Genomic DNA, 70,638 nt, shown 5'->3' with positions numbered 1-70,638 from the left:
AAATAGTTCATTAATCTAAGGATCGAGATACTCCCAAGCTCCATACCTTGCACGACAAAAATTGTCTAATTTACACATTTAATTGGAGTCGCCACTAGCCATAATTAAGGGTCAGCTAGAAACCTTAATCAAGACGTGGGAGTATCGTCTCGATATACGTGAAAATCAGAGATTCTAAAGATCGAGGACTTGATTACACTAGCGATCTAATTAGTGCTTTTTCGGTACCTAAACTTGAATGTTCACAGACTAACGTACCGAGCAACCTATCGAAGAAACTTAAGATTCCACCAAACCATTCTAAAAATGGAAAATAACAACCAATGTATTAAAGGTGCGCAACCAAATAATCATAAAGAAAATAAACAACCAACGACCTAGCATCGTCTCTAAAAAGCAAAAGGCAATCAAAAGTCCTAAAATAAAGTCCTAATGGCTTGTTCAATTTTTTGGGAAATTTTTTAAATGTTTTCTCAATTTTTACAAGTTTTAAACTAAGTCTAGAATGAGATTAATACTAATATCTAGTGAAATTAAGCAAAAAATTGATTTCTGAACATTTCCTAATTTTCTGGATTTTTTGGAATTTTTCTGATTTTTTGAAATATTTTTTACAATTTTTTATTTTTTTATTTTTTTCTGAATTTGTTAATGTTTTTAATGTTTTTTTATTAAATTTTCAGAATTTTTAATATTTTTTGGATTTTTAAACATTTTCGGAAATTTTTTTGAGTTTTTTAATGTTTTTATTAATAAAATAATAATTTCGGACCGGATCCCCTGACCCGATCCGACCCGGATACCTGACCCGGCTCTCTGACCCGCCCGAGACCCCCTTTTCTATTTCTTTTCTGATTATTTTTTCTTTCCTTCTTTTTTTTTTTTTTCCTATTTTTTCTTTTTACTTTATTCTTCTTCCCCTCTTCTTCGTGCCTTTCTGCCCGGAATGCTTTCTTCCGCGGGACTTCCTTCGTCACACGCCTTCACCTGTTCTCCACCGTGACTCTCACTTCGGCACTCCGACCGCCGGCACGGGCCGCCAACGCCAACACCAACGACCGCCACTAGGGTCACACCCTCACCGCTGGCCACCACAGCTGTCACTGGATCACCCCCCGTCGGCCACCACTCGGGCCACCAAACCCCTAACATCGGCGGCCGATTCTTTACACTAACCAAGACCATTCCAACAACAACCAAACCAATAAAACAAGGACTCCTGCGTAGGAGTGGGAAGACCAGAGAGCTAACAGGGGCGGCTTTCTTCCGTAGGCTTCATCGGCAAGGGAGTGGCTCCTCCGGCGAGGGAACGTGTACACACAGCCGACTTGGACGAAGCGCATATCGCAACAAAACCACGTAAAAAAAGAAAAAACGCAGATTTCAGTCACCATTCAACACATGTGAGAACTAATCAAGCATAAAAAACCAAGTTTCAAGCATCGATTCGCGAAAATTAATTCGGTTCCTCATTTGGACATTTCATCGAACATGTAACGTGCAAGTTGAGATATGTGTTCTAAAGTGACATCCAACGCACTTTTCGGCCCTATCGTGATATGTGAAGATCTAGACTGACATATTTCACTCTAGCTCCGTCTCAGTTGACAACGAAATGCTAAAGAACAACACAACCAGATTCGACACTAAAAAGCTTAAACAGTTTGGTTCGGACATTTGATCAAACAGGTGTGGTGCAGCCCAAAAATGGAGTCACAGATCCGATTTTGACAAAGTTTATGGTCGATTTTCGACATATCACGTTTAGACCATCCTCACTGGGTGTCAAACAAATGTTCGCCTCGGTCGACGGGGCGGGCGACCGCGGAATAGGCTCGGTGTGCCCGGCACCCGAGAGGCAGGGGAAAGGGACCAAAACAGGGGAAGACGAAGACCCACCTGGTTCACGGCTGGCCGGGGCGAGGTACGACGGCTGGAGGCTCGGCGACGACTCGGACGGCCCTCCGGCAAGCGGGCGAGGCTCTCGGTCTCTCTTCTCGCCCTCAAGATCTCCCTTTTTCCACCTCGTTCTCTTCTCAAACTCTCTCTCTGTTCTTCTTCTTTCCTGCCCCCCTTCTCTCGGTGCCTCTCTCCCCCTTTATCCCAGAACGTTGCTCCTTTTTCTTCGGGACCACGGGCTACACTTCTGACATTCTCGGCGTCGCGCGACGCCCTCTGCCGCTGCGTGACCTCCCCCTCTGCTGCGCGTCCCGTTCTGCTCCTTTTCCTTTTTGTCTTCTCTCCTCTTTGTCTTCTCTGACCGAGCGTGAGAAAGAGAGAGTGAGGGGTATACGTGGCTGGGCTGGGCTGGAGGAAAGAAAAGGCCTAGTTGGGCCGGGGCTATCGGGCTAGAACAAAGAAAAAAAAAGGCCCAAAAACGGGTCCGGTCGAACTGGCCCAATTTTCCTTTTTCATTTTTACTTATATATATTTCCTAATAATTATATCTTATTATCTCTCTTTCGCACTAATTTGGTCCATTTGTATTTCAAAATACCAATTTACCAGGCCGGCAAAAATCAGGTGTCAACAGGGTTTAACATCTGCATTAACATTAAGTTTCTCAGTCGACAAACCATATCACAAAGCTTTCTGCCCACTTGAAAGAAGAAATTATCAATGAAGCCTCCACCAAAAAAAAGGAGTATCTTAGCCAAAATGGGATGGAAATAGCGCCGCCCTTGTTCTATGGCTAATACCAAGTTTCATGCCAACTAATCTGCAAAAACTTGAATTAGTCACACATTTGATAGTGTACAAGAGATGCAATCAGAGGCAGTGTGGTCTAAGAACTGGGCTTCTTCAGCCCAATCCAAGTCCATCAAGGCGGCTCACTTATGATCTTCAAGAACCTAATCCTACAAATGGCAGGCGAGTCCACCTCAATTTCTTAGCAACCATCTTTATATATTCTCAAACCATGATTAGAAAGTCAGTTAGGTTTTGTCCCAAAGATTTCAGCAGTAGAGCCAACATGTTTGCTTACATAGGACATGTTGCAATGGACCACGTAATTCAATGTGACGCAACACGGGACGAAAGATCACTAACAAGAACATATACTCAACGCAACATGTGCGATGTATCACAACAAAATATGTAAGGTCACGTGAGCTAAGGGATTACTTGACACACCAATGCAAATTGCCATTTGCAACCGAAACTATAGAAAATTTGAGTAAAAGGTGAAGCTAAGCCGCTTAATTCTGTTTGGTTTCCATTTCTGGCGTGGAACATGCTGAAGGATTACCGATTGGCATGAAAGGATTTAATCCGTTGCTGGTCTTTTTTCAGATTGAGGAGTTGGATTTTCTTTGGAGTTGTGTTCGGCTGAGTTTCGGATCTCTAGCACATTTCACATATGCATATGCGATATTAGATCATCTGTAATTACATCTCAATCGTATATTAAACTTTTTTAACAATGATGTACGATAATCTCGAAGTCATATTTTGAATTGAAGTACTGGAGAACATCTCAATCGGTGGATTCAAACGTCGACATATGACCAACTTCGACAAGGAAATCGATCATTGGTCAAGTAGCATTCAATGGCGGCTTCATACTCCAACATGAGATACAGAAGACAGTTCTTTCCTACCATTCATTTCTTAAACAGTTGCTTTGATTTCTTCTTTCCTACCATTCATTTCTTAAACATTTGCTTTGATTTCTCTGCTTGCTTTCAGCTTGCAGCTTCTGTCATGTTATACACCTAACAACCACCATTCCCAAACCATCACCTTGTTTCTAATGGGACGAGTGTTCGGCGTTTTAGATAGGTTTTGACCATTATGACATATATCTGTATTCGTACATGGGCCATTGTTTTGATTCTTTCCTATTCCCATTAGTTTCTAATGGGATGAGTGTTCGAGATAGGTTTTGACCATTATGACATGGGCCAAATCTCTCTCTCTCTCTCTCTCTCTCTCTCTCTCTCTCTCTCTCTCTCTCTCTCTGCTTTATTTGAAGCCATCTTTGTGCAATTTAGCAGAATTACTCTCTCTCTCTCTCTCTCTCTCTCTCTCTCTCTCTCTCTCTCTCTCTCTCTCTCTCTCTCTCTCTCTCTCTCTCTCTATTTTATTTGAAGCCATCTTTGTGCAATTTAGCAGAATTAATCATGGTGAAACAAATAAAATCGCGTGAAAAAAAAAAATCTTGGATGCTCCCGTATTACAACCGCCTCCGAACCACTAAAATTCGGGATTTCACCCGCCTTCCACTATGCTATTGGACCAAGGCAAAGACATGTAAGAGGACATCGATTGCCTTAAACCCTCAAAAGCTCCATGTGATCCGTGCCCGACGTTGTAGGAAAACTAGGCGACGTCTCCTTCGTTGTTGTCCTTTGGGGCAAGCGCATGTGCATGTTTTTGCCCTCCAAGGCTTTCAAAACTGGCCTCATGCTTGGCCTTAGCGCTAGGGTCTTGATGCGCACATAGCAATCCCAGGCGGAACCAAAACCCCGTAGCCGAACACGTCAGTCGGAGCTGAGGCCAATAAACCGCCGCGTGTGCGCTCGTTGAAGTGAGCGAATTCACGTCGTTGCCTGTCGATATCACCATATTATCGATTCTTTAACACATCAAACTCCACTACCAACAAGAGTGTCGGGATTCCCGTAGAGCGTCCGATTGTGTAGCCTGAGATTCTGCCACTCGGTCGTGCCGTTGATGCCACCGCATGGCACGGCACGAGGATGAACACTAGTCCGTGGCCCGGTTGGAAGTTCCGGTAAGGAGTCACGGCAAAAATGAAGGAAGTAGAGAATGGCAACCCATGAGAAGAATTCAGAGCTTATGCGGCTTATCTTTTTGCTAGTACTGTTGAAAATATATCTCGAGTTTAAGTTCGAAACGAAAATATAAATTTTGAGAAAAAAAATAAAGAAAGGAAATATCTACTGCACATGGGATTGGGCGGCATAATCTCGCGAAAGAAACCGGACCCGTGACTTGTCGACCTAATTGTGACTTAGACTCTTCGGCCAAGTGGTTTCCTTTTCTACGTTGGAGTCTATGGCTTGAAATAGGAAAGTCCATCAGAAAGGCCAACGTGGATATTGAGATAGACATTGACTCGGTCAACAATGAATCAGAGAAAGAAGAAATAAAATATCTGGAATTATTCTCTGCTTTATTGGATTTGGCTGAGGAGATTAGGAAATTGAGGAATGTCCAACTTGGACTTTGGGTTGACCTTGTCTTCACGGATTTGTATTCCTAATTGTATTCGACCAATGGATGTCCCTTCGGAAATATATACTTGAACTCGGCCAGTAGATTATGGAGCAGTGAAGCGCCGTTTAAACGAGTGCTTGGCAGTCGTGGGTCTTTCTTCGGCAAATTACATCCAAGAATTCGAGTGTTCAAGTCATGAAAATCTTGTGTTAAGATTTGTGTGTAATTCTTTCGTGAGATTGAGAGATTATTTCGTGAGGAATTGTGGGGCTAAACACTTCGTGAGTTATTAGATGTAATTGGGGCTTGAGAAATACTGAGAGTATTTGAGTGACTCGAGTGTGGTTGTAATCTCCGTTATATCGCTTGATCTATAGTGGAATTCGTTGTTGCTCTCTCTGTAGACGTAGGTCACTACGATCAAACCACGTAAATCTGGTGTCCGATTTATTTTCTTGTTTTGTCAATTTTATTGTTCGATCGCTTGGTTTCCGCAACAATTGGTATCAGAGCCTGGCTTGGCTGAGTTAAAGCGAATCGATGGCGACAAAAGAAGGAAAAGTGAAAATCGACAGATTTGATGAGAAGGACTTTGGTTTCTGTAAGATGTAGATTGAGGATCATCTATATTAGATGAAACTGCAATTGCCCCTCTTTGGGGAGAAGCCGGAGACGATGAAGCAAGCTGATTGGGAATTGCTGGATAGACAAGTTTTGGGTGTTATTCGGCTGACGTTGGCTCGTAACGTCGCGTTTAACATTGTGAATGAGAAGACCACTACGGGTTTGATGAAAGCCCTGTCGGACATATACGAAAAGCCCTCTACGATCAACAAAGTCTATTTGATGCGACATATGTTTAACTTGAAGATGAACGAAGGTGTGTCAGTTGCTGATCATGTTAATGAATTCAATGTAATCGTTAGTCAATTGAGTTTAATTGAGATTGACTTTGAAGATGAGGTACGTGCTTTGATTCTATTATCCTCGTTACCTAATAGTTAGAATACTACTATAACTACTGTTAGTAATTCCTCTGGGTCAACAAGTTTGACGTTTGATGGTGTTCGAGATTTAATTATAAGTGAGGACATTCGTAGAAGAGAATCTAGCGAACATGTATCTGCTGCTTTAGTAGGTGAAAGAAGAGGAAGAATTGATACTTGTGTTAGCAGAAGTAGTAAAAATATGAATAGACGAAGTTAGTCTAGGACTAGTGATGTCGTCTGTTGGAACTGTGGCAGGAGGGGGCATCTTAGAAGGGATTGTCTTAAGCTGAAGAACGACAATGGTAAGGGAATTAGAGTTGATTCTGTGGATGATGTTGTAGCTATAGCAGACAGTAATTCGGATAGTGCTGATTTTGTCTTGTCTATCACTGATTATTCGTCGTTTGGCAGATAGATTATGGATTCTGATTGTTCTTTTTACGCTACACCAAACAAGAACCGGTTACTACTTATCAGTGCACGGCTAGTAGTAAAGTGCAATTGGTGAACAACATTGAGTGCGATGTTGTAGGTGTTGGTGATGTTAGAATCAAAATGTATGATGATATCGTGAGGACATTGATTGGAGCGAGACATGTTCTAAAGTTGAAGAAAAATCTGATTTCCTTGAGTGCCCTGGATTCAGTTAGGTGTCGGTATTCTTTAGAATGTGGAATTTTGAAGGTTGTTCGAGGTGCCTTGGTGATAATAAAAGGAATCAAGCATAGTGGCCTATATAAACTTCAAGGTGAGATAGTGACGGAATTCGTTGTGGAGACGTTGGATGCATCGATTCGAGAGTATGAATTGTGGCATATGCGTTTGGGGCACATTAGCGAGAAAAGCCTAAAGGTTCTAAGTGAAAGAAATTTGCTATGTGGTTATGTGGCTAACGAACTTAATGTATGTAGGTGCTGTGATTTAGATCAACGGCGGAAAGTGCAGTTCAGGACGGTTGTCAAAGAAACCACGGAAATTGCAGAATTGATTAACTTGAATGCTCGCAGGTTGTCATGATTTCGTTCGAGAAAGAGTGTCAGATTTATGCTAACAGTTATTGATGACTACTTGAGAAAGACTTGGGTGTTTGTGCTTAGGCACAAGTTTGATGTTGTTGTCAGGATTAGGCAGTTAAGAGCTTTGATCGAAAAGGAGACTGGTAAAACGATCAAGCAGGTGCGGACTGACAATAATACGAAGTTTTGCTTGAAGCTGTTAAATGAATTCTGCATGAAGGAAGGTATAGTGAAACACCGCACTAGTGCCAATGAACCACAATAGGTTGCAGAGTTGATGAACAGAACGTTACTAGAGACAGCCCATAAAATGCTCTCTAGTGCTGGTATGGCTAGGAGATTTCTGGCGGATGCGCTTAGTACGACGAGCTACCTGAAGAATAGATGCCCATCGACTGCGATTGGATGTCGGACTCCCAAAGAAGTGTGGTCAGGGAACATTGTTGATTATTCTGTTCTTAGAATATTTGGTTGTCCATGCTATGTTCAAGTTAGTGATGGTAAGCTCGATGAAAGGGCAATGAAGTGCATGTTCCTAGATTGTGCACAAGGTGAGCGGGGCTATAAGTTGTGGTGCCCGGAATTAAATTCACTTGTTATCAGCATATAAGTTACATTTGACAATTCTCCAGTACTTCTGGCTAGAAGTGTTTGTGGCAGTGTTCATACGAATCTAAACGGTGTTGACAAGGTGCGTATTCGATCTCCTAATAAATATGGATGCAACGATGGTTTTGCTTTATCTGCGGTTGAGGAGGTTGTGTTGGAAAATCCTTGTGGAGCAATTAAAGGTGCATGTGGGGTTAGTGTTCTGATGAGATCCACGGTTATGGCGAAGTTCAAGCGAGGCTTGGACTTAGAAGACGTCTGTGGCGGTTGAGCCCATCGAGGGCTATGGAAAAGTAGTAGCGAAATTCGGATTTCTATCAAAGCGATTGTGATTTGGCTCAAACGTCGAGCCAAGGTGGAGATTGTTGAAAATACGTCTCGAGTTTGAGCCCGAAACGAAAATATAAATTTCGAGAAAAAAAAATAAAGAAAGGAAATATCTACTGCACATGGGACTGGGCGGCATAATCTCGTGAAAGAAACCGGACCCGTGACTTGTCGACCGAATTGTGACTTAGACTCTTCGGCCAAGTGGTTTCCTTTTCTACGTTTGGAGTCTATGGCTTGAAATAGGAAAGTCCATCAGAATGGCCAACGTCGACATTGAGATAGACATTGACTCGGTCAACAATGAATCAGAGAAAGAAGAAATAAAATATCTGGAATTATTCTCTGCTTTATTGGATTTGGCTGAGGAGATTAGGAAATTGAGGAAAGTCCAACTTGGACTTTGGGTTGACCTTGTCTTCACGGATTTGTATTCCTAATTGTATTCGGCCAATGGATGTCCCTTCGAAAATATATACTTGAACTCGGCCAGTAGATTATGGAGCAGTGAAGCGCCGTTTAAACGAGTGCTTGGCAGTCGCGGGTCTTTCTTCGGCAAATTACATCTAAGAATTCGAGTGATCAAGTCATGAAAATCTTGTATTAAGATTTGTGTGTAATTGGGGCTTGAGAAATACCGAGAGTGTTTGAGTAATTCGAGTGTGGTTGTAATCTCCGTTGTATCGCTTGATCTATAGTGGAATTCGTTGCTGCTCTCCCAATGGACGTAAGTCACTACGATCAAATCACGTAAATTTGGTGTCCGATTTATTTTCTTGTTCTGTCAATTTTATTATTCGATCGCTTGGTTTCTGCAATAAGTACAAAGGTCCGCCGGTCGAGAAAGGCGTGTCGTCGGTCAGCAGATCATTAGAAGAGTCGAAGCCAATGAAGATATTGCAGCTCTCTTTCTCAAGGGCACAACAAAAATGATTTTCGCGCATATTAGATTAAGCCGTCTTGCGCCGTGATGGAAATGATTTCGTTATCAACTTTATCGTCCCGTGCATATTACAAGATCGCATTAACTTCCGCACGAATTGAATATAAGATCGTCTCTAATAAGTTTTGATTGTAAGATCGCCCCTCTTGATTTTATGACATTAATTATCTGTCTTTTGACTCTTCAACGAAGTAATTCTAGAATGAATTTTGACCATTCACTTGGCTATTTGGCATGAAGGGAAGATGTAAAAATGAGAAACGGGACAAGAAAATAGATTGGAACATCCATATGTTGATTTTGAATTTGTCAACTTTCTTTAGGACATAGAACAATTTTAGTCCTAGAGTTTTTTTATAGTAATTTTATCAAAGGAGAGTCCTTGTAATTGAGCTTAAAATCAAAGGACGCCACGATATTTTATTTCGGAATTCTTTTTCTTTCCTTCTTGAAAGGCACTTCCTTCTTCTTCCGTAATAGGAATCCTCTTTACCAAAGCTATCAGAAAAAAGCTACCCCTTTTGGTTAAATTATTTTCTGCTAATCAAGAAGGTTTGTTTGGACCAACTTGAAAATGTAAAAAGTTTCATCTGTATGTGGTTTGGTTCCCTTATTTTTTTCTCTGTTTGTGTGGTCGATTATTTTAACACGTTGGATTTGTACAGTCAAGTCCTTCTACCCAATTATAGTCATTAATCCTGTCAAATTGCTGAACATGATAACGTTGATATGGTGCTAGGTGGACATGTCACCTGCTGATGTTCGATGGCTGCCGAGCCAACCCTCGCCCGGTAGGAGTGGGATTCGACGATCACCGGCGTGCTTGAGCGAGTAGGGTCGCCCGACCTTGCATATATATATTTTAATCATCTCTCTTTCTTTCTCCTCGCAGTGCGGTTTGCTGTCGTCGCCTCCCGGCCCTTCCCCCTCTCTCGAGTGTTTATTTTGTTTTTTTCTTATTATTTGCGGAAGTTGGGCTTATTTGGCACCAGTCATTTGCCATATCAGCAATTTGAGAGAAGGATTCAATGGCATGAATGGAAAAAAAGTTTGAGTACTTAATTGCAAAAAAAAAAAAAAAACAGGTTAAAAAACTAAAAATCGCACGTTGAAAATTAGAGGGCTAAATCGGCAAATAACTAAAAAAATTACTTTTGTACTTTCCATAAAAAAAAATTTAAAAGCTTTGAGAACATCAAAATGACCCAACATGTAAATGGAAACATTCAAGTGTTTAATATTTTCAGAAGTTGTAAGACAGGGGTAAGCAAAATGTCAAAAGTAAAGGAAAATCACATAAATAATCTTCTTCTTTTTCTTATTTTACGTATCGCATAACGTACTTTATTATATACACTTTGCCTCCATTGATTTCCAAACAAAAACTTACTCTTTTTTTTTGTCAAAAGAAAATTGTATTCATTGCTCAAAAGGATACACGAGAAGAACATTGATTTTCATGGCAAAGAAAATCGAAGTAGAGCAAAGTCCAGAATACAACAAAACAAAACCAAATCCAGAAAACAAGGAAGATTTATGGAGCACCGGCAGGCTTAAGCACATACTCATACCATAAAAACGGATCTGTCAAACAAAATAATCGGCGGCTGATCACCGGATGCCATATCATTATCAGTGATGAGCACACGCCGGAAAGTTCTTCTCCAATAACTACGGTATTGCTTGTTAGCGGTACACGCCTAGGTTCGGCTTTCTCTACACTATCGCCGTACTGAGATAACCAAACTGGGTTGAAAAAACACAAATCTAACTTTTGGAAGAGCAAATCTTCATGGCTCAGCCAGGCGCCAAGACTCTTACAATCATCAATGACCTGTACATAGATAGAGCACATGAGTATCGAAACTCCGAAAATATTATTAAACTCTCAAATGTAAATCGGGAGAGTTCAAACTCTCAGATTTAGAATTAAATCGGGATAAGAGAGCTCCCAGATTTAAATTGGGAGATAAGAAAAAATAAGAAAAGCACGGAAAGACTTAATTAGTAAAGTAGTGTGAAGTACAATTTAGAAATTAGAGAATGCTAATTACAGTTTCCTCTTCATACATATATATTATATATATAAGGAAATACAATTCACCAAGTCAACAACTGTTTTAATCATGACTTGACCTACGCCCATTGAATTTGTCCACATCGTACGGGCATATGTTTGCATAGAGGCTGCCATTTTGTCAAGCAACACGGATTTGAAAATTTCGGCTATAACTTCAGGTTATGATGTCATGCTCACGTCATCACATTTTTTTTAACAAGGTGTATAATAATTTAATATGACGATGTTACGAATTTATTAATCCTGTATATGAGTATCGGATAAAACCTTACTCACAAGGTATCTAATACGATTTCTAGAATTATCTAGACCGGATCTCCTCATTATAAGATTTACTTATTTGAAGTAGACTTTCTCGAAAAACCACGTTCGATATGCTTGCAAATTACAAAGATTTTTTGTTTTGTTTTGTTTTGGGCCAATGGATTCGATAAGTTATTAGGAAACGTCAAAATAACCATAAAAGCTTTCGAATAGTAGAATATGATTCGATGGTTCACTTGCTAACATTGAGGTTGAAATGCGATCGTCACACGACATTTTACCTAATTAGAGTCTTGCAAAATGTATTGTGCTTGTTGTTTTCATTGCTGATACATGCTTCGATCATTGAATCTCTTGCTAATATTCAGATTAGCAAGCTGCCAAAGCCTACAAGAGTGGATTGCTTCTGAGTTAGGGTTAAAAGTTTAGAAAAAAAAAGTATTATTAATGTTGAATCATATGTTTAGATATATTGTTGACATATTTCCTCAAAGTTTAGACTTTTAGGAAAAATAATTTATATAATATGGCATGACAGTCATGTCAAGATTTTGAACTCGACACTCCCTCTTAATCTTCTCATGATTGTTATCCCTATTATTCTGTCAATTTTCACATTCCTCCAATTATCCCGTTATAATGTTGAGTCAGATGCTTTAAACACATTATTAACTCGTTAATGGATAATTTTTTTAAACTTTTAGAAAAAATAATCGGTATGTCTAAACATTGGCAGTGTACAAAAGGAGCAAGAAAAGAGTGCTTGAGAGGGCAAATTGTTTGAAAGGACTACATTGACAAATTATCAAAAAATTTAGGATTAAATTGGCACAATGAAAATGTTTAAGATTAAATTGACTGCCCTACAATAGATTTTGGACTTTTTGCACATTTTTCCCGTCGACAACCTAATGCATCTTGGATCTCGACACTTGAATCGGCTACCAATGATCATTGATCAACGACTCAAGAATCTGGTTAGCACGACAAGTTTGATAGAAGACGAGAAGCTCACAATTTGCTTCTGGTGTTTCAAGAAGGTGTCACCTTACCGAACCATCAAGAAATGCTCAATCTATATGCACTCGATTCGTGGCGTGCCAAGTCATAGCATAATCACATGAATCGAATTCTCCTTTAACATGATTAATAAACTAGATTAAGATTACACAAATTGACATGAACCCTATCTGATTTAACATTTAACCCACCGATCACAATCCAACTAGTTTAAAATACCCATATGGAAATCGACATGATTTGGAGATAGGTCTTGGAAAAACTACCAGCATTGGCCGGCCAGTTGATTCGTGAGTTGTGGGGGCACTTTTACAAGGTGAAAGATCACTGCCCAAACAGTTGTGCAAGTGAAAAAAAATATTGAGTATCTTTGCAAGCAATTGACTTTCATCTAAATGAAATCTCCACCATTAGAAGATTAAACTATCATCTCAAAGTTCCATTTATTAGATTCCTATAAAGTCACTGCATGTTTCGATTGGAATTAGAATTCTCTTTTAAGTGCTCGACTTAACTCATGTATGGAAAACCGTGACATATCGTTGTGAAGATAGATGAATGCGCGCATTGAAGAAGAAACGCATCCGTTCGTCCCGATTTTCCGTCTCGCGTTCGACATTCTTAAGACAACTTTCCAAAAGACGCAGCCTTGTAGGACTAAATCCCAAAGACAGAATTTCAATTAGCTTGTGAAAGGGTCATCCTTTGATTTTGAACTTTACCGGATTCATTAAATTGGCCTATTTACCTTTGTACTAGGACAATGAATATGTCTATTCACGGCAGGAATTTAATTCTCATTAAGATCCCATTGGCCTTGCTGCCAAATACTGTGACAACCAATTGAATGGCCTTTTCGCAAACAATCGTGCAATGTATTTTGGTGAAATTTCTATCGAATATGATATAAATAATCTCTGAATTTCGGCTTAATGTGCAACGTGATTTTTGAACTTTAGCCTAATATACAATGTCGTCCATGAACTTTTAATTTATTCAATGTCATCCTTAAATTTTTGATATATATTCAATTTAGTCCCTTAATTATATGAAAATGTTCAATATTATCATTATATTAATTCAAGTTTATGTACAACATTTAACATTTTCATATAGTTCAGGAATTAATTTCAACATTTGCTAACATTATAAGGACCACATTAAACAAATTAAAAGTTTAGGAACGACAATACACAGCAGACCAAAATTTATTGACTATATTGAACAAATTAACAATTTAGGCACCACATCACATTCCACAATGGGTCAAAGTTCATGGACTATTTATGTCATTATCCCAATTTCATTTTAGTTAAACTATGATTTTTTTCCTTTTAAAGTTTTATTATACCAAGTATTAAGCGAATCATTTAAAATTTGGGGGTAAAACTCCGACAGACAATGTTAATTAGAGGATTTTTTTTTTCTTATTTCGCACAACTTTCCGAGAGGATTCTCCCGGCGAACACGAAAAATTAGCCGAAAACACGACGAATCGGAGCGACCCGATTCAATTTGATTTTAAAAGGGCCCCCCAAAATTTCATGGAAAAAATTGAGAAATGTCTGCTGATGAGTGGCAATTACAGCAATAATCCAATTAATCTCACGTTAACCATCGCCGTCCTTGAATGGTGCGCACCACCCCACATGGGACCTATCATTGAAGAAAATCGTTTGTTTTCTTTTTTAAAAGAAATATCCGTTTTTTTTACCCCCTTTTTTTAATTTTTTTTATTAATCCTCCTCCCGCGCTCAAGACAGCAAAGACATGAAATTACAGGCGAACGTGCGAAAATCCCCAGATTTGTTCCTGAAAGCCCCTTCGATTCCCTCGAAGAAAGACGTCATTTTGATTTTGATGCAAAATAGCAAAAAATAATAAACACCCACGAGACCAATCGAAACGGGCCTAATCTTCCTCTTCCTGCTGGTTCCTACAGATTTGTATTTTTTTAGTTTCCCAAGTTTTTCGGTCTGTTGTTCTTGTCCATTTCACATGCACTCACTGTTTCTTTGATCGGTCTCTCTCTCTCTCTCTCTGCACTGTTCCACTCCTTCTTTGGTTCTTCCTTTTGTAATGCAAGATTCATCCCGATTTGCGCGTACCCTTTTGCCCACTCGCGTTGGTTCTCTCGAATTTAGCGTGTAAACTCAGTGGGTTTGATTTAACTGGGTTCATAATTGGTAATTTGTGATTGTGATTGCAACGCCACCGACGACGAGGCGCCCCCCACCATTGAGTTTTCGGCTTGATTTGGCGAAGTGGGTATCGGTTCTTTTTGCTCGGATTGCATTGAATCGAGGGAATTCTGGGTTTTGATTCGTTGGATGAGAAGGGGAGGAGAGAGATGATAACGCCACATGTGGGTTTGGAGGAACGATGACTGGAGGGTCATTGGGGATCCGCTCCGGTAGTTATGGCTCTCTGCAACAACAACAACAACAGCTGCTCCTCCAGAACGGTGGGTTGCCAATCCAAACGACGCCGCCTCCTCCGCTGCCCCGGAAGCCGAGCAAGATGCCAAAGGAGAAGGAGAGGCTGTTCCACTGGATCGTCAAATTCGCCGGCAGGAAGAAAGTGGGCATGCTCTTCCTTTGCTTGATATCCGCGGCGGTTTTTGGGTGGGTTATGTATGTGGGCAATGGCAAAGGTTAGATTTTTTCTGGGTTCATGTTGTCCTCTATTTTCAGATGCTCACATCGTACTCGATCGCTTGTGAAGATAGTTATGATGTCTGATTGTCACATTCAGTTGAACAGTTTGATCTGGGTTTCAAGATGTTAATGTGAACACAACTGTAATGTGGGGAAGAAGCTAGCCAAATTAATGACTGGGAATTGTGGTATAGTATCCATATACAACACCCAGTTTGGATTAGTTTGGTGTGTGATGCTTTTCTGGCCTCGTCTTTCAGTAATTTCACTTGCACTGAAGTCCTTCTTGGTTCTGCATTTGAGAAATTGTGATTCTGCCTTTTCTTATATTCTAAGATTGATGATCTATACATAAAGATACGTGTTGTGGACTCCATTACTGGGGATCCATGATTTAGTTGAGTCTGAGCCGCTTTGCACTTTCTTATTTTACTGGAAATGTTACTGGCAGAAATTGTAGATTCGAGAAGTGCATGTTGTAAATCTCCAGTTTTTCCACTGGTTCATGGTCGATCATTAAATACGAGATTAGTTTTGCTTTCAGGTGAAGATGTGCACGATGCGGTCAGCTTTGTTAGGTTCACCAATAGCAGCTTGACTATAAGCAATCCTGTGTCTTCTCCAACAAATGGAGAACAAATTAGTAATAATGCTTCATTAGTTGACACGGATGGAAGAGATAGAAATAAAATTTTGCCTCTGCCACCACCTCCCCCGACATTTTTTCTGGGCTACTCACTCCCTCCAGGCCATCCATGTAATACTTTCACCTTACCTCCCCCTCCAGCAGACAAGAAAAGAACTGGACCTCGGCGTAAGTGTTGATCTTTCTATTTTGTTTTTCAATGATGAATGAATATTGGTCGAATTTGCTGAGTACAGATCTGATTATATGAGACCAACTTGCATACCTTGGAACAAGGCAGATGTGTAGGTGCTAGGATGCGAATGCAAATTTTTGGCACAATCTTTGTTGTAATGTTACTCTCTTTTGTTTGTGCGGGAGTTCAGCATGTCCTGTCTGTTATCTTCCTGTTGAAGAAGCCATTGCCTTGATGCCAAAGGACCCCTCGCTATCTCCAGTGCTTAAGGATTTGACTTATGTATATGAGGAAAACTTAAGTAGAGATGGAGAATTTGGAGGATCGGATTTTGGTGGTTATTCCACTTTGAGGCAGAGGAATGATTCATATGATCTAAGGGAGTCTATGAGCGTGCATTGCGGGTATGTACATTTGCATTTTACTGTCAGACTTGGGCATGTATTAATGAAATCCTCCCTTTTCCAAGTGTCCTTTCTTTCACTCTCGATATAATCTTACAATGGATTAAAAATATTAATTTTAATTCTCTAGCATTGCTTGTCCATTGTGCATTTCGGTTTACCATTCGGTTGTCTGCCAGGTTTGTTAGAGGAAGTAAACCTGGTAGACAGACTGGATATGATATGGATGAATCTGACCTTCTTGAGATGGAGCAGTGTCGTGGTGTGGTTGTTGCATCAGCAATATTTGGTATTTTTCCCTCTCTAGCTTTGCACTGAGCCTTGTCTTTTTCCCTCATAAGCTAGGGAACTTCCTATTTACGAACAAATTTTCATCAGGAAACTTTGATGAGATACACCAGCCAAAAAACATTAGTGAATATGCCAAGAAGAAGGTATGCTTCTATATGTTTGTTGATGAAGAAACGGAGGCATTTTTGAAGAATGCCAGTGCTATTGATGAGAGCAAGAGGAGTGGGTTGTGGAGAATTGTTGTTGCGCGCAATCTTCCTTATGCGGATCCGAGACGCACCGGCAAGGTAATATTTGATTAAGTAACAACAGTTTGAGGGGTCGAAATGGACTTTTGATTCCTGGCAGCTAGCCCTTTGATGATAAGTTGCTTTCCTTATGGATGGGAGGGATTGATTGGTGAGTATATTGGGTAGAGATTATGTTGGTCCGAGAAGTGAGTTGTTGCACGATAGGCAGTTTAGATATTGTAGTGATTGCATGATTATTAGTACAGCAATAGTGCAAACTGACGGCCTAATTTTGCTGGGTGAGATCATGCTGATATCAAAATGCTTAGAGAGGGTTTTTCAGGAGAAAATATTTTGTCTATCGTTACACGCTCGAGGCGGCCTGACTGGCCAAATATCAACGCTTGCTTGCAATTTACACCTAACCAACTTTTGTGTTTGGATTTCAAAACTCTCCTTCTTTAGTGGTCAGTCTCTCCAACGTGGTACGACGATTCAAATGTATCTTTTACTAGTAGAGAGCAAGATATGTTCTGACGCCTTACCTGTAGGCTTATTAATCTTTACCTTTTCGTTTTATATATACCAATAAGTGGAAGATATTTACTTTTGCTGCTGTGGTGATTCTTACTATCCCGTAGTTGTTAATATGTTGTAGAAATGGAGCACAGGCTTTGGTTTTTACCTTTGGGACTTTCATTCATTATGTATGGATCTTTGTACCGGGAAAGCTGTATGCTGGTTCTCACCTTCTGCTATTCTGATTGCAGATCCCAAAGCTTCTCTTGCACAGGATGTTCCCAAATGCTCGCTATTCTCTTTGGGTCGATGGAAAACTTGAACTTGTGGTGGATCCTTATCAAATACTTGAAAGGCGAGAATAATTTTCTTGTAATTTCATTTCATATGAGGAATTCGTCCCTAGAAGTTTAAGAAGTCTAAGAGTAGCAGGCAGTTACATCGCTTTATATATATTTCTTCTGTGGGTAGAGTTTTAGATAATGTCCAGAACAAGAGATAGAGTAGTCTCTGCACTAACAAATGTCGTCTTGTGTGTTTTACACTAACAAGTTGCGAATGTGAGGACTTTCAACACTAAATGGAATTCAGCTTGTTGGATAATGTGGACATTGTGTGTCATTAAAAAAATAAGTCTGGTACAAAACCACTGATTTTTCAGTAACTGACTTCCTTCTTATTGCTGAAGATAGAATACACTCAGTAATTGTCAATTCAAAAGTATTGGATTCTACTGACAAATCTGCCCCCATCACCTTTACAACATTCTTTTCTTCTGCAAATTTTATTACAAGTGTTTCCATGGCGATTCATTCTTTATACTTACAATATCTATAAAGCCAATACCCTTGCTCTCTTAATCTGATTTGCTCACCTCTCCCATCCTTTTTTCATCGTAATGATGAGAAAATTGATCTTAATTGCTGTGTTGGAGTTGCCCTCAGTTACTCTGTTGGAATTTGATGACATTGAGAAAGTTGATGGGTTTCTTGGGATGTGTTTGGGAATCACAAGTCAGATTGGAGTCGAGGCTAACGATCATGTGGAAGAAAGGAACCCACAAATGGCAACAAAGGAATTCTATGCACAGTGGTTTTGATGATCTGTGTGATAAATAATCTGAGTAAATGCATAATATAAGTGATAAATGGATATAAGGGTAACAAAATGGCGATTTGAATATTTCATTGAACACTTGAACTATGTTCAGTGCTTTATAGAAAACTGTCACCAAAGAAACTTTTATTTGCATTTCAGTGCTTTAGAAAGTTCAGCACTAAAAATTGAGTATTAAAATTTTCACTACTTGATTTTCATATTTTTAAGTTGAATGCCTGGTAGAGTCTTCGATTATCATGTTTACTTCACTACTGGAGCTTCCTTGTTCTGTATAAACTCTCGATAAATCGTTTGCTTGTGGACTTGCTACTCTGGTAGAGTTCCATTCAATGAATTTTATATTCCTGTCGAGCTCATTTGCGGAGGGTGCTTCCAGTTGGTTATGGAATCTAGTCATATTTAGTTTCTGCGAATAATTTTGTTTATAACTTTAGATCTTTCATTCCTGGCTTAGGATGTAATTTGTAAATAAAAAGATAACTATCAGTCTTTCCTTTTTGCCTAACTTAATTTTGTCATTAGCTGCATTCAGAATATTGTCATATTGTTGCCAATACAGCTGCAGGATTCTGTCCAGATTTTTTTTGTAATATGTTGGTAGGACCATCTTCGGTCAATGTGTCAGTGATGTTAATTTGCTAGATCAAGTTTTTGGAACTGTTTCAAAGTTGGTTAACTGTTTTCTGAAGTTAAAGTTGTCCTGAAAAGTTCATATGACAAGTCTTGTTGTGACCGTCTACAGTGTTATCGAATCACTGTGTTGATGTGGTGGTTGTTTCCATGTACTTGATCTTGTTCTTTGAGAATTTTTGCAAGAACAATGTTATGAGATTGCTAGTAGTAGCTAAACTGAGTGAGTTCTAGTTTGATTGATTTTCAAAAGCCATTAAGAAGTATAAACAGCAAAAGAACTCATGCAGAAACTGTTAATAGATAGCTCCTAGTGACTCCTAGATTTCTATCTGAACAATATCTCAACTTCCTTTTCTTCACAATGCAGGTTCTTGTGGAGGAAAAATGCCACTTTTGCTATTTCAAGACATTACAGACGCTTTGATGTCTTTACAGAAGCGGAAGCAAATAAAGCAGCAGGGAAGTATGACAATGCTTCTATAGATTTCCAGGTTGAGTTTTACAAAAAGGAAGGCTTGACCCCATATTCTGAGGCCAAGCTTCCTATTACAAGTGGTAAGGCGCTATTTTCTCATTTTCTGTTTGTGGCTTTCATCTTCTTTTTTATTGTCTTCTCGCCTGATTGTGGTTTCCTACGATGTGCTCCATCTTACCGCTTCACACAGATGTTCCTGAAGGATGTGTGATCATAAGGGAGCACGTCCCTGTCTCAAACCTTTTTACTTGCCTTTGGTTCAATGAGGTGGACCGTTTTACCTCTAGGGACCAAATTAGCTTTTCAACCGTTCGAGACAAGATCGCATCCAAGACTAATTGGACTATAAATATGTTCTTGGATTGCGAAAGGAGAAATTTTGTGGTCCAGGTAAATCATTCTTGCTCTACTCAATTGCTCCTCTTGTCTGTCTGGAACAGAACTCCTAGAGGTAGGAGAATACCTGATGATATAAGAATTTCCATGCTTTATTTATATTTGGTTTATATGGACAAGCAGCTGTCTTTTTGTGAGTATTTACAAATCGAAATAATGATTTCTGGACGGATGGTTTTTCAATCTTCATACAACACTTAATTGTTGATGAGGACCTAGTTTGTGGTGGCCTGTTTTTCCTGATCCTTTCCCTCTAGTGAACTGTGTTGGGCATGAATTGATTTTCTTTTCTTATCCCTTTGCTTGGACAATAATTTTTCAAAAAATTATCTCTCTTTCCTCAGTTTAATTGTTTTAATTTTCTATTTTCGCTTTTTCGGTACATGCAGAAATACCACAGGGATGTGTTGGAGCACATGGCTCCTCCTGTTCCTGTCCAAATTTATCCTCCCCCACCTCCACCTGTTTTTGTCCCAGAAAGTGTAATTAAACAGGCTCCTGAAGTTCACAGCCAAGGGATAGTAGCAACACCAGTTAAGAAAGTCCCTGTGAGGCGAAGAGAGAGGAGAAGTTCACGGCGGCATCGAAAAGTCGCTGCCGGAAATAGGGACCCTGATTCGAGATGAATCTGTTTTGTTCTTCTTTTCCTTCTCTTTGGAAGCTATTATCATTCTTTTTCCTCCCTTTCGAGAATTTTCGTCCGCAGGCAAAGAAGAGTGTTGTATTTCCACATGCGCAAGGAGGAATTTACATCAATTTTTATCTTTTTTGCCCCCGAAATTGGAAATTTGTCGATTCATCGTTCAATTTTTTGGTGTATATATATTTATTATTTCCAATAATTGTTAAAGATCAGATGCTTTCAAATCCCTCAAATGGAGTATGGCCCTTTCCTTATTTTATAGTTTGCAGGTACATGTCATCAATGTGTTGTCCGGAAACTTTTGAACACCTAACTAATCTTTACCGGGTATGACAATTCTTACGTCCCCGTAAGCTCTATATTGTTGAGTTGGCGGATTCAAAATGCCTATCCCTTCCTCATGAGCAATTTACTTGATGGGTTATTTAGAGAATATCACTTCCTCCTTTGTATGCTTTATTACCCATCACTCTTGTATGAGAATTTTGATGTAGATTATGAAGAGAAATAAGTCATTTGATTATGGTATTAGTGCTAAAAAAACTTGCGGTAGAAACTATCATATTACTTGCACATTTTAGCCTAAACATCACTCTTGTGATTGATTAGGGGTGCATTTGGGTTATTTTATGAATAAAAATACAAATCTCCCATTTTCAGATATTTTTATCTTAAAATTTTCCTTTGCAATGATTTGACTTTTGTAGATACACAGGTGATCTCTCTTTTTCTTGGTAACATTCTTGAAATTATTTAAGGATATGCCTAACATTACAAAGTTTGGTGGAATTTAGCTTCTTGGTGTCTCTCTTTCCTTTGATTGAAATTGCAGGCGTGTGGAACAGCTGCGAAGCTTGACAAAAGAGGAGCACGATTGTATGGTGATCTTTCTTTCTCTTGGTAATATTCTTGAAATGTTTAAGGATATCATTAACGCTACAAAGTTTGGTGGAATTTAGCTTATTGGTATCTCTCTTTCCTTTGATTGAAATTGCAGGAGTGTGGAACAGCTGCGAAGCTTTGACAAAAGAGGAGCATGATTGTATTACCGTGTAATATAGTCAATCAAAAGCATCCACTTTATTGACCTTTTCGATGTAGGACATCGAGCCCTGCAACAAAAGAATAATCAAGACTTCAAATCCGAACTTCCTAAGGGTCGCACCTAGGGTTTCTCAAGCGTCGTGCCTGAGAGAAGAATTGCATCACACAATTCCACAGCAAAGAATTGCCAAATTCAAATGATCATCAACTCAATTCAAAAGAGAGAATTGCAACCATGTATATGTATATGGACTCTCTAAAGTACTGCTCCAAGTCAAAATAGGAAACCTTGTACATCCTAATAAAACTAGGATACACATGCCCACTGCCAACAAAGGAAAGGAAACGTCAGATCAAGTTCCAACAAAGGGAAAAAGGAACCTTATTAAAATCATGATAGACTCCAATCACTTGAGAGGATTCTTGATTAATCAGAGAAAATAAGCAACAGATCTTCATATGGCGCGCCTTTTGTAAGTCTTCGAAGGTTGTTGCCGTCATTCTCCATCATTTCTACCCGGCTTGAAAAGACTCGACTCCGGCGAGCCAATTGCATAGAGTTGATCATAAAGATTCTGGTCAAGCTTTTGAAACTCCTCATCTGTTATCCCATGTACAATCAGAAAGAGGATGGCCTTTCCATATGACAAGAAGCTTTTGGCAACCGCCGCCCCTCGCAGAAACGCCTCGATTATCAAGAACTTCAATTTCATCTGGAACATTAAAGACGTTGCTTATGCCTATATCTTCCGGTAGATCAAGAACATATGCATTTGAGCTAATGTTCTACAGAATTTTAAATGGACCAGCACTCTTTGGATGGAGCTTCTTGAATGCACCTTTAGGACACCGTTCAGGTTTGAGACAGAATCATGACCATATCTCCTTCAGCAAAATCAGCTGATCACCTTTTAACGTGTGCTCGAGCCTTGTCACTTTCGTTACTCAGTGCAATTTTCCTTCAAACTTCATCATAAATGTCCCTCAGATGTCTCGCAGAAGCTTCTGCTTCAACGCGAGTTCTAGTATTAAGCGGCAAGCTAAAGAGATCATTTTTTTTTTTTGTTTTGCTAAAACAAACCTTCCATTGCATCAGAGAAGATCAAATATTACACAGAAAAACTAGAGCCTACATCAACATGATAAATTAAAGAAAACTCCGCTAATACTAAGTTTTTTACTCTAGATGGGAGATCATTAAAAAAGAAAGATGATGCAGTTCCTAACTGATAAAAAGCCCATTTTGCAAGCTCATGAGCAACAACATTACTAGATCTATTGATCCACTTCAAACTCCATTATGAGTTGTTGCTAAGTAGTATGCGAGAGTCCGAGATGAAAGGATGAATACACCAAGGACAAATGGCCTTTTGTTGAATAGCATCAATTAACACCTTACAATCACTTTCAAAAACCGCTTTGTGGATGCCGAGGGACTGAGCAGCTTTGCATGCGAGAAGAAGAGCTGCAACTTCCACTTCCACTGGCGAGTTCCATCTTCCTCGTCTTGTCCACGCTTGGACAACTGAGCCTCTATACGATCGTGCAATAATACCTATGGCACCTCTGTTATCTTTCCACGCACCATCTACATTAAATTTTAACTCTTGGTTTGATGGAGGAATCCAAGAGTTTGACCTTACTCCAATAAAACCTGGTTCCTCGCTTAACTTAACTTTGTTCTCCCTCTTGAACATATTTGAATATTCCAAGAAATCTTGTATGACCATCTGAATTGCCTAGGAAGGAACTAGAATAGTCTGATCATGTAGCTTTGCATTCCTGCAACGCCACATTCTAGTGCAAAGAATTGCTGCATAAAGGGTGAAGAGCTTGCAATCCACTTCCGTTCTCTGTGCTATTTTTCCTGGATCAAGAAAGTGATTCACCATCTCTTCCGGAGACCTGAAGTTCCAAGCAGACGAGATAATACCCCATGGTCTCTGTCTCCACAAAATTTGGGCTAGAGGACATCTTGTGAACAAATGTACTGAATTTTCCTCCGAAGTTCCACACAACGGGCAAGAGGGGTCTGGGATATGGATCAATTGAAACAAGTTAGCTCGACAAGGTAAAACGTTAGTCGCTATCCTCCACAGCATCATTTTTGTGTCGTTCATGAGCTCCAGCTTTCCAGATTTTGTTCCAAATCCCACGGTTGTTACCATTTTCATTTCGTGACTTTATGAGTTTGTAAGCAAATTTAACTGGAAAATATTCCATCGATAGTTGGATGCCAAGTCAGTTTGTCTACCCCAATGGAGTTTGGCACATGGATATGAAGGATGGCTTGGACTGAGGTTGGGCAAAATGTTTGATTTAGACTTAATACATCCCAAGTTTTTTTCCCTGGGATAAAGAAGCTAAGCTAAAGAGATCGTTAGGTTTTCTTGGCTACGTGCCTGAAACAATCTCAAATGTGCTGCGACTAGTTGATCTATTCACAGAGCCATTATAAGCAAACTCAGCAATGGAGAGTATCTGATCCCATCTAGTGATACGATCACCAACATGACCTCTAAAGCGATCACAGTTTGCCCATCTCTTCCTAGATGATAGGTAGAAAAGAATTTCAATTTTGTATCCGTCAGTTTCCATAGGATTGAATTTTACATAAACAGCACCGGTTGCTTCCAATTGTAACTGTTTACATTTTTGTATAGTGACAAAATTCGCATCTTGAATTTGTATGACACTTAGAATGAGATCTATCAATTTCGATCGATGAAACTGTCGGGTCCCCATACTTTCGTTTATATGCGATCAAATGGTACGTTCTAGTCGATGTGCAGTCTTTGGGGTCCCATTGGTCTTGCTCGACCGGACTTAACCGCATACCATAAAAGCAAATGAAACCTTCTGGACATGACCTTAGGAGGATCCTCGAATACTTAAGTTAGTGGACGGGGGGACGGAGAGGTAAGCAAAATCGAGACTAAGCAGAGAGAGAATTCTCCTTGAGAGATGTACCAAAAGAGAGGATTTGTTTTCCTTTGAGGGATAAGGTGCCTTATGTGCGCAGATTGAGCCGACCCGCAGGCGCCGAGCAAGGTCCGCCCCCTCTCCCCAGGCCTTCGAGAGTGCCTAGGCCTCACAATTGGGTCCCGCGAACAGAACGTTTTCGAAGGTTGCGATCTCTCTTGGGGTTGATAGCCTTGTGGGCCGAGCCGCCGCTAGGCTACATAAGCGTGGTCGAGCCCGTGATTGGAAGTGAAAATTTTTGGTAAGTGATTCTAGACGCTATAACTTCTCTCTAGGTCACATACTAATTTCCTCAAAAGCGCCTTGAACCCCGAACTCGACCAATCCGATCCTCGACCCAAATCGGGGCGAGAGAGAGAGAGATTCACAAAAAAAAAATTGCCAAAAACTACAGATGGGCCGACACACGCAAGTCGGCCCGGCCCGATCCGAGCCCATACTACCGGCCCATCGATTACGTTTGGTCTCCTCGTTACAACCTCAAGCCTGGAAGCTCCGTTGAAGTCCACAGACGAAGAGAGTGCGATTTGACTGGAGCCGGAAGAAGCTTTCAGCTGAGCAACGAGCGACGGCGGGGACGATGAACACGGACATCACCGCGTCGGCGAAGCCGGAGTACCCGGTGATAGATCGGAACCCTCCCTTCACGACGGTGGTCGGCAACTTCAGCACCCTCGACTACTTCCGCTTCGTCACCATCACCGGCGTCTCCGTCACCGTCGGCTACCTCTCTGGTTTGCTCTCTCTCCCTCTCTCTGTCTCTCAGTTTGTGGGTGTCTGTGCGTGCGTGCGTGTGCGGATGATTTTACTCTCTCTTCAATGTCTGTATCTGTGCCGAAGTGTTCGTCGTCTTCATGAAATTGTTGCTTGCATCTGCGCGAAAAGTTGTGATGGGATGAATTTTGTTGAGTGCGAGCTGTGCTGATTGGTGAAATTTGCTGTGATTGTTGCTCAGCTTGTGCTTATTGGACTCGAAAGGATGGATCTTGTCGTGGGTGGGCATTGCCCACGTCGTGCTAATTGGTGGATTTGCTCTGATTGTTGCCCCCTTTCCGTGCTAATATGATTTCAAAGGGTGGATTTGTTTCTTTTGGGGATTGCCCGTTTCGTGCTAATTGGTGAATTTTGCTGTGATTGTTGCCCATTCTTATGCTAATTCGATTTGAAAGGATGGATTTTGTTCTAAGTGATTGGTGCCCATTTTGTGCTGATTGGTGAACTCGCTTTCAAAGGATGAATTTTTGTTTAGGTGATTATTGCCCCATTTTCTGCCAATGGGTGAATTTCCTAAGATAGGAAGGAAGGTCTTTATTCATTTAAGTTCTTTTGGGGGTTTCATAGGGATAAAGCCTGGGATCAAGGGACCATCAATGGTGACGGGCGGATTGATTGGTCTAATGGGCGGGTTCATGTACGCATACCAGAACTCGGCGGGCCGGCTAATGGGATTCTTCCCCAACGAGGATGAGGTAGCTCGTTACAAGAAGTGAATGCTAATTCCCTTTTTTCCGGGGGGCTTGTTTTTGTTATAATTTGGAACCCAAAATATATGCTTTAGGCACATCATGTTGTGCTTTTTGTGGGAAGATGACAGATGGTTATGTCAATAAATCAATGTTTTAGTGCTGACCTTTCTGCATTGAGATTGATGTTTCCTCGATTGATGAGTCACTTGATTCAGCCTGAATTGTGGAGTGCTGATTATGGTGTTTTCAGTTAATTTGAAATCGCAGTACTTACTACTACTTTGCAAACAGTCCTCTCATTGTTCTTTGCCCCATCACGCTCTACTCTTCTGAAAATTTATAGCTCGGGGTGGTCTTACCATTTATTCTGATAAGTGGGAACAGTTATTCTCGCTGTTGCTCAGCAGCTAGTAATTGCTCTGTCTAAGGTTTTAGTGCATAGGTGAGAGAGAAGACTCTTGGACGTGACTTGAGAGAGATTGAAAGAACAGCTGTTTACTGACAGGAAATTAGCTGCTCTTAAGCATCTTACTAGAGAGCACAATCTCCTTGGCTTTTGTAAGGAGAGATGTTAAGTTTACTTCATACTAAATAACGTGTTGTCAATGGTTTGTTTTTGCTCTATTGCTGTATTTCCGTGAATTCAAAGAGCAGCATTTGAGAGTAAATTGCACTCTCCACCTGGATGTGTTTGTGAATTGGTTGTTTGCTACTCTGATGACTGACATAGAGAAATGCTGATTGTTTCGCTGCTTAATTTGGTCTGTTAAGGGAAAAACATTAATCAAGGGAATCCCTAGCTGGTTTTAAAGCTCATTGCCAATTGCCATAGCAATAGTACCTTCATTCACCATTACAAGCTTCAAGAATGTGATGTACCATTTCCACTCTTGATCTGAGTGTGTGAACTTTCTGAAGAATATATCAAGTAATTTTTGCATTTTTGGTTAGGAAATCATCAATTTCTCGAGACACTGGTTGTAACACAATTAGCATATGCTGATGCACTAAAGTTCACTCCCTCTTGTCTTTTGGGTATTGAGATATAAAGAATTGGATAAGAGGGAGTGAACTTTGAGTTGTTTACAATGTTCATAGTTGGTGGATTAGATTGTTCAGATGTTGAATGAGAATGGATGACCTTCATTTGATTCTCAAGTAAACTACATCTTAGTGCACCTTCTGGTGAGTTGCTTAAAAGATGGAAGGGCACAAAGTTGCGGTGGTTGGAGACGGAACAGATGACATTCTCACACCAACAGCTGCCATTGTGGGACTCACTTTTGTTACTTGGGCCACTGACATTGTGAGAGAGTGCTGTCATTATCTTCGCATGAAGAAGAAATGTTCGATTAATCTGTGTGGACGATGCATGTACCAGTGACATGCGAAGTACACTTGATGTCTGCTGACTATTACTGTTGTGGGCTTGTTGATACTGCTGATAACAAAGACCTCACATGGAAGTTCGCCCATGACGACGACTCGGTTGTGCTGGTCAATCTCAGTTAGGAGTCTTCAACGTGGTTTGGCTCTTTTGATGGAGCCACCCACTGACCACAAGGTCGAGATGTGCAACTCGTTACCAAGGCCATAGGGCGAATATTATCATACGAGCAGCTCATCAGGTCTCTCTTGTGCTCACCAGGCCTCTCCTCCAAAGCTGGGCAAGCTGCAATTTTTAGGTGACTAAGGGATGCAAGCCTTTGCATTCCTTTAGGTAATGATGTCAACGAGGGGCACCCGATAATTTCAAGCTCTTGAAGTGATTAAAGGGACCTGATCTGTTCTGGTAAAGCCTTCAAATTTAAGCACTTTGAAGCTCGAGACTGCTGACCCGTAGAAGCCACTGTGGGAGAGATGCTAGTTTAGGAACATCAAGGATGTCCACGGACCGGAGACTCTTAAGTCCTTGTAAATCCATGATGTTGTCCCTTTCGTCTCTGGATAAACCGAGCTCCTCACAACTTCAAAAAGAGAGAGATGCGCAAGGTTCCATAGATTTCTTATACCGAGTGAGAGGGAAGTTAACTGAGGACTATTTATGAAGCCAAGAATCTCGAGTGAAGTGAGACTTGGAAACACTCCTCGGGCAAACATTCTAGAAGCTCCATCTCCGCGATATACAGTCTCTTCAACTCATTAAGGCCGATTATCCGAGTTATCCACTCTGGATTGACCTTACACAGCATCAACTCCTCAAGATGTGGAGTTAGTGGCATGGCATTAAAGTTTCACAGCAACCGATCCGTAATTTCAACAGACTAGTAAATGTTGTTAATGTTGAGGAATTGTCTAAATCAGTGTACTGTAATATTACGGATCGATTAGTGTGAAAACTTTAATGCCATGCCACTTACTTCACATCTCAAGGAGTTGATGTTTCTCTCTTAGGTCAATAAGAATAGGTATAGGACTGTTTTCAAACTATCCAGAATTTCAAGGTGGATTGATCCACTCGTCTCTGTCGCCACCCTCTCTCTCTTCATAATTGTTTCTATATCTAATGTTGCGACTAATTGGCACTATGTAAGCCACGTCACCGCCACTTATGCAAATAAGAAGAGGACACGTGTTTTCAAACTATCCAACTCATCAATCTAGCCAAGCAACTTAACTAAAAAGCTAATGGGGACTAGTCCAGTGGTGGCATTATGTTGCAATGCTTATTTCAAAAGTTAGTGTTCCCTCTTTGTCCTAATACCCTAATTATTTGGACTTTGCTTCGCCTATTAAACATTGTGCACCACCTTCTTTTGGGCTGCTCTTGTTTGTCCCGGTGAAAGAGGAAAAAGATTATGTAAGGGTGACAGCTCTCTTTTTCCTCCAAATATTTGAGAAACTTAGAGAAGACAATTGCCCTGTTCTAGGTATATAATGACATTAGGACTATATAGCAGAAACTTGATACCTTCAGCTGGGAAGTTGTTAAGGAAGAGCCTAAATTCAAGTCTCTCAATATTTTAAGTTAGACCTATATTCTTCCGAAAGTTTAAATCAATAAGTTATGGATCAAGTTGTGGAACTTCTTTCACCTATGACCATCACACGTGCTATTAGAAGCACATAGCCTTCACTGAGAAGATTGTTAAGAGAAAGCTCAAGTTTAAACCTGTTAACATATGTATTTGAACTTACCTTTACTCAAAACCTTAAACCAATAAATTATGGGCCAACCAAAATATAGTAACTACTTCGCACCATATCAACTCTTCGATATGGGACTTTTCTAACATAATTCACAAGTGCATCTTAATAATTTTCCCCTTACATAAAAACTCAGTGTTAGGTTTGCTCTTCTTTAATCAAGGTATCCTTCTACATCAACTTATCTCAACTTGAATCTCCAACGCACATCTTCATCCTTGATCTCTTTCTCCAGGGAGGTTGCAATTAGGATTGCGTTGCTTCACGACGACGTCTACCGCCTGGAAACCACGTTAGTCACCAAATTCCTCCTTTGAGATATTCACTAAACATCGATTCACATTGGGAATGGCCACCAATTAACTATTGGCTCTAATACTATTTGTTAAGAGCACGCAACAGAGGCCCTATACTTTTGATTGAAGAGATTGTTAAAAGGGAGTCTAAGTCCGAGCTCGCCAACTTATCCAATTAGACTCACTTTCACTAAAAAATTTGAGTCAATGAGTTATGGACCAATTAGAATATATTAATTACTCAACACCATATCAATTCTATGATATAGGACTTCTCAAACACAACTCATACATGTATCTTAATACAAATCTTTCTCTCACGCGTGAGCCTTTTATGTTACCTACTCCCCTTAATCTAAGTATTCCTTGCGCACCAATATTATCTCAACTCAAATCCCCACCTTGGCTCGGTCAAGTTTGGCAAATGTTGGAGAGAGGAACTGTATCCGTCCTTTAGACTCTACCTCAACTAACCCAAGTTTGGCGGGAAATGGAGAAAAACTATGTGTCACCTTAACGAGGGGGTCACATTTGAAATTCCTAATAAGATATTCTCCAAACATCAATCCACATTGGGACTCCTCAATCTATCATCGGCTTTGATTTCACTTGTTAGGTTGTTGGGTCGACATAGCATAAGCCTAATACCTACATTAGGAGATCGCAAAGGAAGAGCCCAAGTCCGAACTTGTCAGCATAATCAATTGGATTCACATTCTCTCAAAAGTTTAAAACAATGAGTTGTTGGCCAATAATTTGATATATTAAATGCTCCACGTTATGTTAGATGTGAGACTTCTTTTGTCTAACACTCCCACACGTGCACCCTAACGAATACAAATGGAAATGTAAATTCATTCCGGTACAACTCCAATACAGTCAAGTTTCACAATTTAATACATTCAAGTTTCACAATTTAATACATTCAAGTTCCACAATTTAATGTATACTCGGATCGTTAAATTCCACACATTGTTCATTAGCAGCCAAATATCTTTTACTGTGCTGTCAAAACGACGGTGACGACGAAAGCATAAATAAATAGAGTGGGGTGAAATATTACTTTTACTAGCAAATGAGCACAGACACTTGAGTGCAGACTCTTGGCCATTCAAGCAACTCTTTGGGAGATGAAATACTCTTTTGCTGATTGAAGTGAACAAAAATATGATCAAAGTTTTCGGTTGCCATTTTCCAAATATATGTTGAATAATCCAACGTATGTATAATTTTCCAAAATCATTACGACTAAACTCCGCAGATCCTTCAGACCAAAAAAAAAAAACTCCGCAGATCCTTTTCTTTCATGTCAATTGAAGTCTAAGTAAATAAGGGGTATCATGGATCGGTCATGATCTGTGCAATTGTCATTAGGAATTGTGCGTTTTAAGGGTTGAAGATTGCAAAGATAAAGTTGGAGTTTAAAGAAGTAAAGTTTAGTTAAGCTTAAAAAATGGCAGATAAATTATGTCATGAAAGTATCTTGTTAGGCATTATCAAGATACAAGACTGAACAAATGCTATTAGACAAAATTTGTTAAGCGCTAAATCGAATCAATGACAGTCTAGACTAAACTCGGATTTGTGTCCTTTCTTTGTCAAATATATCTATGCTTCACTAATCCTCGACACCACAAATGCTTGAGAGAGAGCGAGAGAGAGACGGTGCAAAGTTGAAAGATGGATTTTAGATAGTAGCCCCACAAAACACAGTTCCAAATTCTAGGATAGAGACATTGACAGAGCACCCCATTTCACATCATCTCCTAACAATAAGCAGTAGGAAGCAGTCGTATCCACTATCCTTGCCCCTTTGTTGCGGAGTGACCCCGAAGTGGAACTAATAACATTGCCCATCTACATCACCTTCGTATCGAAATAATTTGCAAGTATTTGCAAAACACGATATTCTGTCCGTTCAAACTAATTATCATATGCTAAATTTAATGATTACTTTTATCCTCTTCTGAAATAATAATATTTCAAATGTGGTCATTTCTTTGAATAGAAATAAATGTACTTCGTAAATACTTGAAAATCTTTTTTCTAGATTGAGTCCAATCGTACTTTAGATCACCCTTCTCCTACTTTTATTCTCCATCATGTAAACCCATTCTGGCACATTGGCTCTACCTCTCACCCAAAGGACAAAACCACTTCACATGTTTTACCTAAAAATAAGAATAGACTACTAAAATTCAAGTCGATAATGATAATACACCATGAGACTACAGGTAAGTGATGTCTCTATCCATTTGCTTGGTTTTTCTTTCTTCGCTTTATAATTGATCGATTGCTTCTTATCAGTAGCAGAAACCCTAGAAAGATTTTCATGTCACGATCCTTTTTCACATCTTAAACATGCCCAAGTCTAGAAAATATGCTTGAACTCGTGGTAGTAGATTTCGACCGTCAGAAATAAATTCTAGAAAAAGCTCATGTTTTAGATTAAAAGAAAATGTCAAGAATCCTTGTGCCTTTGTTCAAGTTGGGTTCAATTAGTTTATAACAAGGATTGTGTAATATTGTTGCTAAAGTTGGAAACCTTATCATTTCTTGATAATCATGCAAATCTCTCTTTGTGATTTTTATCAACCCCAAAAGAAAACCATAATAAAAAGAAAAAATATCATAGTGGATACAATTATGTCCAGAGTGACAGCTGGAACTTGTTGACAGGGTAGAGGAACCAAAAGGGTCAAATCATTGCCCATCAAAGGCCAACTCCAATAATTTTTTCTAAATTTTTCATATGTCAGAAAACTTTAGTTTCTCTCTTCTCCTTCAAATAAAATAATGGAGGGGCCAAAGTTAAGCTTGAAGAATATCCATTTCCATGAACAAAGTGCAACTCAGTGGACTCAACCTTTTTAGGGCCACCTATTCCCTCTCGCATTAAACAATAGCAATTTTGGAAAATGACTCTTTGCATGCCCTAAAGCACTTTGTGTCCCTCCCACTTTCCATTTGAGTATGATTGTGCTTATGAAATTCCCAACCACAGTAGTTTGTCACTTCATGGGGATAAATCTTCATTTTCTATTATATTACAGGCAAGATGAACTTAGAAAATCTGCTAAACTCTGCCATTGAATTGACAATTGTGCGCATATTGTCCTTACATTGCAGATTTGTAATATGCATAATAGATTTCTCGAGGCGACCTCCTCGCTTGTACTTCTTCATATGATCGTAATTGATGTTATTAGGTTGTACATGCAAAGTCTTGGAGGTGCAGAAGTCCTTGCTCATAATAATCCCAAGTTAAAAAAGTTAATGTAATAATCCATTGAGTTAAGATGTTAAGGGAAATTAATGTAAAGGCGACTAGCTAGTAGGTTCTTGTCGATAGTGAATTAATTTGATAGGAAAATATGGTTTCTTCTGACAAAACCAAGAGTATCTCCCACTTCACTATAGTCAATCATTTGCGTAAAAGCCATGCTTGATTCAGAAACTAGAACTGTATACATGCTTTAAGAAAAACCTATCATTTACTTGTTCCGCATGCTAAAAGATACAAGACTTCCAGATTTGGCGGTAAAATTTTTTTTTTTCAATTCAGCAGAACCATGTAAATCTCTAATGTGCTTATGGATTGGTTTCTGTCGTTATTAGTAAATGTTGGTATGACTTGACTCGATCATGTGATGAGTTGTTATATATACTACAAATACTCGAAATATGTTTAGATACATCACTTTCTAATTGGGTATGGCTTCGACTATTCCTCAAGCCCGCCGATTCATTACACACCATTAACTAAAATATGACTATGGGTTAACTAAAATATGTCTAAAGTTAACTGATTGGCATATATATATGAAGAACATTGCACGTCAATGACCACAAGGATTCTGACTTTTTCAACAGTTGATTTGTGATCAAGCACTATCAAGTGCTCTTAGTGGACTACATTTGAATATAATTTATTTTTATTGCCTAGCTCTCTTTTCATGGGCAAATATAAACTATCATATGCCAAAGAGAGTGCGTTGCCTCTTCCTCTCCATTGTCGTTAATATTATTTTCTTTTCGAAATGGGTGCACCCCCTTTTAGGTTGTTTGATATGTATGGTGATTAGTGAAGAGCTAACTAATATATTGACATTTTAACCTTGCTATTATATATCTTCGTCTTCTTTTCGAAAGTCAAAGTTACCATCGAAGTGCATTATTCTTTATGGCAATACATTAGGTCTCTTAATACCTCTCCTCACGTGCAGTTAAAGAGACGACTAAATATGACTGTTTTTGGAACGATTATGGGGTAAGTCCCAAAACGTGATGCAATAAGATATTTGAGTGCTAAAATTTTCATTACGTCCATTTAAGTTCTAACACTTGCAATCTCGACACATTTGAGGCCCCCATCAACACCGCCAGTTTGAAGTTGACAGAAAATGCCATGTGGCTATTTTTATTTTTTTTCAGTCCCAAGTAGCAGTGAATAAAAAAAAGTCACATAGATTTCCGTCGACTAAGCTAAAGGAGCTAATAACAAAAGCACTAAAGTGTACAACTGTGATGAATTTTGTGGACTTATATATAAGAAATGAAAGTTTTAGGATCCGAGTGCATCATTGTGATAAAAACTAAGACACTTTTGTAATTGTCCTTTTTTTTTCCTTACAAAAACGGAAATCAAATGAATAAGACTGTCTAGACACATGTGAAAAAGGTAAATAAGAATTCGCATGCAAGATGAGTACTTGAAAGGTGCATAAAGAAATTGTATAAAAACTCTAATATCATGTCCAGTCCAAAAACTTAATTTGTTAGATAACTATGAAACTTATTATATACCCGCAAAATCGAGGGCATTTTAAAAATGTAAGTTCTGTGTCTTTTATGCATATGTATGCACGCACATACTATTCTTTATGATTCCTTTTTATTATAATGTTGTCACATCGTGAAACCAAAAACAGCAATAGCCGCCGTTACCACTAGACCGACTTTGGATAGAAAATTCTATACCTATTATTTTACATTTTCATCTGAATCTTTAAACTTAATGGAGTATATTCTTATCTCCTAATTCTGTGGTCTAAATTTTCAATTCTTACCGAATTGTAGAAGTGTTCAATCCTATTATGGACCTTGGTGTCAATTTATTCTCTTAATCCTAATAGCTAGCATGAGCAATGGGATAGTTAATTAGTATCCGACAGCTAACAAAGGAATACATTAGTAACCATATAATACACTTACTAGAATATTAAGGAAATATCTCTCATGAACTAAAAAGAAATAGAGTATTACGTGATTTGGTATTTATCATATAAGATTGTCGTAGTTATATTGTCTTATCACTGTGCTGTGGATGTCAAGTAACTATGAATGATAATAGGTGAAACTCTACTTTAATTACAGCCCTGAACTTACGCCTTTTCTTCCAAGTCCTTGAAATTTCAATTTATCTGATCAAGTTCACGAGCTTGCATAAACTTTCTAATCAAGCCCCTCGAACACCAATTTCAGTCACTTTCGAGCTTCATTGATTGTCGAACCATGCTGGAATACGACTTGGAAAGAAAATTTTGCCTCTATGGACAAGTCATCGTAAAAAAATTTTGCCTCTAGAGTTGCATAAATTTTCTATACGCCCAGTTGATTTTCCACGAAGGCTTGGCCATGGTGAAAAAGTTTTTAGATGTCATACTAGCATGGTCTAGAATCAACTAGAATTGGCGCAAGAGAGACTAGATGAGAAAATTTATATAAGTTTAAGGGCTTAATTAGACAAATAATAAAATCAAATTCAAGGACTTGATTGGAAAATGTGTGTACGTTCAAGGATGAAAAGTACAATTTTACCATGGTAGTATATTATATGTTATATGATTTTTTGAATATAAATCAAAGAGTAGTTGCAGCAACCAGTATCGGTAGTACTTCTCAGGTGTTAGCTGTTAATATAGGAGTCATGCACTCGTCATAAAATTAGTGGTAAGCAAAAAACCGAGTTAATTTGTAGGGACAGCTAATCTCGGGTTAATGACGACAATTAGTTGTTAATTATTGATTATTTAAGATTGTCTTTGTCAAGTGAAGTTGTGAAAAAAGTACAAAAAGGCTGAGGATTTCAAAAGTAGGGTGTGATGTGATTATTGTAACTTCATATGGACGGCCACAGATCCACCCCCCGTGCCACTGTCGAACTTTTATGTTCATAAAATTTATTATTGTGGGGGTATTGGTCGAACCAAAATGAAGACTTCGACCGCAGCACAGTGAACCAGCCATGAACATATACACCCATGTTCTTTATTTATATAATTATTAAATTGCCGAAAGCATCTAGACATATTCTGTCCCTGGAAACATACATTTTTTTTCCACAAAATTATGAAGTACTAGTTTTTGAAATTTTGTAAATATATCATCCATAGGTGAAAAAGACGAAATTTGTATATCGAAGGGGCGCTGAGCATCTTGATATTTACCTACCTAAAGACGAGATGTTTATAACCGAGTTTTAAATTAGCAACATTCTTGAATTGATACCGGATTTCAGATTGATATTACTTTGTCAACCCAATAAGAAAGAAGATAAGGAAACAAAGAAGAGAAAAAAAAGAAAAAAATAGAAAAAGACAACTCCCCCTCTCTTGTGGTTTGGAGGACATTAAAATATGCTTGGAGAAAAATAGATAAACAGAGTATCTGTCAATTAACTGATAAGAAAATAAAGTGAAAGATGATAATCGAAGACATGGACAAAAAAGAATTTCTTTCCATTTCCTACTAAAGTCAGGAAGAAAATAAAAAAAAAATGAATATCTCTTATTCTCTCCCTCTTTTTTTGCCAAAAAAGGTACTCAAAACGAAGTAAATTTTTGGGAAATCTCAAAATAAGATGGACAAGCAATCACAAAAACATCCATTCATGAGATGTGATCTCACGTTGACTTGAGGGAGGGCATAAGCAACAAGATCGAATGGCACTTTCCATCGAGACCGGCTGATATGTTGTGACTGACCAATTATTTCTTTTGTGTGATATGCTTGTCATCTTACGTGGCATAATTTTTGTTTTTGAAATTATCCATTTTTCTGTTGACTCATTACAATATGTGCCGCAGTCACGTGATGCAGTAATCACATGAAATACAAGAAATGCCTTCCCATGTCTTCTAGACAAAGTTGTGAAAAAGCAAATTTAGAGTCAAGATTGTGATCCTTACATCGTTTATTCCCATGGGTCCATAATTGAAGGTGGAAATATTCCATATCCACATTCATCGGCTGAGAGATTTTTGCATTTATTTTCTTATTAATCGCATAAATGAAATTCGAAAAAAAATAAAAAGAGGGACACAGGAGAAAGATTAGGGTTCGCTGAGTTCAAATTCTTGAGCCGCAACTTAGTTAAATGAATTTCTTTTTTGGAGATATAACTTTTTTGTCATGAGGTGCTCAACAATTTGTATCCAACCAAGAAGAAAATATCGATCAGAATTGCATATGGGGCGCACTATAGTGGCGAAGAGGTATGCAAATTGAAATTAAGTTGTTTGTGCTTGGACTTGTGGTTATTGTGCCAATTTTTGAAATTTTTTTGAACAATTGGAGAAATTTATATGAAAGAAAAACTATGCCTTCTACTGTACCATAGCAATCTCCATTGATGATTGATAACTCATGCCCCATGTATAAGTAAAGATTCACCTTAAAATAGTCATCACTTCATTTTTTTTTGGGGGGTTGGGGTTTGATACACGTTGATCGGGTCGGATTGCCTCGCTTGATATTAGAGCATTACACCAACCGGAAAAAATAACAACACGTAAGTATCTCGTTTGGAACAAAGTGTTATGGAAAAACGGACCATCATATAGCCGGTGTAATGGAAAAATTTTACGAAAGCCTTATAACCTGCTATTGATTTGAAGATTAAAACTATCCTCTCCCTCTCAAACCAAGGGCGTATAAAGTCGCTTTTGTTTGAAAAAAAAATAAAATTACACCTCCAAAGTATGCTATAATTACTCGAAGTATCATATGATATTTTTTTGTTGGAATCAAAATAAAAATAAATATCATATGGTGTGAGCCACACCTCTCAAATCATACATATCTCCAACCATTCCAAATTCAATATTGTGGCCTACGCAATCCAAAATTTTCTATTGCTTGAATCCCCTCAACATTTTGGAGTGTATTAATCATTAGTTCCCCATTATGGAGTTGATGATTTAGCATATGCTTCGATGTTCTTCTGATGCTAGTCTTGTCCTAGCCATTACAATAAATCACTCACTCACTCAATTTAATTAATTTTTAAAATTTCAGATGATTCATATTTTTCCTCCATGTCTAATCGGAGGAAACTTGTCCAACCACACTGTTTGATTAGTAAATTAAAAATAGACACCATTCAAATTAATTTCCAATTTTTTAATGGAAATATAAGCCATTATTAAATATCATACAATTTAGTGCGATAGAAATTGTTGGCCCCAAAATTATTGGCCCTAGGAGATTTTATTGTCGAGTAGTGTCAATGAGCAAGCACCTAGATGGTCACGGATTCAGACATAGTTTGAGACGGATCAATATTGTATACATAACCCGTACACCCTTTTTTGTACACATCTCACATCTCTATAAAACTACCCGAACCGATGGTGTAAGATGTCGGATGTGTAGAAAAAGAGGATTATGCGGTCCATGCGAATTAGTGTCCGTAATTGAGTTTGTCAAACTCCTTTTCTCTTTGTATATGAGCTAATTTTTCCAAGGACAAATGAACAAATGAGAGATCTGACCAGCCATCCATACACACTGGTTGATGCAGACAAGTCCTAACCTTTGTGCTCGACCTTGACTATATAGTAAAGCTTTGTCAACTCAGCTGGATCGGACTAAGCTCCAACGCAAACCCTGTGTGCGCGCACGGAGAGAGATCATGTCGGGGGTTAACTTTAAACCGCAATGATTTTAATTATAAAATGAACTCTAAGTGGATGTTCGATACAGATAACGACGTAACCAAAAAAGTGTGCACTCATGTAATTTAGAAAACGGTCTTTGTAGTTGTCACATTCACGTACAAGGTCTAAGAGAATATGGGGAGAATTGTGCTTGCTACAGAGCAAAGGCAATTTGGATTCGAGTCGACACACCGTCCGATTATACTACGACAACCCGTGCATAAATCATCTTCTTCTAGGGTTTCAATTGGTAGAGAGTCTTAATCAGAACATGAGAGACCCCGTTCAACTCGAAGTCAACCGTATTCGTAAGCTGTCGCTAACAGGAGAGGGAGATAGTGTTCCACTACTCATTTCTGAAGTCTAAAAGGACGAGCATTACAAGCTTTTTATTAGCTGAAAAAGCAATGGACATCCACCTAGGAGCCACCTAATTTAAGCTAATTTAGGAAATTATTATGTCTGGTTAACTTAGATGACATCAAATTTCAGCCGAGTCAGGGCTCGATTCAAGGGTTTGCGCTCCTCGTAGTTTGTTCTGCCTGTTATATTAAGATTGGAAGATATGATCTCCTACGTTAGAACCCTTGTAAATTTTAAGGAACGGGTCTAAATCTATGCAAGAGATTAAGTAAGAAGGAAGCAGAGTGAAACGCTCCAAAATATACAGCACAGTAAGCTCCACGACCATACCTTTTTTACCTAGGACTTAGGTTATTCCAGGAATGCTGTATTAATTTTTTGGACACGAAAGAACTGACTTCCGAAAAGTTTGCACGCGACTCTTTTGAGATGCGTGATTGATGATGTGAAGGGGACACAACATGCATCGATTCCCTTCGATCTATGCGAATCCCATCAGCATTTGGAGAATATACCTTCCGGACATACTTCTCCCCATATTATGCTACAGACAAGACCTGTGTTGCTTTTGTCCATCATCAAACATCCAAATGAATTCTAAACAGTGGATATTCAATGACATTAGCATGCACATTAATTGCCGGGCTCTTGTGAAGGTACTGAGTTCGAGTCTTCCAATTCGATTATTCTATGGAAAATAGAAAACAGAATTCAAGAAAAGTATAGGTAGATAACGTGCATCAGAGCCATTAGGATTATCATGTCAAAGAGCTGATCTTACTATATAACATAATCGAAACCACAACTTGCACACTTTGTGAAGTATATACTAGCATGAACTTGACCCGTAACCATAACGATCTTGTTCTCACATAGCATATGAGATTAAATTTGTTCAAGATCATGGTCCCTTGTAATTTGCATAGGGACCTTGGAATGGAGTTTGAATATGAAGCAACTTTAGGGCAAGATACGCAGCCAAGAGCAAGAACCAGCACTTTGTAGGCCACCTGAAAAGGCCAACAAAGGGAAAGGTGAATTTCAATTAAATCTATGCACGATCTTTTAGATCCCACGGGTGGAAAAGCTAAAGCCCTCCAAAAGGATATTTAGTTAGGATTCAGTCATTCTCATCTCTCAGCTTTCCACCTAGATTCAGTCCAGTTGCTATTTGAATTAGCTCATTTATTAGCATTCTTTGTATTACACAAATAACAACTAAAGTTGGGTTGTTGCCAAATAATCAATGCACTAGTTGTGCCCTTCAATAATGGCATGTATGCAAAGGAATGCAGTACATTACAAGAGACGTACTGTGTATGATGCTTGAAGTTGCAGCTTTTCATCCCTCAATTCAATTGAAGTTTCTTCACCATATTATAAGCGTGACGTTCACCTCCACATCACGAAGCACTTGCCGCATTTGGTAAATACTGATGTTGTGCGTTGGATGACAATCCCGACTTTCGATGGAGGATCAAATTGTAGACTTTTCAAGGCACAAAACATGGGGTAAAGGCACAGGTCTGTCTGAAAATGGAGTCAATCAAAGAAGAACGACAAAAGCAGATAGTGCGAATGATGACATTTTTCTTTCCTTTTCCAACAAGTAGAGTTTGGGAAGTAATTCATAAGCTAATTTAGTACATGCCCATCAAGAAACGCGTGTGCACATGCCTCAGTTTTACTGGGACACAACCTTTTTTTTAACTTATGGGCAATTTGACAGTCCCTTTCTTTTGGCCAACAAGTGCAGGATTCAGTATCGCTTTTACGAGGGTTTATCTAGCCGAGGAATCTTGGACAGGACTTTTTGGTAAGATTATTCCCGAGTATATTCTTGGTCCTACCCAAAATTCCTTTATCAGTGCAAAAGTCTGGTTTAATTACATATAAAAAAGGTGGGACAGACATGCACAGACTGAATAATGCCCAGCAAGCAGACCATGTGAGACCCAAAACGAAGTTGCATCTCAGGAAAAAGGGGGGGAAGATTAGTCATTCGAAAACAAGTCAAGTTTGGATACAACGTTCTTCATTAGTGCACTCTTCTGTTGGTCCACTTTGGGTTGTCATGTTTTGCAGGTTATGATTGGACCTGCGAGCTCATATAATAGTCAGTTGTTGGCAACCGCATAAGACCGACAGTCTTATTAAACAAAAACATCATACTTTCATACGAATTCGTATTAGATTAATCAATAAAAAGAACCCGCAAAGGTTGGATCTCTTTCTTGGTGATTTCTCCTCGACTTCTGACTCTTTAATTATATTTTGAAGGCTATAAATCGATAAACTCAATGATAAAAACAGGTTATTGTCTTCATCTCTACTGTATGGAAAGCAAACTCAAAGAGATATTTGGCCTCATAATATTATTATTCGAAAAGTTTTATAAATTGCCCACGTAATGTTAAGATGTACTACACTAATGCGTTACGACCAAATAGACTAAATTGTGTCAACGAGAGATTTGACCTCATAATATTATTAGTCAAAAGTTATATAAATTGCCTACCTTATGTTAAGATGTACTACACTAATGCAGTACGACGAAATAGGCTAAATTGTGATTTGAACAGTCAAGATACTTATCAACTAATTTCTTATATACTGTACTTTTCAAAATTCAATCAATAGAAGTTCTTTCCTTAAAACTCATTCGCATCGCGTATTTTTCTCTCTTGGCTTCACATTTATTTGTTTTTTTCTTAACATGGATAAGCGTGTGATCTTTTTGCTAGTTTATAGAAAGAGGAATTTTTCGGCCAAATTAATGGAAAAAACTATTAACCTAAGATCGAGTAGAGTAGAGAACAACAATTAATAATTAGAGATAAGTGCACTAGAAATCCTAAAACTTGTAACTAAAATGCAATCGAGTCCTAAAACTTTCAAATAGTGCAATCAAGTCTTAAAACTTGTCACGAATACACAATTAAGTCCTTCCTTTGATTGCACACTTTGAAAGTTGTATGACTTGATTGCTTATTCGTGACAAGTTTTAGGACTTTTGATTGCACTTTTCGAGAGTTTTAGGACTTTTGATTGCACTTTTCGAGAGTTTTAGGATTCGATTGCACTTTCATGATAAGTTTTTAAACTCGATTGCATTTTTTGAAAATTTTAAAATTTAATTATACTTTCATTACAAATTTTAGCACTTTCATTACACTTATCCCTAAAAATTAATCTCGACCACGAATGTTGGTTCTACCTTATCACCTATCATTTGTGTTAATGACAAACATCTTCCCATTCCTTGGATTTATAGTCGTCATATCGTGGATATTCAATCTTAACCGTTGATGATGGATCATTGAGAGCTAATATTAATCATTCAAAGCGTTAATGCAAGGGCATGATGTTCTTAGAGTACAGTATAGCCTCTCCCCCACATAGTGCAGCACCATTGACTTCCAATTTGATGAGAGAGGAATCTTGCAAAAAAGGAAAAATCATGCAAGAGAGGGGCAGCATAGTAGTTTCCTGTTCCAGCAGGTGTCAGTTGTAAGGCTGAAGTACAGTAGTATGTTCCTCCGATACTGTTTGGTATATTCTGTCTTTTTTGGTCATTATATCTCCCATTTGGACGTGAAAGCACTCGTCCCTCTCTCTCTCTCTCTCTCTCTCTCTCTACCCCCCAGAATCCAAGACTCAACCCAAGCTTCCCTCTCTTTGTCTCTCTCTCTCGTGCAATGTTCTTCTTGGACATCTATGGCTTAATGGATGGGATTGAGAGAGGACCTCGACCTCTCTGAGTTTTCCAGGAGGATTTTGGTTTCTTGAAAGAGTTTTCTGGGCCAAGAAGATTTCAAGAAAGAAGAAGTTCTGTCGGTTCAATTCAGGTTCTGGGTGGAGCTTTCCCCTTAACGGAGCTCATGAAGTTTTCATGCAAATTCCACGTGTCCGTACCTTAGCCTTAGCAATGATTCCTTGGCGGGTATGCAATGATGGGAATATGGTACTCTTTCCTCTTGCTTGGCCTGCAATAGTATTTCTTTCATTTCTAGTTCTTGTTATCGGTGTTGAATTAATGTTGGTTATAGTGAATTGGTGGTTTTCTTTCGTTGTATTTATTTTTCTTATTCAGTTTGCTCATCTCTATAAGGTTTCTGTTTGCCGTTTGCTTTTGAACTTGTGAAAGATTTTTGGCCAGTTGAAGTTTTTACTGCAGTTCGAGGAGAGGTTTTTGTTCATGCTTGTGTATGCTTATTTACTCTGAAATTGTTGAAAAGACGAAGGCAATTGTGGTGTACGCTTTTCGGGAAATGAATTTCTTGATTTGTATCGCTGTTGATAAGGACGGGATCGTTTGATTATGGACTTGGTTGATGTCCTGAGAAGGAACGTCATTCCAATATCCTATATTTGGCTAATTTGATCTGTAATGCTTCGTGTATGTTTGGTAGGGTTCTATGCTTTGAATTCGAGGAATCCAAAATTGTGTCGAACTCCTTCTGGCTTGATGTCGCAACGAGCTGTAGTGCTTCAACCTCTGTTTTGTTCTTTGGTACTAAAGGTTCACCCTTGAGCTTGTTCCCTTGTCAATGTCAATTAGGGTGAAAATTTAGAGTCGTTTGCTCTATGAATTGAGTACTTTTATACTTCTCGCTGAGTTGTGTCGTTCCCGTGGTTATCTGATGCTTTTTTCTAAATTAATAAATGTAATGTTTAGTATCTTGAATTAGATCCAAAAGCTTTTTTTATGTAATCGAGAATTCTTGACATACTTAGTATATTCAGTTGCTTTCCTTCCTGGAAAGTAACCTAATTGATCGATATAATCGACACTGAATTAGGATGATCAAATCAGCGATTAGGTCGTCTTTGCCTTTAAAAAGAGCTTTAAGTTGCTGATAATTATATCTTGGTTGAGTTGGTTCTTAACTAGATATGTACGACATCATACTCGCTTTGCCATCATCCATCATGCTCGGGCATCTGCTTTTCTGCTTCAGTTTTAGTTTAACTTCAAGGTCCCTCATGCTAATTTTTTTGTAATTAGTGAAATTGATTCTCTAGTAGATAGTAGTCGACCTTTGGGCGTTAGGGAATTGCGATGGAACAAGTTGATGTGTATTCTTTCTTTGCTTTTATCAGTTTTTATTTCTTTTGCTCTATCAGAATATCTGAATCGGAATTTACTTGGGTTTTTTTGTGTTACAGGGTTCATGGAGAGCTAAGGCCTGACTGTTGATTTCTTTCTGGAGGCTTGGAATCACCGATATAGATTTAGACTGGCAACAGCTTTCCTAATATCTAGTTATAGTGGGGCAAATCTCCTTTGGCAACATATTCAGGTTTCTGACTGAAACCATTCAGGCTTTGATGGACACTTCAAACTTTCATCTGCTCAGCGTAACTTCAGCATCGCGGAAGAACTTTGAGGAGACTTAATTTGATGAAATATCCGAGGAAGTGTTGCACATGCCCACTTTATCCGCAACTCCATCCTAGCAATCTTCCAGAGCTTCACTCAGACCTGTGCAAGTTTCTGAACCAGAAGTCATCGCTTGTTAGACTTCTGTGACTGGTAACCTATCTCGAAAGTTTCTGCTGCTGGAAACTTCGGCTTCAAGTCCATTTTTCTGGGCAAATCTCCTTTGGCATTTCGGAGTCCTTAGTTGGCTCCGTTTATCCCTGTAACCGGGGGCAAATCTCCTTTGGCATCGGTTCTCCAGATTTAACAGTCACGTTCTCTTAGAGATATTGACTTGTTATCTGAACCGAAAAGGTATAACTATATTATATTACAAGTGTATCGATTGGGTTGACTCTGGGACATACATAGTGCATCACAGAAAAGCATCAGGAACTCACTCGTACGTGAAGATTGAGCACAAGTTGTTCTAAAATTTCTCAAGCTAGTGCAAATTTGGAGGTATTTTTCAGTATCCATCCTTCATTATTATTTCACTGATGGCATGCATTCTTCTGTCTATGATGATATGTGCTATAGTTAGGACTGTGATAAAAGATCGTTCCCTGACTTTACAGTTTGCTGTATTCAGAACATGTCATTATTATTGATATGTTGGCTCTTCTAAAGAAAAAATTACCTGAGGAACTTAAAGCACACAATCCTTGATCATGTTTGGACCGCTGTGTTGAAAGATCTGGCTTCTTTGAATAATGTTCTTGAGTTTTTTAATATTGTTTTGCCATTGTTAACTTTAGCTGGAATTCCATGTTTGATGTCAGTGATGATGACAAGTTATATGCTTCTGTAGGTATTTGGAGAAATGGATTCTCTCTTCAGCGAATCTGATTGGGATAGTTTTAGTGAAAGCAGTGAGGAGATGGACTTACTGTTCGGAGGTCAGGCTGTGAACCTCTTGTCTAACCTGGAGGAGAGCATCGGCAAAATCGATGACTTCCTTTCTTTTGAAAGAGGATTTGTACATGGTGACATAGTGTGCTCTGTACAAGACCCATCTGGCCAATTGGGCAAAGTCATAAATGTAGATATGTTCGTTGACTTGGAGAGCACTCACGGGAAAGTCATCAGAGACATAAACTCCAAGAAACTGATCAAAGTTCGATCGATATCAGTGGGTGATCACGTTGTTTATGGGCACTGGCTTGGAAGAGTGGATAAAGTAATTGATTCTGTCACCATACTGTTCGATGACGGGACAAAGTGTGATTTCACCGGAGTCAATCAAGAAAAACTCATTCCTATTTCTCCAAACATTGTTGATGACTCGCAATATTCATATTATCCTGGACAGAGGGTGAAGGTTATGGCTCCAAGTGCTTCTCAATCTGCAAGATGGCTATGTGGAAGTTGGAAGGCGAACCAAGAAGAAGGAACAGTGTGCGCTGTAAAAGCTGGTTTTGTGAATGTGGACTGGCTCGGGTCTGTTCTCATGGATGGTGATTTCCGTTTGCCTCAACCCTCAAAGTTGCACGAGGCAAAAGACCTTACCCCGTTGAGCTGCTTTCCGCATGCAAATTGGCAGCTTGGTGATTGGTGTATACTTCCGGGCACAGACTATAAGAATCATCTCAACGGTTCTGGAAAATTGGACAAAGGCTTTCAGAGACGGGGCACTAGTATAAGTTCTGCACCAGTGTTTATTATCGCAAGGACAAAAACAAAGGTCGATGTTTTTTGGCAGGACGGTAGCTGTTCACTCGGAGTAGATTCACAGTCTTTGCTTCCCATAAATATTATTGACTCTCATGAGTTTTGGCCTGACCAGTTTGTTCAAGAAACAAACAGCTGTGATGATCCACATGCTCCGATTAGTCGGAAATGGGGTGTTGTCCGAGGCATGGATGCTAAGGAAAAGACCGTAAGGATAATATGGAAAAACGCTTCGATGGAGACACCTGATGATATTGGTGGAGAACATCTTGAGGAAACCATGAGTGCTTATGAGCTACTCGAGCACCCAGATTACTCCTACTGCCTTGGTGATGTTGTGTTTAGAGTGGTTCAAAATCAGTCAGTTGTCCAAGCTACAAAGGATCCTGTGGAGACAGAAGCTACAAAGGCTGAGGAGGCTGTCCTCAAAAGCGAAAAGTTTGGGAGAGATCACAAGGGCGACCCAAATAATTTTTACTTGTCCTGTATTGGCAACGTTTCAGGCTTCAAAGATGGTGCTGTCGCGGTGAAATGGGCAAATGGTCTAACAACAAAGGTATACAGTCCGGTCATCTGATGGTTTGCTATTTTGAATATTAATTGGTTTAGAACACTACTAAATATAGTCCACAACCTGTGTTATCTTATAGGAGATTGTGTGTTTAGTGGTGTACACGGTACAGTGGGGTTTTTGGTCCTGAAAGAACATAAAGCAATTCTGCCGATATTTTTTGGTTTCTAGTCGGTCAAGTGTTTGCTTCGTTAATTTCCATCTTCGAGAATAAATGAAGTTCCGTGTTGGGTTCTCGTCCTTATCATCTTATTACCTTTATTTACCGATCTCTTTCATACATTCTTGTGCAAAGTAAACGGGAATGGGTCGTGAATATCCTCTGCTATTATTTCAGGTTGCACCCTATGAGATTATTCGATGTGATAAGTATGATGGCTCAACTCCATCTCCATTGCCATTTGATGGAAACATTGAGCAAATTAATCAGCAGGTGGTTGAAAATGAGATACTACCAATCGAGAAAGGGAAGGTAAAGTCTCTCCCCCCCAAAACAAAAAAAAAATGCATGCATGTCTGCATTCTCAATGTTAATCATTTTTCAGATGCATTATGAGAAGATATATACTAATGGTAGGATTAGTAATTTGTATAACCGAGCCTAAGATCACATGGTCTCTCCCTTCCAAAGTGGGCTGACGGTGGTGTGTTGATGAGGATGTGATTGGCATGTTAAAGTGAGAGATGTGCATTTAGGATTCCAAAGTTATTAACCCCTTTTGGCCTCAACAGATTTATCCATTTGACAGAGCACTAGAGCAAGATAACTGTTTCCAACTTAGAATCTTAGTAGATTGCTGACACATTCAGAAATCGCTTGCTTCTGCTGCAACTCTCTGAGCACATGCTGCTTATGTCTGTTGTGCAGGATTTGCTGTTTCCTTGTACAACTGATGAAGAATGCCCAAAGCCCTCTTCTGGAAGCACCTCCTTTTCACTCCCACAGAATGCTAAGCGATTTTTAACCAGTGTTGCAGCAACCCTATTCGGATCCTTTGGCTCGGCGTCAGAGTCAGGCTCTGTTCAATTTGCTCTAATTTCTGAAGACGGAAATGGATGTCAAGCTTCTTTTGAAAATGCGGTAGTAGAGAATTGCTGTGATACTGGTTCAGAGATTCAATCATGTGCAGAGAATGAGCTGCCAGCATCCGAATGGATGAGCTTAAAAGTCGAAGTAAAGGATGATCAAGAAGAGAGGGGCCTTTTAAGTTTGTCCAAGAGCAAGGATGTGGAACAATTCAAGCAGTTCGATATGGTCACGGATTGCTCCGATCACCACTTTCTTGATGGTGCTGACAAAGGAGTGGCTTCGTCTCAGGTTAGAAAGAATGTCCAACAAAAAAAATGAATAACTCCAAAGAAACCTGGCAATTGGTTGTTGTGTAGCAAGAAGACAGGATGAGTAATGATTTTTTCCCCTTTTATGTAGGTTAAAAAAGGTTGGTTGAAGAAGGTTCAGCAAGAGTGGAGCATCTTGGAGAAAAATCTTCCTGGTTAGCATAAACTGCCTATAATATCTATAGTCCTTCTCTTTGATATAATTTTTCTCTGTTCGCTAGTCTTTGAAATGTGACTGCTCGGTTCGGCACTTAATCTTCCATTTGACTAGCATACTAATGGATTATTCAAGTACTATAGGATTGGACCGTCCAAGCAACCTAGTAACATAATCTCACTGATGCAATATCAAAGCTGCTAATGAAATGGAACATGTGCGATTTGCTGTGCTGTAATGCCAGTCCTGTATTCTCATGAACCCTTGTTGTACCTCGACAGAGACAATCTACGTCCGCATCTATGAAGAAAGGATCGATCTCCTACGAGCAGCTATTGTTGGTCCTCCAGGAACTCCCTATCATGACGGACTTTTCTTCTTCGACATTTTCCTCCCCCCAGAATTTCCAAACGAGCCACCGGTAATGATGAATCATGGTTTTCATTGCTAACCACTTTACTTATGCTTAAGTATATAAGTGCCAATTTTGAGCAACAAATTCTCGTCCCACAAAGAAAAATTAACAAAAAAAATGTGATGCAGATGGTACACTACCACTCGGGAGGGCTTCGTGTGAACCCTAACCTGTACGAATCCGGAAAAGTCTGTCTCAGCCTTTTGAATACTTGGACGGGCTCGGGCTCCGAAGTTTGGAACCCCGGAAGTTCCACTGTTCTTCAGGTTCTTGTGTCTCTCCAGGCCCTTGTGCTTAATGACAAGCCCTACTTCAACGAAGCAGGGTATGATAAGCAGCTTGGAAAGACCGAGGGGGAACGAAACTCCGTTAGTTACAATGAAAATGCATTCCTCATGACGTGCAAGTCCATGCTGTATCTTCTTCGCAAGCCACCCAAGGTAAAGTAATTTCAGAGTGTCCGATCCAATTCACCATGATCCCCTCTCATGTACATTGGCTATTAGAATGGCTAACAATGGTTATGGGTCTTAAAATGTTGCCAATATCAAAAGTAGAAAAGTGTCAAATTCTTTAGACTGAGGCTGATTGAATTACGGTATTATGCAGCATTTCGAGGCACTTGTGGAAGAGCACTTCAGCAACCGCAGTGACAATATTCTCTACGCTTGCAAGGAATATATGAAAGGCGCTCCAGTAGGATTTGCTTTCGGAGGTGGAGAAAAAGCACAAGAAACTCAAAAGGGAAGCTCCACCGGGTTCAAGATCATGCTCGCCAAGCTATTCACTAAGCTCGTCGATGCATTCTCGGAAAAGGGGATTGACTGCAGCCGGTTTCTCGGTGCATGAATACTGAATCTCTATGGCATCGTCATCATGAAACACAGAATCCCTAGGGTTTAAGCACTCATATGTTATAAATAAGGTGTGGAGTTTGTACTTTGTTGGCCTAATTGGCAATTTGTATATAGGTGTTGCTGTGTGCGCGCTTGATCAAGAATAAAACGCCTCAAGTGATGCAGGTGATAGTTTGTATTTGACCCAAAACAAATAGTCGGTTGTGGATGCTTGCTGTATTCTGCTGTATCATTATGTAATGGCTTGGTGTAAAAGCTTGACAATAACAATTGCATCAAGGACTGTCATGTCCTGCCTGTTGCCTTGTGTTATGCTACCTGTAATAATATTCATATGGGTGCTGCATGGTTGAATTACATGCTGAAAATATCTCCCTCCCGCAGTTTGGTTTTTTAAGTGCTTGCCATTGCGGGCGTTCAGTTTCATTACAGTTTACCGCATTAGAAAACATCTACTTGTGTCTTTTGAGAAGACTTAGTTTTATTCTTCAGGTTCTGCGGTACTATAGTGCTCATGAAAGATTTACAGCGACTGAATTTCACTGCTTTCTTATCTTGTAGTTGAATGCACTCGGTACCTTTTAAGAGGATAGAATGAGCATAAAAATGTCAGTGAACCATATAAATGCCGAAAATGCCTCTCAACTGCCTTTTCTTCAATATAATAGCTTGAAATCTACAGCAGAGTCGCGGACAATATTTACAAATACATGCTCGAGGAATACATGTGGTCATGAGCTGAACACTAATCTATCTATCAACTGCTAAAACTACAACAATTACAGACAAAACTCGGGGCCAGATGAATATCGGCCCCCTGCAAATCCACATTTGCTGCAAGACTATGCTGCTGAAGGAAACTTCGACAGAAACTTCAGGATTTCCTCCTGGCAATAGCGACATTAACATCCAACATCAAATGGACTCGCATTAAAACAAGTGTATTATTGCCTAGGTCAATTATACAACCAGCTCCCTTACTCTCCACAGAACCTGAAATAAATTCAACCTGGCCAATCATGTGAAATGCCAATAAAAGACAATGAGAAAACAAGCACAGATAAAAAATTGTATTATGCAGTCAATTGCAAGAGTTTGAATTCGCATGGCAAAGCTTAACTAGTGGCTTCAAAATGGTGCTCTGCTAAGAAGTACAAGACATCACCAAAGGAATAGAGGGAGAATCGAGAGCGGGTTAAAACAAACACTACTACCACATACGAGCACGACATCTTCAGCTGATAAGAGGCTATTTCTGCAGCCTGCCAAGCTAAGTTCGACGTGGGATCAGTCATATAAATTTGAAAATCATAGCAGGAGTAAACTTCGAATCTAGTTAAATACTACTCGCCTTTATAGGGCTTGATTTCACTTGTTCCATACTTGATTTTATCTTCATCCATTAGCTATATTACTACCACCACCTATCCACGGCAGAATTGGTTGAACATGTCAATTTGCGAGCTCATTCTCAATCTCCTGTCTAGTTCACTTTTCTCTCCTTGCTTCCTGTAACCTCCTCTTAAGTCCCTCCCCTGCTATTATGAACTCACGCAGTTAAACAGCTATCATAAACAAAATGAATAAGACAGATCAAGCTCTGGATCAAAAGATCCTACAGCCTGATGTACAAGCTAATCTAAAATACGCTTCATTGCATAATTTCTATTTGGAATAGGCTTAGGCCCCATGATAGCTGCTTCGGCAAATTGAGATACAAGAATCTTCAACTTGCCAATGCATAGTAATTCAAAGGAAGAGTCATGCCGAGCTGGTTATTCTACCCCTGAAAAGGAAAATACACAATGGCAGGAAAAGGTTTGTGGAGACAACTAGAAAGAGGAACACAAGTGCAACTATATCAACATTGCTTATTCACCTAATGTAATGGCTTAGTTTAGCTTCTTAAATAATCGAGGACAATTACTAACCTCAGACGAAAAAAAACAAATTTTTAACCAAAAAAAGGGGCAAGAACTCACACGTGACAGACATGTCATTAGACAAAACTAGAAATGTAAAAGTTCAAGAACCACTTGAAGGTATGGAATTACCTCAACTTGGATCAGCTGGACTTCTTGCCTGTGAGAATACGGGATATTTGGAGGCCCCGGCTAAATGCTTCATTAAACAAGATTCTTATCTGCATTTCCTGGAATCCCGGCAACCATGAGAGCAAAGCCACAGGAGCCATCACGATAATTCCAAACAGCATATCGTACAGCCGGGCCAACGAAACCACGGTGTCCCACACCACAGTGGACTCCAAAAATGGTCTAAGTACAAGGGCAATGGATATTAGGCCCCATCCTGTGGGGACAAATGCAAGGAGGCTCTTCACAAGGTCTAGGAATTCAGAATGAGTGACCTCCAGCAATATGAAGATCGCAAGAAGCACGACCACAATGACAAGAAGCTGTATGAGACGATAGTATTTGTGTTTCTTAGCAGCATATTTATCTCGAGCATATGCCATGATCACATGAATAGCAACGGCCACAACCATGTATATCCATGATAGCAAGTATACAGCAATGCTAGTTTTACCCTGGGTTATTTTCAACTGATATACAACACCATACTGAAAAAGGAAGAAACGAAGGTCTAGAATGATCTCCAAAAGCTTGCCCCAAAGTCCTGTCGTCCTCAAATAGTCTTGTTCCTCGTACCACCAGGTCTCCCAGCTCTGATCCACCTTTGTAAACATACCTCCACCATTCCATATCCACTTCATAAAATCATCGTAATCATACACGGTCTTCAGCCAATCAAAGCCTGAAGGGTTAAATATAAACGGTGACATTATCCACGAGACGACTAGAAACCAGCTGGAGATGGTCAAGGCTATGTAAACGAATGTGTCCTTGGCCATGGGGCTTTGTGAGGCATACACTACCAGAATAACCCCGAGCTCGATGCCCTTCACAAAGTGACTGCGGGCATACAGTCGATAGTTCTCAGCGAAGCTTTTGTGCCCCACCACAAAACCACGGCCAGTGGCTCTGTATCTTGCACCCCCGTGAAGAATAGTCCGGCCAAAATAGTGCGTGTGAGTCCCCAAAGAGAATGTGTAGAAGAATGATGCAAGCTGCAACTGCATCGTAATGAAGTCCCAAACTGCTTGGAGGAATCCATGCTCGAGAGAGTTCTCTACAATCATTGGAAGAGCAGTGAAGAGGCCAAGCTGGACGGCAAACTGCTGGTTGAGAATAGCCGCGAGAGCTTTATTGCTGGCACTATCATTCATAGCTCTCCCTTCGATGCCACTAAGAGCTAGATAAAAGCGGCCCCACAAAAATGTGTAAACGGTAAGAACCACTATCAATAAGTTGAAGTAGAACCCGATAGTTGTGAAGAAGACAGACAGCATCCGGAAAAAGTCTAAGCGGTGACCCAGCCTATATATGTCTCTGCTCAGAACCTGCTCACCATTGCCGCTAGCGACCTTGGCCTCAAACATAGCTATCTGATTCAACCCAACATCCCTTCCCTTACCCACTTGAATATATTCGTGGTGTGTTACATTCCCTCCTCTCAATGTACAGTTGAAGCCGGCAAATATATCCTCACTGATGTTGATCACCTTGGAAGCCTTGCTTATCCCTCCACGGGTTAAGAACCAAAACCTATCAAAAACATCTGGGTGACCATAATGCATACGTACCTTCAAAGGGTTCGCCAGAACACGCTGCCCCAAAGTCACGAAACTCGTTTCCTGGGCAGACATAAACCAGGCAAGAGACGACACGGAGCCAGTGAAAACATTTTCGCGTACTCCTAAAATCGTCGGCCTCCTGATCCCGTAAAATTTCTTAAATTCTTCCAACAGATTACGCATTTTGAGTGCCTCCTCAAAGTAATTGTCTTGGTTCATGTCGATGGTTTGGAGCGCATCCCCCCGAGTGAAGATTATTGCATGGTTCTGATTCTCTGGCTTCCCTTCCCCGAGCTTCACAGGGCCTGGCAACTGGATCCGGTATATCTCGACCTCCCTCTGCAGTTGCTGGTCGTACTTCACCAGAACTGAGTAAAATTCTACTTCATCCCTCCCCAAGTGAACCTCGTCAACGTACGCAACTCGAAGAGCCTCATTTTGCTTCATAAGATACAAAATATCATTGGCACGCTGATCTTTATTTGCCTTCTGAAGGCCATAGACCTGACAGGTGATCACATACGTGAACTTCATCAGGGCGCATGCATTCTCACTCCCCTTGAACAGAAGACTCACGCCACTAGGTGCTCTATCAAGCGACCGTGAAGCCTGCATGTGGATGGAAGGAGGACCATTCAAGCTGCCATTGGACCTGAGTGAATGATGAGAAGCGATGCTTTGTGTTCCCATCCTTATGTCCATCTCTGAAGCGGAGTCTAGAAACGAAAGCATCTTAAGAGCCCTATAGTAGTACATCATCCCTCTCACGGTGCGGGACAATGTCTGACCCCTGTAAGATGCCCAGAGACGCAGTGCCTCAGATTTCAAAATATCGTCAACATTCTCCAAGCCTCCTCTGCGCATCCTTTCCAAGAAGTTCGCCCACTCATCCTCGTAGACCTTCTGCAGATAAAACAGAGTTGAAATTCCATCCTCATTCTCTTTTTGAAGGCCGCCATTTGCGTACAAAACATCTTCGTCGTAATAGGGAGTCAATACGGTGAAAGCCATCATCTTTTCCACCTTAGGGGCAAGAGGCATGTTCATGAAGAGCGAATTGCTAAAGAAAGCAATGCGACGCCTAGCCTCAAGATTCACTGGGACATTGTGCATTGAGTCTCTGGATGTAAGAATTGTATGTACCCGGCGCAGATGTCCGTAGAAAAAGGGATCCTCATCACCAGGAAGCTCGACAGAATTTTCAAAGAGGAATCCTGCATCAGTGGCTTGGCCAAGGGCTGCCAGACCCTCCAGCTTCAAAGCATTGATCGACTTCTTCACCTTTGGGAATTCGCGGACGGAAAGTTCGTAGAGAGCCTGCAGTACATTCACCATCTTGCTCATATCTTTTGTTTCGCTCACCAGAAGCTGAAGGAGTAAGCTTAACTTTGCATGAATATCCGTAAGAAGTGTCAAATTATAAACTTCCGTGAGCTTCTCGTTCTGAATGTGTTCATCGATACAATCGAACAACTTCGTGACAATAGATTTCTCTTCGGTACCGTCTCTGATAATTGTGATAATCAAGTACTTGATGCTATCATATGCTTCGATAACAGCACATCGCCTATACTCATTGACGCAAATCTTCAACCAAAGATACCGGTCGGAACTTTCCGCCAACTCAATTGCCTGACTCAGGGCAAGAAGCAGCTCATTGCAGAGGAGGGCACAGGGCCAGCGGATTACCCTAATGTCCCAACAGTTGGGTGGTAGCTCCAAAAGCTCAAATTCTCTGTCGCTAATGAGATCTTCTTCCCTGAGAGTTATAATGATTTCATTCCAAATCAATGCAAACCTCGTCGCTTCCACTTGACTGGATTCTATCTTTTTGTAGGGCTGACCAAGACCATAACGCAGTTTCAGCCGGTGGATCGCATCACGTAGCTTCTTGACCATCGTCGCCTGAGGACTTAGCACCTGCTCGTCTGGCATTAGATTAAACTGTATTGCACTAGCGAAAAACTGAAACCTAAGCCGCAGCTGCTCGATATTCCGTATTTCGCCCAAATGTGAAAACAGCCCAATCGTCGCGCCAACAAGAGAAGAGAAGATAGAGTACCAAATTTGCAAGTCCATAAGGTATATCAAGATAACAGGAGTCCACAACAGTATTACAGCCATCCTATTAGTTTTACCGAAGAACTCGTGCCACTTGTACTGTATATCGCGAAGATCCAAAAGAGACTTTGTTGGAGCAACTAAAGGTTTGATTTGCAGGAAATAACTGAACGAAATTTTGCTAACCAACACCACAACCCAAAAGAGCGCATACTTTATGTTATTCACAAGCCCTTCTCTCACGCCGCGACCCACAAAAATTCGAGTGTGGAACCACCATGTAAAAACATACAATATGCTCCAATCCAACTCTTCAATCACGATCCGGATCCAAGGAAGAATGAAAAGCGCCAAGGCCAGCAACTCCGGAATTATATACACTAATGCAGTCTTGAGAAATACAACGATCCTCCGATCAGCCTCTTGGGACCAATTGCCATCAGTATTCTTCTGACTCCATATTCTCGCATAGAACACCGAAAACACGACTATCCAAGTCACAGCAACAAGACTCTTCAACACCATCCTCAACCCAAGAAAGAACGTCTCTCTCGAAACCAAACTATACTGCGTCCCCGCATCGAGCACGGATTGCAGCAACCTAAGTCCACTCCAGGTGATGAACACCGTCAATAGCTTCACCTGCACATCCCTCCTCTCCAATGCCTGCCAAGGGTACTCCGTCCCCTCCCAAGCGATGATTATCATCGCCTGCAGCAAGAGAATCAACAAAACCCAGAGCCTATCGAAGCTACGGAAGACGTTCCAAAACGACCTCTGCTCCACAAACCCTGTCTTTCCCACCCTCTCACTCTTGACTGTAGTTGCAAAGTACTTGCAACTCAAATCGATCGGCCATTTCAGCGTCTGGAAACATCTCCTGCTCCAAAAGTACTCATTCAAATCATCGTAGTTCCGCCAAGCGGAATGCGGGGCGCTCCCGTTCCTACTGTCCTCAACCTCGGTCTTAACGGTCTGATAAATGGGTATCACGACGGACTTCAAGAACGCATTTTGCCCGCACAACGAGGGCAAGAACGGCCTGCCCGTGTTCTTGTCAATGTAATCCTCGAGAACGTGGTTCAATTCCATGGCCATATGGTGAAACACGTAGCAAATGCACTCGGGCATGAACCGCAAGTTCGCGGACTCGCCCCAGATGAGCAGATACAGAGATACGTACAGCAATTCGCGGCGGACGCTCGGGACGTCGTTGCGGGAGGAGAGCCAGAGGCTGTGGCGCTTGTGGAGGTAGGAGCACCAGAGGGTGTAGTTGCGGAGGAGCTTGCGGCGGAAGGAGCGGAGGACGTCCGGGTCGAGGGCGTCGGCGTTCGGCGGCGGGGGGTTGAGGCGCATTTGGGCGTTGGCGAGGTGGAGGACGAGGTGCTCCCGCTGGTTGCGGACGCTGTCGGCCTGGAAGCCGAAGAAGGCGGCGAGCCAGTCGAGGAGGTCGGCGCCCGCGCCGGGGGACCAGTCGGAGTAGGGCGGCCGGCGGAGGTCGTCGACGAAGCGGAGCGCGGCGGCGGCGGCGCGCACCTCCGGGGAGCGGAGGGAGGGGTGGTCGGTGAGGAGGCCGTGGATGGGGATGATGTTGTAGACGTCGTCCGGCGGGGGCGGCGGCGGCGGCGCGTCCATGGGCACGCGCCCGCGCGTGCGCGTGGGCTGGAGCCGCTGGCGCAAGTTCATGGTGGGGGGGTTGGTGGGGTGGTCTGCGAGAAGCGCTTCTCGCTCAGTGATGGAGTGTGACCGTTGCCATTGTTGGCGATGGAGAGCTGCTCAGGAAGTGAAAGAGTTTTTCAGTTTTGCTTTTAGAGAGAGAGAGAGAGAGAGAGAGAGTATATTTATTATTTATTTAAAATTATTTTTATGCATGCTTGGAAATGGAAAGTGATTTATATTTTTTTCCTACCATTTTTTTTTACGGCACGAAACCCCAGAAAAGACATAAATAAAAAGCAAACCCCCACTTTTGGACTCGAAAGTGCTTGTCGTGGGGGGTTTGCAACTCCTTTTTCTTTCCCTGTTTTTTTTCCGGGAGATTTTGTTAGGTTAAAAAATATTGGGTCGACTAAAAATTTGTCGACTTGAATCTTAACAGGTCTTTAAAAGGATTAAGGGAAACGGGGGGAAGGATTTCTCCGGTACGACGAAGGGATCTCCCCGTAATTTCTCTCCCTACTCCTTCTCTTTCGGGAAGAAAAATAATAGGAGAGAACTTAAGGACTTATGGGTGAAGAAGGTTGATTCCATGTCAGCTTCGGCTGGCGACCACCAGATAGTTAGGTATAGTAGCCTCTCGCGTTTAGAGTGACGTAAGGAAGCTTCGGTTTTTGCTTGGTTAGCATGTGCTTTGCACAATGACCATGTAATCGCCTTGCTAACCAAGTATCCCTGGTTACATAATCACCGTGCTTCGCACAATTGAGCCACTTAGAATTTGTTGACTTTAAGTTAGGGGAGAGATGGTCCAGGTTAGGTCGGTCCAATACCTAACTCAAGGACCAACCCGCACAATGTTGGTCTCCAATTTTTGAGATCGAGAACTGACCATGTTGAACCTGTGACCGAGGATCGAACCGACCCTATGGGTACGGTTCTGCTCCAGGGTCAACCCGGGACCAATCAATTATTTATTTGTTTCATTTTTTGTTTTTCTTAAAAAGACAAACATACTATTTCAAATTACATATCCGTCAACAATGCGATATTGAACAACCAAACTATGAACACCAGTACATATCAAACATAAATATAAGACAAGGTATCTCCCCGTAATTTCTCCGGTACGACGAAGGTATCTCCCCGTAATTTCTCTCCCTACTCCTTCTCTTTCGGGAAGAAAAACAATAGGAGAGAACTTAAGGACTTATGGGTGAAGAAGGTTGATTCCATGTCAGCTTCGGTTGGCTACCACCAGATAGTTAGGTATAGTAGCCTCTCGCGTTTAGAGTGACGTAAGGAAGCTTCGGTTTTTGCTTGGTTAGCATGTGCTTTGCACAATGACCATGTAATCGCCTTGCTAACCAAGTATCCCTGGTTACATAATCACCGTGCTTCGCACAATTGAGCCACTTAGAATTTGTTGACTTTAAGTTAGGGGAGAGATGGTCCAGGTTAGGTCGGTCCAATACCTAACTTAAGGACCAACCCGCACAATGTTGGTCTCCAATTTTTGAGATCGAGAACTGACCATGTTGAACCTGTGACCGAGGATCGAACCGACCCTATGGGTACGGTTCTGCTCCAGGGTCAACCCGGGACCAATCAATTATTTATTTGTTTCATTTTTTGTTTTTCTTAAAAAGACAAACATACTATTTCAAATTACATATCCGTCAACAATGCGATATTGAACAACCAAACTATGAACACCAGTACATATCAAACATAAATATAAGACAAGGTATCTCCCCGTAATTTCTCCGGTACGACGAAGGTATCTCCCCGTAATTTCTCTCCCTACTCCTTCTCTTTCGGGAAGAAAAACAATAGGAGAGAACTTAAGGACTTATGGGTGAAGAAGGTTGATTCCATGTCAGCTTCGGTTGGCTACCACCAGATAGTTAGGTATAGTAGCCTCTCGCGTTTAGAGTGACGTAAGGAAGCTTCGGTTTTTGCTTGGTTAGCATGTGCTTTGCACAATGACCATGTAATCGCCTTGCTAACTAAGTATCCCTGGTTACATAATCACTGTGCTTCGCACAATTGAGCCACTTAGAATTTGTTGACTTTAAGTTAGGGGAGAGATGGTCCAGGTTAGGTCGGTCCAATACCTAACTCAAGGACCAACCCGCACAATGTTGGTCTCCAATTTTTGAGATCGAGAACTGACCATGTTGAGCCTGTGACCGAGGATCGGACCGACCCTATGGGTACGGTTCTGCTCCAGGGTCAACCCGGGACCAATCAATTATTTATTTGTTTCATTTTTTGTTTTTCTTAAAAAGACAAACATACTATTTCAAATTACATATCCGTCAACAATGCGATATTGAACAACCAAACTATGAACACCAGTACATATCAAACATAAATATAAGACAAGGTAACAACATAAAATTCACATTTGCTAAAAGCAACAAATCAAGAAACAAACACGTGAAATACAATTAAACCATAAAATTATACAACTTCATATCTTGTTTATTCTTAAATGATTGCTTCAATTCCGAATACATAAAAAAAATAACAATACACATAATTAATACTTAACAAAGTATGTTTGTGCATCTGAGTTGCGCTCATGAGGCGAGCGGTGAGGCGAGTGAATAGAGGTGAACGGCAAGGCGAGTGAGGCAAGCAAAGAGAGGCGAGCGAACATAGGCGAGCCAAGCGAGGCGAGAGGCTGAGGAGAGCGAGCGAGGTAGAGATGAGCAAAAAGGGTTTCTATTTTTTTTTTTGTGGAAGTAGGGCTGGGTTTCTTTATACTCTCTATTTACATGGCAAACTGAACTGCATAAGAAAGAAGAGAACAGAGAAGGAGGCGTTAGAGTTTAGAGTAGACAGAAGCATATAATATATAAAATACATTATATATAATCATATAATATATAGAGGATTGGTCTGAGTTTAACTCACCCTAAACTCTCATGACCGAAAACCAACCCGCTTGGTGCAGGGTCCAGGGATTTCAGGACTAAGGACCGACCAAAATCCCTTGGGAACCGGACCAAGACCGGTCGGGTTGGGCCAATCCAAGGTCGGTCCTGGATTAACCCTGGACCGATGCTCACCCCTACTTTAAGTAAGTTTTTTTCTTTTCGGGGAAAAGGAGAGAAAAAAAATTAACGCGAGCTATGAAAAAAATTTGAGATTTTGAAATCCTTTCCTGCAAATATTTCAAACTTCTATCTATTTATTTTTCACCCCTCGCTTTCCTCTTCATTTTTCCCTAACAAAGGCCTCGATCTAATGACCCCGGTGGCCCTGTTTCCAGCAGATTTGCATCTCAATCACTTAGTCTAAAAATTCGAAACTCTCATTTTCTATTAGCTAACCATCAAGTCACACCGATGTGATCGGCACGCATAACACTTCCTTCTTGTCCAAAAGCTCCTTATTATGGCATCCACTATATTTATTCGGTGAGAGGACGGAAACGAACTACTATGCATAAATCGTTATTCATGCGCCTCGAGAATAAGATTGCACTATAACGACACCGCGATAGTAGATCTTTTGTTGCGAAACAATCATTGAAATTTGAAACAAATCATTATCGATCTTTCACGACCTCATTGCAAACCCGTGACCATACCTGCGCCGCATTACCCGAACTGCAGCATTACCCCATATACGGAGATACCTCAGGACCGTCAACATCTCGAACGGGGATTACAGCGATATAGATTCGTCAAATCCTTATCGATCGGGATCGATCGGGGGGAAAGGAAAAACCTCGGCACGTCGCTTGTTCGGATAACGCACGCAAGTGCGACGATCGAAAGCTCTCGAGTTTGAAAAGACCGTCCGTTCTGTCTGCCCCTTCGCGTCGCGGACGCGCGGGGGGCGAGGGCGAGGGCGCGTGTGGCCCACGGGCCAATGGGATGGGTGCGAAGTGGCGCTCCGCGTGGGCCCCCCCCCCCGGGGCCTCGCCGCTGCACCAGTCGCTGTCAGTCGTCTGGGATCATTTCTCTGCACGGGATCCTCTGGGAATGCGCGAAATTGATACAGCGAATTAATTAATTTGCGAAAAATAAGAAATAAAAAAAATGAAGAATAAGATGTTGTGCTGTCATCGGTGTTATCACCAACCCAATACGACGGCGTCGAGGAGTGCTTGCCACCGTGTAACGTACGGCGGTTATGGACGGTAGTGGCGGGGCTCTCTTCTGTTTTGTTTTTGTCGGAGAAAAAGTTCATCGTGCAAAACCGAAAAAGGAAAAATGGCCGATGAATTCTAACGAAAACATGAAAAAGCTTCGTCACTTTTCATCCTATGACCACTTACACGGATCTATTTTTGGAAATTATCGTATACATTGCAAAGATTGTGCTCGTGTCCTTATTTACGAAAATAGTATTTTTTTTCTTTTCGAAAATTACCATCTCAAGTCGTAAATTCTCGCACCCAAAAAAAACGCTCAAATCAAGTAAAAATCAAATTGACAAACCTTTCGACCAAAAAAAAAAGCTGCAAACCTTAGCAAGATGGTAAAACGAGTGTACAAGGAGGGCGATTTGGTCTTTTGGTGTGGGGTTTTGTCTGGAGTTGTGTGAACCGCCTTTTTTTTTAGTAAAAATAGAAGTCTGTAAGTGGTCAGTGGGGTCACGTATGTCCAACGTATTTTCCATAATCTAAAGTGTGGACGAAACTTCAAAGGCCATTCAAGCCAATTTGTGCAGCCATTATTACACGATCTCGGCGCGCGTGTGCACGTTAGCTCAATGCTCGTTACTCATGCACCGTTGAATTACGTGGGTCTCACGTGAGATCCGTCTAACCTAACGATTCTTTTCGAGTTTGGTTTGCATGCATCGAGATTACGCTGGAATTTCCGTTGAAAATGTGCATGGAATAATTATCAAAGACGCACGACTCTCTGCTCTTTAGAGCGGGCCACGAGAGAATGCGCAAAGGCGATATTAATTCAAAGCAATACCTCAAGCGAGGAGAGGAAAACGGAAGATTTACTTCGCGCAGTTTGGGAAGTCGACGGGCCTTTCGTCTTGACTTCTTTTCGAAACAAAAAAAATGTTGAGGAACGCTACCGTCGAAAAGAAAAGAAAAGAAAATGTTATTTTCGATTAAATTGATGAAAGACAGTACATAATTTCACATGCAATTATTGTACATTTAACAGGGCTTTAGGCATACCTATTAAGTAAATGTCAAATCACAAGACGTGAAAATGATGGTCACCTAGAAAAATCCGGTGGTACTATTTTTTTTCTCCCCCCAAATAGGTATACTGGTACGTCACCCACAACATTGCGTGTATTAAAAGTACTAATCTTGACATGATTATGATTTAGGCCAATGATGGAGCGCCACGTGTCACGCGCGAGTGTTCCATTTTTTCTCCCTTCCATTTTCTTCAGCTGAGGTGGCTCTAATTGTACGTTGCGCGAAAAAATTAATTAGATATACATTATTTTGGCTGATGGATTAATTAATCTTTCTAATAATGACGTGGTCCCCACCACGTGATATTTTTCAAAATGTGGTAACGGACCTATCTGCAAAACCGGGGGAAGGCAAAATGGACGGCTGCGATGCGCCCGTTCGAATGGGCCTCGGTGGGGGGCCGCTCATCATTTCTTTGATTCGGCGGCTTTATGGGCCTCTTCCTTTTTTTAATGTTTCGAGGAATATTTGCAGATGAGGACAGGATCTTTGCACGGATATATTCTCTCCAGGTCAGATCGGGCTAACGTTTTTCAAAAGATGAGATCTAGGCAAAAGCTAAGTTTCAGCTAATCACACACTTGTCTCGTTTAGAATGCTAGTGCCCATAAAGCCAAACTTTTTGCACACACTGGCCCGGGTGTCACCTTATCTAAGGTTAAGCAAAAGGTGCCCTCGAAAGTGTAGAACTGACCTACCGAGATGAAATGAATTGAATTGAATCGAATCAAATCGAATCAAGTCGAATCCCATTTATTCGAAATTTCGGTTTATCAGGTTTTCCTAGTTAGATATGGGTCGTGTCCACTAAAATTTGTTAAATGAACAAGACAAATGCATGCTTTTGTAAATGCATTTTCTTTTTTCTAAAGATTTTCCTACCCATTTAGTTTGAGTTGATGGTGCTTATGTTGTCGAGGTTTGTTGTTTTCATCGTTAGGAAAATGCCACAAAAAACTCCAAATTATGTTGAATGTGACACATTTATCATGAACTTTATTTTGCGACATAAAAAACCTTAAATTATGCTTATTGCGACACATATACATAAAAGAAACCCCAAACTCTTACCTATTTGACAGATTGACCCTCCGTCAAGGTTCTGTTAGATGATTTTTAGCCAAAACAACGTCGTTTTTATTCCACTTAAGCCATGTGGGTTTGTCAACATCGTATGCTTTCTAGCGTCCATATAGGCATTTAATGGTTCTTATTGACAGAACTTTGACGGAGGGTACATGTGTTACACGGGTACAACTTTTTTATTTTTGGTGTCTCAGAGTTTAGGGTAAATATATCACGATGGACATAATTTAAGGTTTTTGATAGCTTTTTGCCATTCTTTGTTCATTCTCTTAGGCATGGAGAATGCAGATATATAATTTCAAATGAAGATAATGTCGGTTTGACTTAATGGTTAAGGAGTAGAGATGGAGCATGTGTGTGAATTAGGTACCCGCACACGCACCCACCCAATTTTTAACTCGCTTATTATTTGATCCGTACAATAAGCGAGGTATTTCCCGAACCCGAGGTTTTCTTATTTAAGACGAGTTTCCTAGTTATAAAAAGAACATTAAATGATGGAAAAATTTCAAATAAGGGCCTGAAGTGCCATTATTTTCTTAAATAAGGATATGAAGTAAACTTTATTTCAAATAAGGACCTAAAGTGGCTATGTTAATCTCAAATAAGGGCCTAAAGCAGCCATGGTAGTTTCAAATAAGGGCATTTTCATCCAAAAATAGTTTTAAATCTTAAATTATTTTTTATTTTCTTTCTTCTCTTTTTTCCTTTTTGTGGTTTTTCTTTTCTTCTTCGCCGGTGGCCGGCGATCAGTGACGCTTGGGGAGGGCTAGTTGAGGGTCGCCTTCGCTAGTGGCTGGCGAGGATGGCCTTCTTCGGAATAGGCGAGGGCAACCATCGGCCAGCCCTCTCCGATCGGCCAACGACAAAGAAGAAAAGAAAAACCAGAAAAAGGAAAAAAGAAAGAAAAAAGGAAAGAAAGAAAGAAAGAGAAAAAGGTTCAAAAAAAGGTAAATGGCGAAAATGCCCTTGGCCGTAAGGAAAGTTAGGCTTTTAATTTTAAACAGACATAGCCACTTCATGCCCTTATTCAAAACAAGATTCACTTCAAACCCTTATTCAAAACAAAATCCACTTCAAACTCTTATTTGAGCAAATGATGACATTTCAAACTTTTATTTGAAATAAGGGATATGTTCACTAGAAATCCTAAAACTTATCATAAAAGTGTAATTAAGTCCAAAAACTTGCAAAAAGTACAATCAAGTCCTAAAACTTGTCAAGTTGGTTCGATCGAGTCCTGAAATTAACACCGTCAAATTAGGCTAACGGAAAATGCTGACACGTCTTATTATTTTTTTTTTTGAAACACATGGCAATGATGTAGTGTCCAACAAGCGCCACATCAGAAAAAAATTAAAAATTAAAAATTAAATTAGATAAAAAAAGCTAAAAGTTAAAAAAAAAGAAGGAGAAGACCCACAACCGGCGGTTGCGGCCAAGCCCTCGCCGTTGCCAGTGGCTACCGCCACAGTCGCCGGGAAGGGCCGGCGACCCTCGCTCAAATCTGGGGTGAGGGTTGTGCCCTCCCCTAGATCGGGGCTTGTATGCCATCACTAGGGCCTCGCCCCCGGGCCAGCGAGGGTCGCTGGGCTTCGGGAAGGCCCAAGCAACCTCCGCCAGCCCTTCCCGGCGGCGGCCATCGGCGATGGCAAGGGCTTGGCCACAGTCGCCGGTTGTGGGTCTTCTCCTTCTATTTCTTTTTTCTTTTTTATTTATTATTATTTAGTTTATTTTTTAAATTTAATTTAAATAAAATTTGAAAATTAAAATAAGCCACATAGGAAAAATATATATTAAAATAAGCCACGTGAGCATTTTCCGTTAGTAAGTTTGACGGTGTTAACTTTAGGACTCAATTGGGCAATTTTGACAAGTTTTAAGACTTGATTGCACTTTTTGCAAGTTTTAGGATTCGATTGCACTTTTGTGACAAGTTTTAAGACTTTTAGTGAACATAACCCTTGAAATAATGTTCACTTTAAACCATTATTTGAGAAAATGATGGCACTTCATGCTCTTATTTGGAATTTTTCCTAAATTGATCGTTATGCTTGTGGGCTTAAACTTTTTCACATTCTTATTTTCTGTACTAGCCGGTTCGAAGTCAATGTAACTATGAATGGTCGTTTGTCCACAAATAGGGTTTCGACATGACCAATGATGGCTTGGACAATGGTCGGAGTGGCCCGACCCATAAGCCCTAGAATATTCCCACCAATTTCACTAAATCATTAGTATGATTCGATTGCTTGATTGAGCCCATTTCAAAGTCCAATAAGAAGTTTTACATCCCACGAAAATAAGGAATTTGCAGCTACAAGGAATATGATTGTTCCTAGTACAACAAGCATGAGGCATTCAAATGACTTTTAATCGATTTGATCTACTCTTTGCATACCTAACTAAACATGTCTTGAGTTAAACCGAGCTCACACCGGTTGCTGATTTTCCCCTCTTTTCTTACCCTATACGTCATCGAACATATTTCGTTTAACACATATCTTAGAAAACATCGTGAGCCATCATGGAAAATGTAATAACCGGAGTCAACTTCACTATATCTCCTATGAATTTCCAAAATAATACATCCATCAGCTCCGTCGACATGGGTAGTAAAATTGTAGTAAGAGATTACTCCATTAGTGCATACAATATAACTGATCCTCACTTGTGTATGTTACATGCCCCACAACGTAGCATTGAAAGAGAAGTATGCGTATATGTAACTCAAAAATTCACTTGCTAGTAGCCGATATTACAAGAGCCTAGGGTTTGAGGGCGAAGAGAGAGTGGAGGGAGCATAAGAGGAGGACCAGGTAAATCGCCGCAGCGACGAAGCCGGCGATGAGAGCGCCGGTGACCTGGTCGCAGAACTTGGGGACTTGCCCACAAATTGGTAACCAACCGGCATGGCCGTTCCCGTTCTTGCCCACCTGGCCTATTGCCACTGCAGCTGAAATGCTGGAGCTCAGGAGCATTGCAATGACCTAGAGACACAGAGAAATCATATGTAGCAGAAAAGACTCTGTCATGAAATATATTTAGAACGAGAGTGAAATGCGTGAAACGGTTGTTTGCGATCGATCAAAGCGTAGACTCGACGGCGGCGGAAGTTGATGTGATCGTCGCCGTAAATGAAAACTGCAAGTCGGATATAAACTCGGATCTGGTTTTCGATGGATTGGGGTTCACATGAGCTGAACTCGTGCGACCATTTATCCGTTCACAAAGTGGTGGAATCAGCTTATTACAGTGCAAAGTAAAGTGAAATGCTGGAAAATGACTAGTCTAGATTGATTCCGAGAGGCCAATCTGCAAAATGATAGGCACTAGTCGCTCACAATAGACACTGTTTATGAAGATGAAGATGTCACGCCGTCACTAAATTATGATTGGTTCTGTCTATCACGTCAGTCGCGAAATAAGTCTAAGAAATAGGTATTGTACATATTCCTTAGCTCAGATTCTAGGTGGACACGCATATTTTCCGAAACCATTATCAATCAAATATATCGAAATCATTCCTAGTAACAACATCGAAATTACATGACCTTGAACTATTTTGCATCGGCCAACTTCATGCGAGCCCCGTGTTAGACAAGAAAATGCAGAATGCCAATAAGTTAGAAACACTATAGTCTGCCTAAAAGATCAAGACTCCTGCTTCAAATCTAAGCCAGCAACTCCATGGGCCATACGTTGCTTTTGATCGAGAGAATTCATTGAAAGAACACACTCCAAGAGCTGAAGAGAGTTCCGAGACTCACTCACCACATCCGTCATCATCACAAATCGCCCGACCAAAGTCTTACAAGATAGTAACAGAGAGACCAAGCTGTACCCGCCAGCAATGGCCTCCGCAACCACAAAGTACCTGCACCGCCGAAACCGAAATCCGAATGACGAGAACCCCACAAGAAAAGAGAGGCAATGAAAGCTTCATGTACACGTGAGGGTTGAAGAGCTTACACGAATGCTGGTGTATTGTGGTATTTGGCTTCAAAGCTCAGGTTGAGAACCTTGGCGGTCTCATGGCTGGTGACCATGATGGCGATGGCCGCGGCCGTCGAGCCCAGGGCCAGCAGCCTGAGCACCAGCGAAATCTTGGCCTTGGTCATGGAGTCTTCTCGGCTTTTCAGTGGCGGTGATCAGAGATGAATGTGACAGTGCGATGGCGAGGCTTATACTTAATTGCCCGAATACCGGATCACTTCAGATTCGAGTGAGAGAAGGCGAAGCGTGTTAGGAAACCAACCAGGTTTGATATCGAGCTAGGAGAGTGATATCTGGATTCGGGAGTTGTTTATACATCCTGAAGTGCATACGTGCAGCAGTACTAGGTCAACTGCCTGATGCCTCGTTCTCTCCAGCTGCAATTTTTTACTGCTGGGTCTTGTTGAACTGCCACACTAGCATCTACCACGGAGGCCTTTCGTCGCGCGCCAAGTGTAATCGCAAGGCTCTAAATTGAGGCCTCTTAGGAGTCAGTGTGTGTTCCCTTCGCATTGGCAGATTTCTGCTGATTGCCCTAAAAATATATGGGAGGAGGATGCGACTAAGAATTCTGTAGTTAGGTGACCGTACAGAAAATGCATACTGCCAAGCAGGAAAATTTTTAAGTATACCTAGCAGGGCTACGTACATCTTAGAATCCTCATATTTGGAGGCGCAAATTGAATTTTCTACAGAAACTAACTGGCTCAACGAAGTATAGATTATGGCAAAAGCCACCAAAACCTAAATTATACCCACCGCGACATATTTACCATAAACTTTTTTCTGTGACTCCAAAAGATTTAGGACTAAATTGACACAATTGAAAGATTCAGAACTGAATCGACCGCCCTACAATATGTTTAGGGCTCTTTTAGAAAAATTTTCCCCAGCAATTTGCATTTATTTTCTGGAGACTCAGAGTGTTTCAAAACCAAATACAGTTAGCCTGCAGACGAGAAGCTTTATCCTTGCAAAACTTCTCGTAAAGTTCTTGGAACTAGGCAGTCTCACTCTTCAAGCTGTTTTCACACTGCATATCATCGTTGAATCAGGTAAAGTCGAGAACATGTCGCCACGGTCGACCTCATTCAACAGAATAAATATCATGGTTTTCCTCGCTTACATCGAATCAAGCTATGCGAAGAGTTTCGAAAGATACCGGCATTTTATCTTTCCCTAGTCATGATGGTTCCTTTTAACTGAAAGTAATCCCAAGCTCTTTGTCAAGATAGTACATTTTCGGTTTTAGCCACAAAAAAAAAAAAAGATTGTACATTTTTGGAAACATTACTCGGTCGATAACCATGAAATTTCTAGATCATTGTTGATCTAGCATAATCTCTCTAGGGTCAAGCCACGTGAAAATAATTTCCGATCGATTTGCTTTCACAAATTTTTGTAGACGGCCTATCTATGACGGAAGCCTAATGTCATGTACGAAGACCGGCTCCGGACTCAAGTCGATAAAAAGTCCATGCTTAGAGTAATATGGGTCAACTAGACGGTACCCGCCATAGAATGGGCCAATTAATCGGCCCGTTCACAAAACGGATCATCGGCCCGATCATCACAGGTTCGATTCTCCGGTCCTACTTGGGAAGGGGAAGGTGGGGAGTTCAAATCCCCACCTTCTCAGGAGGAACTAAAGATGGAGACGTGTAGTTTTAGATGTGGGTTTTGACTCCCACGCCCTGCAAGAGGTAGGGTAAAAATTCTGAGAGTGAGTTTGAGTAGGACAGACAAAAAAAAAAAAAAGTCAATCATCCTGCTTATGATTCGTGTCTCACCTAATCCATGAAATTAACGGGGGCATTTCCGCGGGTCCGAGAGTTTTATTCATGCACGCAACCTTACTACAAAACAAAATTAGAAAAAGCAGATGCCAATAAGATTTCGACACCGACACCGTAATGGTTAGCAAGAGCAAAGCGATGTATCTAGCCAAAAGCTCGAACGATTTCACGTTCATCTATAGATTAAAGTTCTCATTAATTGTACGATTAAGTACTAGGAGCACACCATTCAAAGAGACACCCACGTGCATGAAAATGGAATTTCAGACGCAGGATCGATGACCAAAGATAAGAGGTCAGGCTCCATGGAAAGCTCATGGAAGTTGCAGTTGCAGCAGAGATGCATCGCTTCTATGAAAGCTCATGGTCGGTCGGTCCAAAGAAGATGTGAGATCGAGGCATGGAGGCGTACGTACGCATTCGAGTCGCACGAGTCACGATAGTCCCTCCTCGTGCCCCGGTCTTTACTTGAGGTGACTTTGTAAGTCAAGAGTGTAATTCACGATTGTCGATTTTCCTTCTAAGGTTTGGAAAATTCACGACAAGAACAAAGTTGACTGAAACTTCCGGCGCTCGGAGTTTGTCCGGTCGACGTCGATCGCGGACTTTTTTGGGCGGCTTTAGAGGGGGCAAGGTAACGCGATCTCGTGAAAAATCTCTAAGGGGGGAACGGAGGTGAGAAATTTAACGAGAGATTTCAAAGAACGTGATCGCATGAGTTACGATAATCACGGTGAATGCCCGATGGTCGGAAAAGGCGATCGGCACCCTTTACCTAATAATTCGCCTCGCGAACTGCATATAAAGCTAGTCTAACAAAAAAATTCCCCTAGCAATAAAATTATGGAAAGCTCAATGGAAGCTTATGCTTTGATTTGGACATGAAAATGGTTGGGAGTTGGTCACCTAAGTGGGTCGGTTTTGGTAAATCCGCAATGCTACCAAAGAAGAAAATCATCATCACTAATCAACATTCTAGAGGATATGTATATTTTATATTTTTTAAAAATGTATCTTCAACAAACTCGATAAATTATTAAAAAAGAAAGTACCACAAGCTTTCAATTCACTGGCCACCCTCGTGATATGCACGGATAATATTATGAAAAGTTGAATATTTCATCATAAAAGATGTTCGCCGTCATTGTATATCAAATGAACAGGGCGCAGAGACCCTCGTAGGAGGGAAAGCTTCTTCTCTTTGGAGAGATAAACTTATTAACCTAATACCGAAAATCCAAGGAGATCCCGTGGGATCGAATATTTCATCATAAAAGATGTTTAACTATTGTTAGAGATCATTTGTTAACAAGATTTTTTTTTTATATATTTTTGGTCGAAAAGTCTAGATGCTACTTGGAATGAATGATGACCCGTCACATTAGATGCTACTAACCCATGGAAGGTTTCCAAAATTGAAGTGTCAAAAGTTTTGAATTCGTGCCAATTCAGGTCTTCGAAGAAGCACCTTTTCTATCCCGTGACTTGGTCAACATGGTCGAAATTCTAGATTAAGCAACCAAAATTCTTGCACCAAAGAAAATTGAGCCGAAATTCTCGGCTAGACCTCGCACGAAATGAACGACTTTCTCGCCAAATAGCTAGCAAAAATGTTACCAAATTTAAAATATTAAAAATTCGATCACAAGACTCAAAATATATATATATATATATATATATATATATATATATATTGTTACTATATCAAATGAAATATTTGAGGTGTTTGGGTAATAATCGCTCTATGAATTGTAATTTTGATGCATGAATGCACAAAGGGAAATGCTTGTTGAAAAAAGAAACTTTATTTTTTATGAGGTGATGTGTTTTCTCAAATGGCAATCTCCTCCGGAATCGTGGTGTTGATTTTTACAACTTTGTGATGGAAGTACTTTTAATGTACGTTGCT

The 70,638-nt window shown here is 40.4% G+C and overlaps 5 protein-coding genes and 1 non-coding gene across 14 annotated transcripts; 3 read left to right on the top strand and 3 right to left on the bottom strand.

Moving 5' to 3' along the window:
* The first annotated feature begins 14,203 nt into the window (after nt 1-14,203).
* Nucleotides 14,204-20,845, top strand: LOC115686627 (probable hexosyltransferase MUCI70). Of its 2 annotated transcripts, none has more exons than XM_030611983.2 (9): nt 14,204-15,085; nt 15,622-15,903; nt 16,101-16,314; nt 16,494-16,603; nt 16,693-16,892; nt 17,606-17,709; nt 19,474-19,661; nt 19,772-19,971; nt 20,367-20,845. In XM_030611983.2, exons 1-9 carry the CDS (start codon nt 14,815-14,817, stop codon nt 20,601-20,603), a joined length of 1,806 nt encoding a protein of 601 aa, XP_030467843.2. In that variant the 5' UTR covers nt 14,204-14,814; the 3' UTR covers nt 20,604-20,845. The 2 variants fall into 2 exon arrangements, with proteins under 2 accessions (XP_030467843.2, XP_030467844.2); XM_030611984.2 differs by having other exon boundaries at nt 14,206-15,085; nt 15,634-15,903.
* A 4,292-nt stretch (nt 20,846-25,137) lies between these two features.
* Nucleotides 25,138-26,275, top strand: LOC115686660 (NADH-ubiquinone oxidoreductase 20.9 kDa subunit). Its single transcript, XM_030612028.2, has 2 exons — nt 25,138-25,380; nt 25,988-26,275. Exons 1-2 carry the CDS (start codon nt 25,227-25,229, stop codon nt 26,134-26,136), a joined length of 303 nt encoding a protein of 100 aa, XP_030467888.1. The 5' UTR covers nt 25,138-25,226; the 3' UTR covers nt 26,137-26,275.
* Nucleotides 26,276-42,447: 16,172 nt separating this feature from the next.
* Nucleotides 42,448-49,645, top strand: LOC115686635 (probable ubiquitin-conjugating enzyme E2 24). Of its 4 annotated transcripts, none has more exons than XM_056319655.1 (9): nt 42,448-42,821; nt 44,027-44,594; nt 45,091-46,506; nt 46,859-46,993; nt 47,390-47,839; nt 47,951-48,014; nt 48,298-48,437; nt 48,560-48,871; nt 49,041-49,645. In XM_056319655.1, exons 3-9 carry the CDS (start codon nt 45,103-45,105, stop codon nt 49,278-49,280), a joined length of 2,745 nt encoding a protein of 914 aa, XP_056175630.1. In that variant the 5' UTR covers nt 42,448-42,821; nt 44,027-44,594; nt 45,091-45,102; the 3' UTR covers nt 49,281-49,645. The 4 variants fall into 4 exon arrangements, with proteins under 4 accessions (XP_056175630.1, XP_056175629.1, XP_030467855.2 ...); XM_056319654.1 differs by having other exon boundaries at nt 42,449-42,800; nt 44,027-44,741; XM_030611995.2 differs by having other exon boundaries at nt 42,449-42,821; nt 44,027-44,741.
* Nucleotides 49,646-49,916: 271 nt separating this feature from the next.
* On the bottom strand, nt 49,917-56,714 carry LOC115686615 (callose synthase 11-like). Of its 5 annotated transcripts, none has more exons than XM_056319653.1 (2): nt 51,325-56,714; nt 49,917-50,281 (listed from the first exon to the last, which is right to left on the bottom strand). In XM_056319653.1, the coding sequence occupies exon 1, from the start codon at nt 56,688-56,690 to the stop codon at nt 51,354-51,356; it is 5,337 nt and encodes a 1,778-aa protein (XP_056175628.1). In that variant the 5' UTR covers nt 56,691-56,714; the 3' UTR covers nt 49,917-50,281; nt 51,325-51,353. The 5 variants fall into 5 exon arrangements, with proteins under 5 accessions (XP_056175628.1, XP_030467828.2, XP_056175624.1 ...); XM_030611968.2 differs by having other exon boundaries at nt 49,917-50,297; nt 51,343-56,714; XM_056319649.1 differs by having other exon boundaries at nt 51,343-56,714.
* LOC115686664 (small nucleolar RNA J33) lies at nt 53,634-53,713 on the bottom strand. Its single transcript, XR_004006365.2, has one exon. It is a non-coding gene; the product is annotated as a small nucleolar RNA J33 (small nucleolar RNA).
* Nucleotides 56,715-65,608: 8,894 nt separating the features above from the next.
* Nucleotides 65,609-67,297, bottom strand: LOC115664836 (CASP-like protein 1C2). The gene is made up of 3 exons (XM_030586718.2): nt 66,910-67,297; nt 66,712-66,814; nt 65,609-65,927 (listed from the first exon to the last, which is right to left on the bottom strand). The coding sequence occupies exons 1-3, from the start codon at nt 67,056-67,058 to the stop codon at nt 65,706-65,708; spliced, it is 474 nt and encodes a 157-aa protein (XP_030442578.1). The 5' UTR covers nt 67,059-67,297; the 3' UTR covers nt 65,609-65,705.
* Between the last annotated feature and the right edge of the window lie 3,341 nt (nt 67,298-70,638).

The sequence above is a fragment of the Syzygium oleosum genome, unplaced genomic scaffold, assembly GCF_021117445.2.
Source record: "Syzygium oleosum isolate NSW1041296 unplaced genomic scaffold, Sole_v2.1 Sole_v2.18, whole genome shotgun sequence".
Taxonomy (NCBI): domain Eukaryota; kingdom Viridiplantae; phylum Streptophyta; class Magnoliopsida; order Myrtales; family Myrtaceae; genus Syzygium; species Syzygium oleosum.
This window is presented reverse-complemented; position numbering and strand designations above follow the sequence as displayed.

What these genes read in the sequence shown, in the direction of transcription:
- LOC115686627 (XM_030611983.2), top strand. Translation starts at nt 14,815, where the DNA reads ATGACTGGAGGGTCATTGGGGATCCGCTCCGGTAGTTATGGCTCTCTG. An exon ending in TCTATGAGCGTGCATTGCGG is followed by an intron (nt 16,315 to 16,493) that starts GTATGTACATTT and finishes GTTGTCTGCCAG; the next exon opens with GTTTGTTAGAGGAAGTAAAC. An exon ending in TGTTGCATCAGCAATATTTG is followed by an intron (nt 16,604 to 16,692) that starts GTATTTTTCCCT and finishes AATTTTCATCAG; the next exon opens with GAAACTTTGATGAGATACAC.
- LOC115686660 (XM_030612028.2), top strand. Translation starts at nt 25,227, where the DNA reads ATGAACACGGACATCACCGCGTCGGCGAAGCCGGAGTACCCGGTGATA. An exon ending in CACCGTCGGCTACCTCTCTG is followed by an intron (nt 25,381 to 25,987) that starts GTTTGCTCTCTC and finishes GGGGTTTCATAG; the next exon opens with GGATAAAGCCTGGGATCAAG.
- LOC115686635 (XM_056319655.1), top strand. Translation starts at nt 45,103, where the DNA reads ATGGATTCTCTCTTCAGCGAATCTGATTGGGATAGTTTTAGTGAAAGC. An exon ending in AATTTCCAAACGAGCCACCG is followed by an intron (nt 48,438 to 48,559) that starts GTAATGATGAAT and finishes AATGTGATGCAG; the next exon opens with ATGGTACACTACCACTCGGG. An exon ending in TTCTTCGCAAGCCACCCAAG is followed by an intron (nt 48,872 to 49,040) that starts GTAAAGTAATTT and finishes GGTATTATGCAG; the next exon opens with CATTTCGAGGCACTTGTGGA.
- LOC115686615 (XM_056319653.1), bottom strand. Translation starts at nt 56,690, where the DNA reads ATGAACTTGCGCCAGCGGCTCCAGCCCACGCGCACGCGCGGGCGCGTG.
- LOC115664836 (XM_030586718.2), bottom strand. Translation starts at nt 67,058, where the DNA reads ATGACCAAGGCCAAGATTTCGCTGGTGCTCAGGCTGCTGGCCCTGGGC. An exon ending in CACAATACACCAGCATTCGT is followed by an intron (nt 66,815 to 66,909) that starts GTAAGCTCTTCA and finishes TCGGCGGTGCAG; the next exon opens with GTACTTTGTGGTTGCGGAGG. An exon ending in TTGTGATGATGACGGATGTG is followed by an intron (nt 65,928 to 66,711) that starts GTGAGTGAGTCT and finishes CTGTGTCTCTAG; the next exon opens with GTCATTGCAATGCTCCTGAG.